Raw genomic sequence first — 72,089 nt, 5'->3', positions numbered from 1 at the left:
AATGAAGGATTCTAAGTTTGGTGTTCCACCAAAATCTCATCATAAAACATATTCTCACCTTCTGCATAATGCTAGCTTCAAGCATTTAGATAAACTAGTTAACTATTCTGCTGTTTTCTAGTTATTAGTTTTATTGTTTTTGAAAAAGAAAAAGAGTTTCACACACGGTTAATTTGATGCATGAGAACCATTGGCAAGGTACTAAGTTTGGTGTTTCCACACCAAAGTAAGTTCAAAAGTCCACAAACAATTCATGCATGCTAACCATTTTTCAAGTGCTTGGGGAACAAGTAACTTTCAATATCATTGTAGAATATCATACAAGTTTTTGGAAGGATTAAGCATCATCACCCAAAGAAATGAAAAAGGAATGTTAAGACCAGCAATGATGATGATGGGGAGTAAAGCAAGTAAACTCCAAAAGGTTGTATTGTTAAGTGATTATTTTGCATCAGACACTGCTATGATTGGAAGTGATATTGTATCCCTATCTATTTATTTGTCTGGTATAGTTTTTCTGTAATTCAATAATTGAGATACTTGATTATTCACAACACTATACTCTCTAAAACTTGCTTGCACTCAATATATCAAAAAGGCATCACATGATAGTCCTTTGAAAGGAAGGATTGAGGAATTAAATAAATTTTGAGGCAAGCAAAAGATTAGGAGAAGTGGTGGTTCTAGTTGTATGATCTTGCATTGAGGTTGCATGCTTATGAAAACTTGCATGGGAGCTCATAGGCAGGACATAGAGTTCAAAGAAGTATTGTGGAGATTCTCAAACATTTATTGATCCAAGAAGCAGCAAACAAAAGAAAATAAAGGAAATACAAAAAAATAATAAATAAAAGAACATGGCCCAAGGTTTTGAGCATCAATTACTAGGCAGAAAAGAAGAAAGAAACAAGAACTCAAAGAGTTATTATCCTGGTAAATGCTTGTGGTCGAATTGTGTCAAAGAGAGAGGCTTGAGCAAGTAAATCCTTAGGGGTGCTTTAACACCTAATACCTTAAAACCAACTGGTTTAGGAGTATTGATTGAAAGCTTATCTAAAGAGCCGCTTTGAGACATGACACTTAGAGTCAAAGCCAAAACACAAAAACCATAAGCTGCTTCAAGGTGATTACCTATAAAGAGATCTCCATGATATCATTTGAATGATAGTCCTAGGACCTAAGACTTCCAAGATGTAGGGACTAGTAAGCATTGAAGCCCTTGCATGAGCATATAATTTAGAGTTCACCCCACTGTCACTTAATCACTTCACTCACAGAACATTGCAAGTTATTCTTCAATCCATTCTAATTAAAAGAACCTTTGAGCATAATTCTTTTCTTGCTTGGGGACAAGCAAGGTTTAAGTTTGGTGTTGTGATGACAAGTCATCTTATACTAGTTTTACTAGTCTTTTTCTTTTGTTTTAATAGGTTTTATACACTTTCTTGCATTGTAAGTCAGCAATTTGGAGTGGAATCGCATGGTTTCTTTGAATTAATCAACCACCCTTCAATTGACACAAAATCATAAAGTTTAAACTAAAATTAATTGGTTTTAAATGAATTTTTAAGCTTTGTGAATTTTGTGATACTTTGATTGGTTGTTTTGATACTTGTAGGTGAAGAAAAGAAAAAAAAATAAATAAGAAAAGCGTGGCCCAAAGGAAGAAAAGCGTGGCTCAAAACAAGGAGCAAGAGCATAAAGCTCTTGCCAAGAGCTTAGATCTCTTGTGGAGAGCTTTACTTCAACAAATTAAAGACCAAGCTCTTACCAAGAGCCTAGAGCTCTTGCCAAGAGCTTAACCAAGCGCACAAGGAAGGAGGAAGCAAGGCAAATCCAAGACAAAGCTCTTGCCAAGGGCTTTCTCCAAGAGCTTTTTCGGGCTTCTTCAAGGAAAAATCAAGAGAAAAAGAGCTCAACAATGCACTCACCAAGGCTTGAACCCAAGACCAAGGGGGAAGGGGGTAGCGCTTCCTCACAAGGAAAATAAGCAAAAATTGGCTTGTTTTCACTCCATGGGGTTCGAACCATGTACCTCAAGGAAGCAAAGCTTTAGGCGCTACTCTTGTGCCATGAAAAATGGGCAGCTCTTGCACTCCCCAATGATTGAACAGGGCACCTCAAGGAAGGGAGACTTTGGGCACTACTCGTGTGCCAAGGAAAATGGTCAGCAAGTGCTTCACCCAAGGCTTGAACCATGGACCTCAAGGACAGCTAAAGCTCTTGCCAAGAGCTCAAAGCTCTTGCAAAGAGCTTTATTCTCTTGTCACAAGGAAGGAACGTGCGCACACTTTGGCAAGGAAGGGAACCAAAGCTCTTGGCCAAAGCTCTTGCCAAGAGCCGAGCTTTCCCCTGGGAGGTGCACCATGGGCCAAAAATTCATCAAAAATCCAAATTAATTCATTTCTTCACCAAAATTCAGAGCCCACCCAAATTCTTAGATCCAAATTAGGAAGTGTATAAATAGGTGTTATTTTGATTTAGAAAAGGACCTTTTTTCTTCTTTTAGAATTTTCACTTGTAATTTTGAGAATTTTTACTTTGGATCTTGGAGAATTAGGAAGGAGAATTGATCTCTTCTTCCTTGTTCTTAGTTCTGCACTCTTTACTCCTTTTTCTTGGATCTTGGGTGTTGAGAATTGAGGAAATTCTGTCTCAATCTCATCTTAAGATCTCTTGTTCAATTTACTGCATAATTCAAGAATTTGTGTTCTTCTTTTACTGATTTTCATCTTCAATTCTCTCTAAATTGTCTTCTAGATTGGATCAAGGAAGGTGGTGAGATCTAGACTTGGATTTCTAGTTTCTTGATTCCTGAGATCTGCACTTTCATTCTAGTTCATCTGCTGAATGCTTCTTCAAGCTAATTTACTTTTCTATTTGAGATCTACTTCAATTCAATTTACCTTCTACTCTTTTGCTGGTTACAACTTACTTGTGATTGTTTAATTTCTGCAATCCCAACTCCCAAATCCTTTTATAATTCAAGCAATTTAAATTTCTTGCACTTTAAGCTTCAGTCTTTTACATTTCTTGCAATCTAAGTTTCTGTAATTTATATTACTTGCACTTTAAGATTCAGCTTCTTTACTTCCTTTGCTCTTTAATTTACTGGAATTCTTCCCTCTCCCTTTACAACTCATGCAATTTAGCTTCTGTCAGTTACAAACCACTCAAATTAACTCTTGTTTGCTTGACTAAATCAACCACTAAAATAAAGTTGCTCAATCCTTCAATCCCTGTGGGATCGACCTCACTCACGTGAGTTATTATTACTTGATGCGACCCGGTACACTTGCCGGTGAGTTTTGTGTTGGATCGTTTTCCACACATCAGTTCTATAGGTGTTTTACTTCCTGGATTTAGGCCTTGGAATAAATCAAAATAGTGTAGAGTAATAACGTAGCAGGATATAATTCTTATTTTTCCATTTCTTCCGAGTTTCTGACCTCCCGTGTTGATTTAGGTGGTGCCCCCCCACTATAGGTATGGCGTAACAACCTACGGCTATAAATCCCGTAGATCGTTATTCCTGAGTCACTATCGACGTAACGAGCACAACGTCCAAAGTAACCCAGGAGGAATTACAAGAATTCTGTAATTCCAGAGCGTCGTGCGGCGGCGGGCCAGAGGAGGCGAACTATGATGTATTCGTCCCGGGAGCTAGGGAACACATTTGCTAAATAAATCTGTTGTCTCCTCGGATTCTTGATTGGATGTGGGTATACAAGCCCATGTTCACCGCCTTAGGGGTTCGTCTTCCCTTCTCGCCGTTCGTTATGGCTCTTCTTAAGCAATGTGACATTTTCCCGTCATAACTTCATCCGAACAACCGGGCTTCCATCCGCTCTTTCGAGATGGTATGCGAGTAATTTGAGCTCCCGATCTCTATAAATGTTTTCCTCTATTTCTTTCTACTCACCAACCCCTCCTGGGAAGGTAAGTATAAGAAGGGCTACCTGTGTTTCCGAGTTGTGCAAAATCGACGAATCTTTGGCCTCTTTGAAGATTCGTTTCATGGCTCCAAAGAAACCTATTTTAAGATGAGGTCGACTCAGGGTTGTGATGAGTGAAATTATTGTGATGGTATAGAATTTTCTCAATTGAATGAATTCTCATTGCAAGTATAGTTCTATACCAACAAACAATCCTCCCAATAAAAAATTTGAGTTGTCACAAGTACAAACCCTAAATGAAAATTAACCGAAGTATTTGAACTCCGGGTCGTCTCACAAGGAATTGCAATGAAATGCTCAATTATTGGCTATAAAGGACAAAGGGGTTTGGTTTGGTAAAAGGGGCAATAAAATAAATGACAAGAAAAGCAAAGAGAGCAATTAAAGAAAGCAATTAATAAAGAGAGACATTCATGGCAAGGTTTGAGATCATAGGCTTTCCATCCTAGTCATTAATCATAACAATAATTAATAAGAATTTATCTTATTTCGTCATCCCCAATGTTGGAAGAAGGTATAAGTTATCTTCCATTAGAGAAAGTCAAACAAGACTAGTTAATCTCAAATCAAAAATCCTAATCAACTCACTAATTGAATTAGCAAAAGATTAGAGTCATTGAGAATGATATTAACTAACAGCTCTAGATCACCAATCTAAATTGGTTATTAATGACTCAAGATTTCCCAATTACTCTTTCCAAGCTAAGAATGCTCAAAATCTACTCTAAAGCCCAACCAAGCATTTAGTCAAATACTTGGAAGGCATAAAAGGAAAGCATAGTAAAAATGCAAGAATAATAAATCTACCAACTACCAATTGCAAGAAAGTAAATCAACAACTCAAATTAACAATTATAAGACATCAAACACAAATTTCATAAAAGAGATCCAAATCCATCAAGAGTTCATCATCACAAAAGAAACATAAAAGAGAATTTAACATGAAGACTAAGAGAATCAAGTAGTAGGAATAAGAAATCATATAGGAAACAAGATGAAAATATGAGATTGAACCTATATCTAGAAGAGATTAACCTAACCTAATTCTAGAGAGAAGAGGGAGCTTCTCTCTCTAGAAACTAACCTACATGATGCTACACTACAAAACAATTGCTCCCCCAACGAGTTGCCCAAAGTGGACCTACGCTGTTCCATCGATGCGCACGCATATAGTGCGCATGCGCATCCCTAGACGTTAGGAAATTATGGAAAATTATATATAATTTTGAAGCCCCAGATGTTAGCTTTCCAAAGCAACTGGAACCGCCTCATTTGGACCTCTGTAGTTCAAGTTATGGTCGATTGAGTGCGAAGAGGTCAGGCTTGATAGCTTTGCGGTTCCTTCATTTCTTCATGAGTTCTCCCACTTTACATGCTTTTTCTTCATTCCTTCAACCCAATCTTTGCCTTATAAACCTGAAACCATTTTACAAACATATCAAGGCATCGAATGGAATTAAAGTGAATTAAATTTAGCTATTTTAAGGCCTAAAAAGTATGTTTTCATACTTAAGCATAAATTTAGGGAGAATTGCAAAACCATGCTATTTCGTTGAATAAATATGAGAAAAGTTGATAAAATCCCCCAAATTAAGCACAAGATAAACCACAAAATCAGGGTTTATTAAATCTCCCCACACTTAAACCAAGCATGTCCTCATGCTAAGAATAAAGAAAGACAAGAAAAGGGTATGAACATTTATTCAATGCAAATAAACTATATGCACCTATCTATATGAATGCAACTAAATGCACAATGATTATACCTAATTGGTTAAAAGTAAATCAATCTCCAAGACATACATGAGCAAGTAGGGCTAAGATCATATGACGATTCATGAATCCTACCAATTTAAATATCAAAATAAAGTTCAAACAGACTTACAAGAAGAACGCTCATGAAAGCCAGAAACAAGGAATTGAGCATCGAACCCTCACCGGATGTGTATCCGCTCTAGTCGCTCGAGTGTATAGGGTCGATCCACTCAATTCTCTGCTAATCATGCTTTCCATGATTTGTTTTTCATCTAACAATCAACAATTATTCAATGCATGCATACATTCATCACGAGGACTTATTCATAGATTGTAATGGGACTAGGGTAAAGGTAGGAATATATATGGTCAAGTGAGCTTGAAATTTGAATCTTTGATTAACCTAAGCTCTCACCAAACACATATGACAACCTATACAATTTTAATACACAACCTAGCTACCCATGATTCTCACTTTTTTCACATACTCATGCATTCTCTTTAATTAACATTTCATATGCATTGATTTTTATTGAACTTTATTTTGGGGCATTTTTGTCCCATTTTTATTGCATTTTTTCCATATATTCTTGTCTCTTTTATAATTTTTTTCACATTTTTTTTCAAAAGTATATACAAACGTATCAATGCATATGGTTTTACATATTTAATGCATAAGTATGTACCCAATTCCTAATATTTTCAACAAAAATAAAAATTACACTTTTACCTCAACCAATGTCCCAAGTTTCCCATACCCAAATGATACATGCCCTCACTAGCCTAAGCTAATCAAAGATCTAAATTAAGGATATTTATTATTTTTCACTTAGGGGTAGTGATGTGTTACAATTAAGAACAAAAGGGATTAAATAGGCTCAAAAGTGGCTAACAATGGTTGATGAAAGGTAGGCTATTTGGGTAAGTGAGCTAAATGAAATGATGGCCTCAATCATATAAATGCACGTATACATAGAATAATGGACATAAAGAATTAAACAAATCAAAGATTACAGTCAAAGAGAGAGAATAATACACACAAGAATGGAAATAAGTGGTTATAAGATGTAACCACACAATTGCAAAACTCACATGCTTGTGTTCTTAGCTCAAAAGCCATGTTCCAAAATAATTCTTCAAGCAAGTTCAACACAATTTTTTTTCAAATTGGTAGGGTGCCCTAAAAATAATTTTTCTTGGAAAAGAAATCATCACCCTAACCAAGTAGTCCTATCATAAAAAGAAATGGTGAAATATGTACAAATTCTAACTAACATGTAATCTATCATGCAATGCAACAACTAGCTAACAAAGAAAATTAAGAATTGGTGTTGAAAGAAAGAAATTGTTACCCATGGAGATTGGTCGGACGACTTCCCCACACCTAAAAATTTGCACCGTCCTCGGTGCATGCAAAGAAGAGCAAGGTGGACGGGTTGCTACAATTGATGAGCTCCTTTAAAAGGTTGTGCGGATGAACTTGTTTGTTGTCCCATTTAAAAGCTTTTCCATTCCTTTCCTTCTTGGTGGCCAACCTAAAAGGAAAGAGAAAGAAGGATAATTAAGCCTACAACAAAGATATCAAAGCAAATAGAACATAGGCGAGGGCTAATACCAAATAAGAGTATGGTTCTCACTACATGGTAGCTACAACATGTGAGTAAGAAAACAATATAAGCTAAGGCATATTAATTAACACTTGATGCAAGAGTAAAGTCAAAGGATGAAGAGCACTCACAAGCATCAAGTTCGACTAGAAAGAGTGGGTCATGAAAGACATGCAAGTTCATATCGATGCACAAAGAATATAAGAGTCATACAAGATTAAGCATTGATTTAAAAGTTTCATCACCCAACAATATCAAACAAGTCAAGAAGCACCAAGATTAACCAAAAAATTCTCAACAATTGAGTAGGAAAATGCAACAACATTGTTAAAATAAGAAACTTAAAAAAAAAGAAGGTAAAAACAAGCTATAAAAACAAAATGAAAATAAAAAAAATAAAAGTATGCGAATGCAATGGACAAAAGAAAATGGAAGATGAGAAAAAAAACTCTTTTTTTGCGACGCGGACGCGTCATGCACGCCCACACACCGATGCGCAGATTGGCAGAAGGACGCGTACGCGCCATGTGCGCTTACGCGTGGATGCAAAGATGGCGACCAATGCGTACGCGTTATGCACGCTTGTGCGTGGGTTGCAGGCACAGAATAGGCACAAACTGGGCATAACTCTCTGGTTTTTTGTACTAGGAGTGTGAGATGCACCACCGATGCGTGTGCGCACAGCACGCTTGCGCACGGATGCCCTTTTTTTTTTGAAAATAGGGCACTCTCCTAATTTACAAGCATTCTAAAACAATCAAAAATCAAATTTAACAAAAATCTTTTTGGTTTTTGAAAAATTTTCAAATACACTAAAAACAAAACTTATACTACAAGCAAAACACTACTCAACAACAATCTAAACTACAACTTAAGGCACAAATCTAATCAAACAAACCAACTACCAAAATGTTAAAACAAGAGTATGCAAAGAAGAAAACTTCCTAACAATGGCAACCCAATTCATCCATTGATTATATTTACAAGAGAATGGAAAGAGTTTACCATGGTGGGATGTCTTCCACCTAGCACTTTTAGTTTAAGTCCTTAAGTTAGACATTTGGAAGGCTCTTTGTTATGGTGGCTTATGCTTGTACTCATCTTGAAACCTCCACCAATGCTTGGACTTCAAGTAAGCTCCAAAATTCAAAACCAATGACACCAAGCTTTGATGAAGTTCCACACAAGCTAAGGGCTTCCAAAATTGATCTTCATCTATTCCCGGATCCTAAATCTTATTTTTACACCCATCTTCAAGTTGACCATCACAATTCCAATTGGGTGAGAAGTGATCCGAATTCTCAAGTAAACACCAAAGCATCTTCCTAGACCCCTTTATTTGAGAACTATACCAACCATTGCACTTAGACTTTGAGTTTCCAACCATAAAGAACCTTGATTGGCATTTCCACCTACTAATAAATTCTCTTTTGCTCTTAACCCCACAAAGAGCTCTAAGTTGCCCATCCGTCTCAATCAAACCATATTCAAGTGGGAAAGTAAAGATTAGAGATAAGAATTTTACCCACTTGAATGTTGTGTTGGATGGTGACTTAGGAAGGGACGTCTCCAATGGTCTTGTAAGTTCCATTCCCTTGTACTCTTCCATGATTACCTCCACCTCTTTACAACTTTCCTCAACTTCAACCTCTTCCTCTTGGTGGCTCTCTTCCAATTCAATCTCTTCTTTATTACTCACCAAGGGCATGGGAGGTTGTGCATCTTCTTCTTTGATCTCAATTTCAAGCACAATGGGAGAGGATTCAATTGTAGATAAGAAATTCTCAATGATTGAATCCATCTCTTGATCAACCTCTTCCAATCTTTCATCATTTGTACTATGCCTTGGAGGTTGCGCATTATCCTCCTCAACACCAAATTCAAGCTCATTGGAAGAAGGTTCAACAACTTCCACAAGATCATCAACAATATCACTTCGTGTGGAAGTGTTCTCAAGCTTGAAATCCACCTCTTGTTCAACTTTGCCTAGGCTTTCAACCATTTCTTCTTCATTAATAATCTCTTTACTCTCCACTTGTTGTAAGACACACCCCATCTCCTTGTCCTCATGTTGAGATTCTAAAATCTCCTTCATGCTCCTTTCTTCAGTTGATTTCTCACATTCATCCGTAGAGATGCTTTACTTGTTGCATGAGTCCCGGGAGTCCAAGGCGGCTTTAATTTTGGCAAGGTTAGTCTCAATAACTTCATTCATCCTTTGGGCTTCCTCTTGCTCTTTTTGACGGGTTTTTGCTTGAAGCCGATCCATTGTTTCTTTGAGACGATCCATTGGCTCTTGGATGGATGGATATGGGTGTTCTTCCATGGAGGGTTGTCGTGGAAAGGGAAATTTATTATGTGGTTGAAAGTTATCAAACATGAGAGGTGATTCATCTTGGTAATAGTATGGAGGTGGTGGTTCTTGAGGGTATTGGTGGTGGAATTGGGGTGGTTCTTCATATGGTTCATATGGTTCACAAGGTGGTTGGTATGGTGGATATGGATTAGGGTCATATGGAGGTGTTTGGTGGTATGGGGCTTGTGAGTAAGGTGGTTCAAAACCATGTTGAGGGGTGGTTCATAGGCATGTGGTGGTGGTTGTTGACAATCACAATAAGGATCACCACATCCATTAGATGGATATGCATTAGGATTAGGATTATACCCATAAGAATCCGGAGGTTGTTGTTGCCAAGAAGGTTGATCAATCCCTTGAGGCTCTCTCCATCCTTGATTGCTCCATCCTTGATGCACATCCTCATTGTAGCTCCCATTTCCTATAACATAATTTGAACCAAACTCATAGCCAAAGTGAGGATGAGAATTCATAATAGCAAAGAGAATAAAAACAACTACTAATAAGAACTAATAAACATTAACTCCTAAAGCAAGCAAAACTAACAAAGAAGCCTATTAACATATATACAATAGCCAATAATATAACACCATTGCAACTCCCCGGTAACGGCACCATTTTGATGAGTAGAATTTGTTGTGATGGTATAGAATTTTCTCAATTGAATGAATTCTCATTGCAAGTATAGTTCTACACCAACAAACAATCCTCCCAATAAAAAATTTGAGTTGTCACAAGTACAAACCCCAAATAAAAATTAACCGAAGTATTTGAACTCTGGGTCGTCTCACAAGGAATTGTAATAAAATGCTCAATTATTGGCTATAAAGGACAAAGGGGTTTGGTTTGGTAAAAAGGGCAATAAAATAAATGACAAGAAAAGTAAAGAGAGCAATTAAAGAAAGTAATTAATAAAGAGAGATATTCATAGCAAGGTTTGAGATCATAGGCTTTCCATCCTAGTCATTAATCATAACAATAATTAATAAGAAATTTATCTTATTTCGTCATCCCCAATGTTGGAAGAAGGTATAAGTTATCTTCCATTAGAGAAAGTCAAACAAGACTAGTTAATCTCAAATCAAAAATCCTAATCAACTCACTAATTGAATTAGCAAAAGATTAGAGTCATTGAGAATGATATTAACTAACAACTCTAGATCACCAATCTAAATTGGTTATTAATGACTCAAGATTGCCCAATTACTCTTCCCAAGCCAAGAATGCTCAAAATCTACTCTAAAGCCCAACCAAGCATTTTATCAAACACTTGGAAGGCATAAAAGGAAAGCATAGTAAAAATGCAAGAATAATAAATGTACCAACTATCAATTGAAAGAAAGTAAATCAACAACTCAAATAAACAATTATAAGACATCAAACACAAATTTCATAAAAGAGATCCAAATCCATCAAGAGTTCATCATCACAAAAGAAACATAAAAGAGAATTTAACATGAAGACTAAGAGAATCAAGTAGTAGGAATAAGAAATCATAAAGGAAACAAGATGAAAATATGAGATTGAACCTAGATCTAGAAGAGATTAACCTAACCTAATTCTAGAGAGAAGAGGGAGCTTCTCTCTCTAGAAACTAACCTACATGATGCTACACTACAAAACAATTGCTCCCCCAACGAGTTGCCCAAAGTGGACCAACGCTACTCTATCGACGCGCACGTGTACAGTGCACGTGTGCATCCCTAGACATCCAGAAACTATGGCAAATTTTATATCATTTTGAAGCTCCAGATGTTAGCTTTCCAACACAACTAAAACCGCCTCATTTGGACTTCTGTAGCTCAAGTTATGATCGTTTGAGTGTGAAGAGGTCAGGCTTGACAGCTTTGCGGTTCCTTCATTTCTTCATGAGTTCTCCCACTTTGCATGCTTTTTCTTCATTCCTTCAACCCAATCTTTGCCTTCTAAACCTAAAACTACTTTACAAACATATCAAGGCATCGAATGGAATTAAAGTGAATTAAATTTAGCTATTTTAAGGCCTAAAAACATATTTTCATACTTATGCACAAATTTAGGGAGAATTGTAAAATCATGCTATTTCATTGAATAAATGTGAGAAAAGTTGATAAAATCCCCCAAATTAAGTACAAGATAAACTACAAAATTGGGGTTTATCAGGTTGCCATCCCTTTTGGCTTACCTTAGAGGGTAAGAGACGGATACTGACATATTCGAGCTTCGGCGCCGGCTCCAACTATTTGATAAAGATGACCTATGAGGGACTAGGTCAGGAGGGTTGGCAAATCGCTGACATCCTCTCAGCAATTTTTGGTAGTAATAATCTTAATCCTCATTTATTGATGGGCGACTGGGAATCCGAGCGCGAGTGTGTGGGTAAGACTCAAACTTCATTATTATCTCCTTTTCCTGACTAGCTTGTCTTTCTAAAACTTCATGTTTTTTTTTTATCTTTTAACTTGTTGTTTATTTTTGTAGTCGCAATGGATGCCAAGAACACGACAATAGCTTGCCTGATGACTCACTTCTTCCCGGCGGAAGAGAGTGATGACGACATCTCAAAAACTTCTACTGTTGAACCCTAGGTCTAGGTTGGTGAGGGTGAAGTTCAGTCTCACCCTTCGACCGAAGTACCTCCTGGGAACACCGGCGAGATACATGTTGCCAACGAGACAAACTGGGGTAAGGGGGCACAAGTTGAAGACGATCCTGAGGTGACGATTATCACCAACCCCCGAAAGAGAAAGACGCTCACTGGGACTCGTATGCGAAATTGTTACTCAGGTTAGGTTGTAAAATTTGTTGCTCGTTCTCTCCTTGGCAATGGTGCCAAAACTGGTGCACAATACCATGGTCCAAACATAACTTCACAACTTCGCACAACTAACCAGCAAGTGCACTGGGTCGTCCAAGTAATAAAACCTTACGTGAGTAAGGGTCGATCCCACGGAGATTGTTGGTATGAAGCAAGCTATGGTCACCTTGTAAATCTCAGTCAGGCGGATATCAAATAGTTATGGAGTTTTCGAAAATAAATAATAAATAAATAGAAAATAAAGATAGAAACACTTATGTAATTCATTGGTGAGAATTTCAGATAAGCGTATAGAGATGCTTTTGTTCCTCTGAATCTCTGCTTTCCCGCTATCTTCATCCAATCAGTCTTACTCCTTTCCATGGCAAGCTTTCTGTAAGGGCATCACCGTTGTCAATGGCTACATCCCATCCTCTTGTGAAAAAGGTCCAAATGCTTTGTCATGGCACGACTAATCATCTGAGGTTCTCGATCATACTGGAATAGGATTCACCCTCCTTTTGCATCTGTCACTACGCCCAGCACTCGCGAGTTTGAAGTTCGTCACAGCCATCCCTTCCCAGATCCTACTCGGAATACCACAGACAAGGTTTAGACTTTCCGGATCTCAGGAATGGCCATCCATGGGTTCTAACTTATACCACGAAGATACTAATAACTCGGACTCGGTCCTCTGTATTAGATATCTAAGAGATACTCATTCTAGCTTGTTTGCATGTAGAACGGGAGTGTTTGTCAGGCACGCGTTCATAAGTGAGAATGATGATGAGCGTCACATAATCATCACATTCATCATGTTCTTGGGTGCGAATGGATATCTTAAAAGCGGAATAAGTTGAATTGAATAGAAAACAGTAGTACTTTGCATTAATTCATGAGGAACAGCAGAGCTCCACACCTTAATCTATGGAGTGTAGAAACTCTACCGTTGAAAAATACATAAGTGATGAAGGTTCAGGCATGGCCGAGAGGCCAGTCCCCAAAACGTGATCAATATGATCCAAAGATGAACTAAAAAATCATAAGATGTCTAAAAGACTAGTAAAAAGTTCTATTTATACTAAACTAGTTACTAGGGTTTACAGAAATAAGTAATTGATGCATAAATCCACTTCCGGGGCCCACTTAGTGTGTGCTTGGGCTGAGCTTGAAGTTTACACGTGCAGAGGCTTCTTCTGGGGTTAAACGCCAAGTTGTAACGTGTTTTTGGCGTTCAACTCTGGTTCGTGACGTGTTTCTGGCGTTTAACTCCAGACTGCAGCATAGAACTGGCGTTCAACGCCCTTTTGCATCGTCTAAATTCGGCCAAAGTATGGACTATTATATATTACTGGAAAGCCCTGAATGTCTACTTTCTAACGCAATTGAAAGCGCGCCATTTTGAGTTCTGTAGCTCCAAAAAATTCACTTTAAGTGCAGGGAGGTCAGAATCCAACAACATCAGTAGTCCTTCTTCTACCTCTGAATCTGATTTTTGCTCAACTCCCTCAATTTCAGCCAGAAAATACTTGAAATCACAGAAAAGCACACAAACTCCTAGTAAAGTCTAGAAATGTGAATTTAACATAAAAACTAATGAAAACATCCCTAAAAGTAACTAGATCTTACTAAAAACATACTAAAAACAATGCCAAAAAGCGTATAAATTATCCGCTCATCACAACACCAAACTTAAATTGTTGCTTGTCCCCAAGCAACTGAAAATCAAATAGGATAAAAAGAAGAGAATATACTATAAATTCCAAACTATCAATGAAACATAGCTCCAATCAGATGAGCGGGACTTGTAGCTTTTTGCCTCTTGAATAGTTTTGGCATCTCACTTTATCTGTTGAGGTTCAGAATGATTGGCATCTATAGGAACTCAGAGTTCAGATAGTGTTAGTGATTCTCCTAGTTCAGTATGTTGATTCTTGAACATAGCTACTTTATGAGTCTTGGCCGTGGCCCTAAGCACTTTGTTTTCCAGTATTACCACCGGATACATAAATGCCACAGACACATAACTGGGTGAACCTTTTCAGATTGTGACTCAGCTTTGCTAAAGTCCCCAATTAGAGGTGTCCAGGGTTCTTAAGCACACTCTTTTTTTTGCTTTGGACCTTGATTTTAACCGCTCAGTATCAAGTTTTCACTTGACACCTTCACGCCACAAGCACATGGTTAGGGACAGCTTAGTTTAGCCGCTTAGGCCAGGATTTTATTCCTTTAGGCCCTCCTATCCACTGATGCTCAAAGCCCTGGGATCCTTTTTATTACCCTTGCCTTTTGGTTTTAAGGGCTATTGGCTTTTTGCTCTTGCCTTTTGGTTTTAAGAGCTTTTGGCTTTTTCTGCTTGCTTTTTCTTTTTCTTTCTTTCTATTTTTTTTCGCCATTTTTTTTCTGCAAGCTATTTGTATTCACTGCTTTTTCTTGCTTCAAGAATCATTCTTTTTGATTTTTCAGATTATCAAATAATATGTCTCCTTGTCATCATTCTTTCAAGAGCCAACATATTTAACATTCTTAAACAACAACTTCAAAATACATATGCACTGTTCAAGCATTCATTCAGAAAACAAGAAGCATTGTCACCACATCAATATAATTAAACTAAGTTCAAGGATAAATTCGAAACTCATGTACTTCTTGTTCTTTTGAATTAAAACATTTTTCATTTAAGAGAGGTGATGGATTCATAGGACATTCATAACTTTAATACATAGTTACTAAATACTAATGATCATGTAATAAGACACAAACATGGATAATCACTTAACATAAAGAAAACGAAAAACAGAGAATGTAAGAACAAGGAATGAATCCACCTTAGTGATGGTGTTATTTTCTCCTTGAGAAACCAGTGATGTCCTTGAGCTCTTCTATGTCTCTTCCTTGTCTTTGTTGCTCCTCCCTCATTGCTCTTTGATCTTCTCTAATGTCATGAAGGATGATGGAGTGCTCTTGATGTTCCACCCTTAATTGTCCCATGGTGGAACTTAATTCTCCTAGGGAGGTGTTGATTTGCTCCCAAAAATTCTGTGGAGGAAAGTGCATCCCTTGAGGTATCTCAGGGATTTCTTGATGGTGAGCTTCCTCACGTGTGTCTTGAGCTCCATGAGTGGGCTCTCTTGTTTGCTCCATCCTTTTCTTAGTGATGGGCTTCTCTTCCTCAATGGGAATGTCTTCTTCTATGAAAGCTTCAGCTGAGTAACATAGATGGCAAATAAGATGAGGGAAAGCTAGCCTTGCCAAGGGGGAGGACTTTTCGGCTATTTTGTAGAGTTCAAGGGAGATGACTTCATGAACTTCTACTTCCTCACCAATCATGATGCTATGAATCATGATGGCCCGATCCACAGTAACTTCAGATCGGTTGCTAGTGGGGATGATGGAGCGTTGGATGAACTCCAACCATCCTCTAGCCACAGGCTTAAGGTCCAGTCTTCTAAGTTGAACCGGTTTGCCTTTTGAGTCAATCTTCCATTGAGCTCCTTCCATACATATGTCCATGAGGACTTGGTCCAACCTTTGATCAAAATTGACCCTTCTAGTGTAGGGGCGTGCATCTCCTTGCATTATAGGCAAGTTGAACGCCAACCTCACATTTTTCGGACTAAAATCTAAGTATTTCCCCCGAACCATTGTAATATAATTCTTTGGATTCAGGTTCTTACTTTGATCATGGTTCCTAGTGATCCATGCATTGGCATAGAACTCTTGAACCATTAGGATGCCGACTTGTTGAATGGGGTTTGTTAGAACTTCCCAACCTCTTCTTTGGATTTCATGTCGGATCTCCGGATACTCATTTCTCTTGAGCTTGAAAGGGACCTCGGGGATCACCTTCTTCTTGGCCACAACATCATAGAAGTGGTCTTGATGAGCTTTGGAGATGAATCTTTCCATCTCCTATGACTCAGAGGTGGAAGCTTTTGTCTTCCCTTTCCCTTTTCTAAAGGATTCTCCGGTCTTGGGTGCCATCAATGGTAATGGAAAAATAAAAAGCTTATGCTTTTACCACACCAAACTTAGAATATTGCTCGCTCTCGAGCAAGAGAAGAAAGAATAGATGAAGAAGAATGTAGGGGTTTATATAGTGAAGGGAGAGGGGTTAGGTTCGGCCATTTAGGGTGGTTTGGGTGGGAAAGTGATTTTGAATTTTGAAGGTAGGTGGGGTGTATGAAGTAGGTTTACGGGGAAGAGTGGGTGGATGTGAGTGGCGAATAGGTAATAGGGAAGAGAGCTTGAGGTGATTGGGGAATGGTTTTGGGGAAGGGTGTTTATTGGGAAGAGAGGATGAACATTGAGAAGAGGGAAGAGTATGAGTGGAGGTAGGTGGGAATTCTGTGGGGTCCACAGATGCTGAGATAATCTTGTGGGGTCCACAGATCCTGAGGTGTCAAGGAATTGCATCCTTGCACCAATTAGGCATGTAAAATGCCTTTGCATGTAATTCTGGCGTTTAAACGCCGAATTGGTGCTTGTTCTGGGCGTTCAGCGCCCAGATGCAGCACATTTCTGGCGTCTGAACGCCAGGATGCTGCTTGTTTCTGGCGTTCAACGCCAGATCCATGCTCTGTTCTAGCGTTGAATGCCAGACAGATGATCCTTACTGGTAGTTTGAATGCCAGTGAACTCCTCCTCCAGGGTGTGATTTTTCTTCTGCTGTTTTTGATTCTATTTTTGATTTTTCTATTTATTTTGTGACTCCACATGATCATGAACCTAATAAAACATGAAAGAACAATAGAAATAAATTAACATTAAATAAAAATTGGGTTGCCTCCCAACAAGCACTTCTTTAATGTCAATAGCTTGACAGTGGGCTCTCATGGAGCCTCACAGATGTTCAGAGCATTGTTGAGACTCCCCAACACCAAACTTAGAGTTTGGATATGGGAGTTCAACACCAAACTTAGAGTTTGGTTGTGGCCTCCCAACACCAAACTTAGAGTTTGGCTGTGGGGGCTCTAGTTGACTCTGCAGTGGGAGAAGCTTACTGTGCCTCTTTTCCATGTTTACAGAAGGATGTCCTTGAGTTTTAAACTCAAGGGAGTCCTCATTCAATTGAAGGACTAGTTCACCTCTATTAACATCAATCACAGCTCTTGCTGTGGCTAGGAAGGGTTTTCCAAGGATGATGATTTCATCCTCATCCTTCCCAGTATCTAGGATTATGAAATCAGCAGGGATGTAAAGGCCTTCAACCTTTACTAATATGTCCTCTACTTGTCCATAAGCCTATTTTCTGGAATTATCTGCCATCTCTAATGAGATTTTAGCAGCTTGCACCTCAAAGATTCCCAGTTTCTCCATTACAGAGAGTGGCATGAGGTTTATTCCTGACCCCAGGTCACATAGAGCCTTCTCAAAGGTCATGGTGCCTATGGTACAAGGTATTAGGAACTTTCCAGGATCCTGTTTCTTCTGAGGCAATCTCAGTTGATCCAATGCATTTAATTCATTGGTAAACAGGGGAGGTTCATCTCTCCAAGTCTCATCACCAAATAAATTGGCATTCAACTTCATGATTGCACCAAGGAACTTGGCAACTTGCTCTTCAGTAACATCCTCATTCTCTTCAGAAGAAGAATACTCATCAGAGCTCATGAATGGCATAAGGAGGTTCAATGGAATCTCTATGGTCTCTAGATGAGTCTCAGATTCCTTTGGTTCCTCAGAGGGGAACTCCTTATTGATCACTGGACGTCCCAGGAGGTCTTCTTCTTTGGGATTCACGTCCTCCTCCTCTCTTGTGGGTTCGGCCATGATAGTTAATTCAATGGCCTTGCACTCTCCTTTTGGATTTTCATCTGTATTGCTTGGGAGAGTACTAGGAGAGATTTTAGTGATCCTTTTACTCAGCTGGCCCACTTATGCCTCTAAATTTCTAATTGAGGACGTTGTTTCATTCATGAAACTTACAGTGGCCTTGGACAGATCAGAGACTAAGTTTGCTAAATTAGATGTATTTTGTTCAGAGTTCTCTGTCTGTTGCTGAGTGGATGATGGAAAAGGTTTACTATTGTTAAACCTATTTCTGCCACCATTATTAAAGCCTTGTTGAGGCTTTTGTTGATCCTTCCATGAGAGATTTGGGTGATTTCTCCATGAGGGATTATAGGTGTTTCTATAGGGTTCACCCATATAATTCACCTCTGCAATTGCAGGATTCTCAGGATCATAAGCTTCTTCTTCAGCAGATGCCTCTTGAGTACTGTTGGATGTAGCTTGTATTCCATTCAGACTCTGAGAAATCATATTGACTTGCTGAGTCAATATTTTGTTCTGAACTAATATAGCATTCAGAGTATCAATTTCAAGAACTCCCTTCTTCTGAGGCGTCCCATTACTCACAGGATTCCTCTCAGAAGTGTACATGAACTGGTTATTAGCAACCATGTCAATGAGTTCTTGAGCTTCTGCAGGCGTTTTCTTTAGGTGAATGGATCCACCTGCAGAAGTATCCAATGACATCTTAGCTAATTCAGATAGACCATCATAGAATATATCCAGGATGGTCCATTCGGAAAGCATGTCAGAAGGACACTTTTTGGTCAGTTCCTTGTATCTCTCCCAAGCTTCATAGAGGGATTCACCTTCTTTCTGTCTGAAAGTTTGAACATTCACTCTAAGCTTACTCAGCTTTTGAGGAGGAAAGAACTTGGCTAAGAAAGCCTTGACCAGCTTATCCCAAGAGTTCAGGCTATCTTTGGGTTGAGAGTCCAACCACACTCTAGCTCTGTCTGTTACAGCAAAAGGGAAAAGCATGAGCCTGTAGACTTCAGGATCTACTCCATTAGTATTAACAGTATCACAGATCTGCAAAAATTCAGTTAAGAACTGAAAAAGATCTTCAGATGGAAGTCCATGGAACTTGCAGTTCTGCTGCATCAGAGAAACTAATTGAGGTTTCAGCTCAAAATTGTTTGCTCCAATGGTGGGGATGGAGATGCTTCTTCCATGTAAATTAGAATTAGGTGCAGTAAAGTCACCAAGCATCCTCCTTGCATTATTATTATTTTCGGCTGCCATATCCTCTTCTTGTTCGAAAAATTCTGTAAGGTTATCTCTGGATTGTTGTATTTTAGCTTCTCTTAGTTTCCTCTTCAGAGTCCTTTCAGGTTCAGGGTCTGTTTCAACAAGAATGTTCTTGTCCTTGCTCCTGCTCATATAAAAAAGAGGGAACAGAAAAATAATAATAATAGGGATCCTTTTTACCCAGGTATAGAGGTTCCCCTGTGTGAGTAGAAGAAGAAAAGAATGTAATGTAAAGAAGGGAAGAAGAGAAAATTCGAACACAGATGGAAGAGGGGGTTCGAATTTGGGTGAGATGAAGTGTTAGTAGATGAATAAATAAATAGAAGGAGATGAGAGAGAAAGAGAATTTTCAAAAATTATTTTTGAAAAATGGTTAGTGATTTTCGAAAATTAAAAGAAGAAATAAATTAAAATTGAATTTTGAAACAATTAGTTAATTAAAAAGAATTTTTGAAAAAAGAAGGAGATATTTCGAAAATTAGAGAGAGAGTTAGTTAGGTAGTTTTGAAAAAGATAAGAAACAAACAAAGAGTTAGTTAGTTAGTTGAAACAAATTTTGAAAATCAATTTTTGAAAAGATAAGAAGATAAGAAGTTAGAAAAGATATTTTAAAATCAAATTTTTGAAAAGGATATGTTTTAAAAAGATATGATTGAAAAGATATGATTTTGAAAAAGATAAGATAAAAAAGATATTTTTGAAAAAATATGATTGAAATTAGTTTTGAAAAAGATTTGATTTTTAAAATCACAATTAAATGACTTGATTCACAAGAAATCACAAGATATGAATCTAGAACTTAAAGTTTGAATCTTTCTTAACAAGTAACAAACTTGAAATTTTTGAATCAAAACATTAATTGTTGATAATATTTTCGAAAATTATGAGATAAAATAAAAAAATATTTTAGAAAAATATTTTTATAATTTTCAAAAATAAATAAAATAAATGAAAAAGATTTGATTTTTGAAAAAGATTTTGAAAAAGATAAGATTTTTAAATTGAAAATTTGATTTGACTCATAAGAAACAATTAAATTTTAAAAAGTTTTAAAAAAGTCAACTCAAATTTTCGAATTTATGAGAAGAAAAAGGAGAAGATATTTTTTTTGATTTTTGAATTTTTAATGATGAGAGAGAAAAACATGAAAATGATGCAATGCATGAAAGTTATGGATCAAAACAATGAATGCATGCAAGAATGCTATGAATGTCAAGATGAACACCAAGAACACTTTGAAGATCATGATGAACATCAAGAACATATTTTTGAAAAATTTTTGAGGCAAAGAAAACATGCAAGACACCAAACTTAGAAATTTTTCATGTATAAACACTATGAATGCAAGAATGCATATGAAAAATAAGAAAAGACACAAAACAAGAAAATATGAAGATCAAACAAGAAGACTGGCCAAGAACAACTTGAAGATCACGATGAATGCAATGCATGAATGCAATTTTCGAAAAATGCAAGATGAGTATGCAATTGACACCAAACTTAAAAATTGACTCAAGACTCAAACAAGAAACATGAAATATTTTTTTTTTATTTTTATGATTTTCTAATTTTTTTTGGATTTTTCGAAAATTATTTGTGAAAAAGAAAAATAAGGATTCCAAAATTTTTAATATGAATTCCAGGAATCTTGCACTCTTAGTCTAAAGCTCCAATCTGAGGGTTAGACATGGCTTAATAGCCAGTCAAGCTTTAGCATGTAAATCAGGTGGATCAGGAACAGCAGCAGGTGGATTAGCAACAACTAGCTTGCTCTTGATAATGTTGGGTTGGAAGCCCCAGTCTAAATGAATTTAGACATGGCTTTACAGCCAGTCAGGCTTCAACATGCTTCATGAAACACTAGAATTCATTCTTAAAAAAATTTTAGAATAATTTTTGAAAGATTTTTTTTTTGAAAAATTTTTGAAAATAAAACAAAAAGAAAATTACCTAATCTGAGCAACAAGATGAACCGTCAGTTGTCCAAACTCGAACAATCCCCGACAACGGCGCCAAAAACTTGGTATGCGAAATTGTTACTCAGGTTAGGTTGTAAAATTTGTTGCTCGTTCTCTCCCTGGCAATGGCGCCAAAACTGGTGCACAATACCATGGTCCAAACATAACTTCACAACTTCGCACAACTAACCAGCAAGTGCACTGGGTTGTCCAAGTAATAAAACCTTACGTGAGTAAGGGTCGATCCCACGGAGATTGTTGGTATGAAGCAAGCTATGGTCACCTTGTAAATCTCAGTCAGGCGGATATCAAATAGTTATGGAGTTTTCTAAAATAAATAATAAATAAATAGAAAATAAAGATAGAAACACTTATGTAATTCATTGGTGAGAATTTCAGATAAGCGTATAGAGATGCTTTCGTTCCTCTGAATCTCTGCTTTCCCGCTATCTTCATCCAATCAGTCTTACTCCTTTCCATGGCAAGCTTTCTGTAAGGGCATCACCGTTGTCAATGGCTACATCCCATCCTCTTGTGAAAAAGGTCCAAATGCTCTGTCATGGCACGACTAATCATCTGAGGTTCTCGATCATACTGGAATAGGATTCACCCTCCTTTTGCGTCTGTCACTACGCCCAGCACTCGCGAGTTTGAAGTTCGTCACAACCATCCCTTCCAAGATCCTACTCGGAATACCACAGACAAGGTTTAGACTTTCTGGATCTCAGGAATATCCATCCATGGGTTCTAACTTATACCACGAAGATACTAATAACTCGAACTCGGTCCTCTATATTAGATATCTAAGAGATACTCATTCTAGCTTGTTTGCATGTAGAACGGGAGTGTTTGTCAGGCACGCGTTCATAAGTGAGAATGATGATGAGCGTCACATAATCATCACATTCATCATGTTCTTGGGTGCGAATGGATATCTTAGAACCGGAATAAGTTGAATTGAATAGAAAACAGTAGCACTTTGCATTAATTCATGAGGAACAGCAGAGGTCCACACCTTAATCTATGGAGTGTAGAAACTCTACCGTTGAAAAATACATAAGTGATGAAGGTTCAGGCATGGCCGAGAGGCCAGCCCCCAAAACGTGATCAATATGATCCAAAGATGAACTAAAAAATCATAAGATGTCTAAAAGACTAGAAGTTCTATTTATACTAAACTAGTTACTAGGGTTTACAGAAATAAGTAATTGATGTATAAATCCACTTCCGGGGCCCACTTGGTGTGTGCTTGGGCTGAGCTTGAAGTTTACACGTGCAGAGGCTTCTTCTGGAGTTGAACACCAAGTTGTAACGTGTTTTTGGCGTTCAACTCTGGTTCGTGACGTGTTTCTGGCGTTTAACTCCAGACTGCAGCGTAGAACTGGCGTTCAACACCCTTTTGTGTCATCTAAACTCTGCCAAAGACTGAACTATTATATATTGCTGAAAAGTCCTGAATGTCTACTTTCCAACGCAATTGAAAGCGCGCCATTTTGAGTTCTGTAGCTCCAGAAAATCCACTTTGAGTGCAGGGAGGTCAGAATCCAACAGCATCAGCAGTCCTTCTTCTACCTCTGAATCTGATTTTTGCTCAAGTCCCTCAATTTCAGCCAGAAAATACCTGAAATCACAGAAAAGCACACAAACTCCTAGTAAAGTCCAGAAATGTGAATTTAACATAAAAACTAAGAAAGCATCCCTAAAAGTAACTAGATCCTACTAAAAACATACTAAAAACAATGCCAAAAAGCGTATAAATTATCCGCTCATCAGGGACTGAGAAGACTCTCACTATAATGGAAAAGAACTTTGACGCAGGGTACTTCATTGACTCTCAACTCCTTCCTGGCACCGATGACTTCTTCCGGGATGAAGACCTAGCTGCCCAGGCGAGGTGGACATATCAGAGCCTGCTCTGAGCAGCCACCATTGCCAGGAAGGTGGAACCTATGCTGGCTCAGGGGCAGGTATTAGAGGGGAAAGTCTGGACTGATCAGAGAGATATTTCCAACTTCAAAGCCCAAGTGGAGTCCTTGAGGTTCTGGCTCATCAAGGAAGAGAAGAAAGCCAAGGAGAATGCTGACAAGATTAACCGTTTGGTGGAACGTGACCCTTCACTCTCCCGTGATCTCAACGTTGCCCGTGGTCAGGCCACCGTGGCAGAGGGGAAGGTGAAGGAGTTGGAGGAGAAGCTTACAGAGGCCACGAGGACGGCTGAGCTTGCTAAACAGGAGGCTTCGACCATGAAGAAAAAGAATAAGGAAATTATTAAAGACGCTTGGGATGGTATCCAAGCCACCGAAGAGGCGATCAAAGCCCAAGTCTCCCTCATTGCTCCTGACTTCGATACCTTGGCAATTGGAGCTTTTAAGATGATCGAGGATGGAAAAATTGTTGATATCCCGAGGAAATGAAAAGCTACGTCACTTGTACCTTTTAAATATTTTGTACCCTTGCATTTGATGGGCCGATGTGGTGCCTTTTGTAACTTGAAAAAATTTTATTTTTTTGTTTTATCGTTAGGCCGTTATTATGACCTTTATGTTAAAAACAAGTTTTAACCTATTATCGGGCTGATATGGTGCATTTCTAAGCTACCTCCTTAACGCTTTCAACTCTTAGAATCGCCTGGTCACTTTAGGTAGTTATATTTTATTGGATATGCGCTTGTTGTGGAGTTGTGGTGCCTAGGGTGATCAGTCCTGAGCTTCTATTTTTGCAATTTTGATTATAGTTTAATGAGAACAGGCTTAATCATGATGCATTTTGTCAAGAATGGGCCTCGTCATTACCTCACGCAGAGGGCCAAGGGAAAGAGTGGCTCCTCTTTGATAAACAAACAAAAGTATAAAATTTATTTGTAAGAAGTATTTTAAAAGAACAAGAAGCATCTAACAAAGGGATCGTAAACTAAAGGATAGCAATAAATTAAAGTAAAAAGGGTGAAAAATAACCGTTAGGTCAGGAGGTCGGCCTTCAAGAGTAGAATCTCTTCAAGGTTGCCACATTCCAAGTCCTTGGGACCTTTTTCCCATCCAACCACTCTAGCTTATAGGTGCCTTGATGTGTCTGCATCATTAGTATTTTTCCTTCGTTATTTTAATTGATTTATTAAGAATTTATGTGGATAGTCAATGAATTTAAGGTTGGAATGGATATTACTTTAATCAGTTGAATTTCATTGATTACAAGAAGTTTCAGAAGGAAAATAGGAAGAAACAAAACAGAAAGGACAATGAAAAGCAAGAAACATAAAGCTCCCTGGAAGTTTTACATGTCACGCGTACGCATGTAGTGTGCGTATGCGTGACAATCACTCTTCATGTAGTACGCTGAAGCTTTCACGTACTACGTTGGGAACATTTTACATATCACGCGTACGCATGCAGCACGCGTACGCGTGATCATCGTTTCTCACGTAGTACGCTGGGGATTCCACGTACAACGTAGCTGTCAGGCGTACGCATACAGCATGCGTACGTGCAACAAAGGATATTTTGGTAGGCATGTGTACGCGTGAGTTAATTTTTGTGTAGTACGTGAAATTCACCACGTACAACGCCAGGGCACCTCATAAGGCCACATTGACGGAAAATTGGCTCACTTACAACGTAGCCCACTTCACGTTGTATGTGAGCCCACAGAAGACATTCCAGGATCAATTCTTCATATCATGTATAACATGAAACAAGCCACGTACTACGTAGGCCTTGCTGCCTCTTCCAGAATCTCAAACTAAAACCGTCTGTTCTTTAAATTCTTAGCCCTTTGAAGGATCAATCACAAGCCCATTAATGATAACAGTTATTAAAGATCACAAGTAATCAAGGAAGAGATCTTCTCGGCAGAAAATAATTAGGAAAAAGATTTGATTCTGTTTGATTTTGAATTTGATTTAGAAATTTGAATTTCAATTTTCTGTCTTTTAGGGTTAGTATATAAGGGAAGAAGGCTCCAACCGCTTCTCTTCTTGGGCACTTTGCAGTTTTTATTTCTTAAGGATTTCACGACGAACATGAGTTTCTAATTCTCCTCGGTTAAGGTTAGGAGCTCTGTTAGTTCTATGGATTAATACAATAACTTTTCTATTTCTAATTGATGAAATTGATTCCTCTTTAAGAAATGGTTTTCGTTCTTCATCTCAAAGGGTTTAAATATGTTGGGAAATAATTCTTCTCTGACTTGAATTTTCTTAAACTCTTGGGAAAGTGATTAATGGAATTAAGGTTGAAAACTGATTCTCATAATTCTCAAGTTTTGAAACTGGATTGATAAGTGACATAAAATCAACTAGGTTAAGTTCTTATGAATTTTGTAGTTTTATAAATCAGTGAAAGTTCTTCAACTCTTTTCTTGATTAAGTGACTAAGGAATTAGCATTTAATTAGGTTAAAGAGAAATTGAATCACTAAGGAATTGGGGTTTAATTACTAATGATTTTCGATAAAAGAATTGTTGCATGATTAGAATAGAAAGTGAAAAGTGTTGATTCAGATGACTAACATCTCTGAAACCTTAACTTTCTCAATTATACATCACTTTCATACTCACTGTTTGCTTTTGTTTTGCTTTGTTTAATTGCTATTTAAGTTCAAAAGCTTTAAAAACCCTAATTTGATTGTCTAACTAGATTAATCGGTTGACTATTATTTTCTTAATTCGTTAATCCTCGTGGGATTGACACTCATTCACCGTGATTTTATTACTTGATACGACCCGGTGCACTTGTCGGTGTTTTGTGGATTGTAAAATCCGCGGTTAAGTTTTTGGCACCATTGCCGGGGATTGATTGTGGTTAACAAACTACCGATCAATTGATTACCTAGATTAGACGTTTTTAATTTTGTTTATTTACTATTTTTTTATTTTATTCCCCCTCTAGGAATTCTCTTCACATTGTAAAGGAAGTTTCAATTTGATTTCCTTGTTGTTTTTGTCTATGCAGAATAACAGGGACAAAGAACCGCTTCAATACGATCTTGAGATTGAAAGAACTCTTAGGCGACAGAGAAAACAAGCTAGAAATCATAGAGTTGAAGAAGAGATTGAGGAAGTGGTTGTGGAAGAATTCTTTGAGCTACACATGGCAGAGAATAATAATATTAATGCTCCTTCACCTTAGAGGACTCTCAGCTTTTACATAAACCCCAACTCAGATAGTTGTAGGAGTAGTATTATCACACCCACTGTCCGAGCCAACAATTTTGAACTAAAATCACAGCTTGTCACATTAGTTCAACAAAATTATCAGTTCAGTGGAAGTCCGCAGGAGGATCCTAATTTGTTTATCTCCAACTTTATGCAAATATGTGACACTGTCAAGACAAATGGTGTTTCATCTGAGGTGTATCATTTGCTACTATTCCCTTTTGCTATAAGGGATCAGGATAAGCAGTGGCTAGAGAATCAACACAAGGAGAGCATAGCCACATGGGATGACTTGGTCACTAAGTTTCTAAACAAGTTCTTTCCACCACAGAGGTTGACTAAGCTCAGAACCAATGTTCAGACCTTCAGACAGCATGAAGGAGAATCCCTATATGAAGCTTGGGAGAGGTATAAGAAGATACACAAAAAATGCCCGAATGATATGTTTTCTGACTGGGTCCAGATTTAGATATTTTATGATGGGATCACCCCCACTTCGCGAATGGCATTGGATAGTTCGCTGGAGGCTCTTTGCATATGAAAAAGACCACTGATGAAGCACTCGAGTTGATTGAGATGGTTGCCAACAATCAATATCTCTATTCCTCTGAAAGATCACTGAGTAAAGGAGTCATGGAGTTAGATACACTAGATACCATTTTGGCTCAGAATAAAGTCTTATCTCAACAAATAAATGCAATTATTCAATACCTAGGAGGAATGCAAGTGTCAGCAGTGAGTTCTCAAGATAATTCCTATGGTGTGAGTAATGGGCTATTTCAAGGTGAGGGCATGTAGTATGGATATTCTTCTCCAGATCAAGTACATTTCATAGATAATCCTCACAATGATCCCTTCTCAAAGACCTATAATCCTGGATGGAGAAATCACCCAAATTTTAGGTTGAAAAACCAAAACTTGAGGCCTAACCAATTTAACAACACCCACCAGCCCAATCATTTTAATAACCACCAGCAGAGTACCTTCAGTAACCATCACGACAATCCAAACAACCATCCTATAAATCACCAACAACCACCTCCCTCACATTCCACCCCACAAGACTCCCAAAGGCTTACTAATCTTGAACTTGCAGTAGAAAAACTCTCCCAAAACTCACAATCATCACAACAAGACTCTCAGAGGCTTTCTAACCTTGAATCGGTCTTAGAAAAATTAATGGAAAGTACAAGGATTAGCTTTAAAAATCAAGAAGCTTCATTGAGAAATCTGGAGATACAAATGGGCCAACTTGCTCAACAAAGGGAGAAATCCACAAATGTTCTTCCTAGTGACACAATTCTCAATCCAAGGAAGGAGTGCAAGGCTATTTACTTGAGAAGTCGAAAGGTGGTAGGAGAAGAAAAGAAAGAAGAAACCAAGGAGGAGATCACTGTCAAGGAAAGAAAGGAAGCTCCAGAGGATACTAATCTGGAAGTGGAGCACGTACAACCGACCTTCTAGCAACCAATTTAAGCTACAGAAGTTTCACCAAAAGAGAGAATTCCAGTGCTTGAATACAAGCCAAGAATTCTATATCCTCAAAGGCTCAAAGGGAAAAACAAGGAGAAGCATTACTCTAAATTCTGGGAGGTATTCAAGACTTTGCACATCAACATTCTATTCATAGAAGCTATTGAACAAATGCCCTTATATGCTAAGTTTATGAAGGATTTGTTGTCCAAGAATAAATTATTGAAGGGAGGCCAAACATTGGTGATGACTAAGGAGTGTAGTGCAATTATTCAAAGAAACTTGCCAACAAAGAAGAAAGATTCAGGGAGTTTTCAAATTCCTTGCACTATTGGCAATACTACATTTGATAGAGCTTTATGTGATTTAGGAGAAAGTATTAATCTAATGCCATTATCTGTGATGAAGAGGTTGCACATTCAAGAGTTGAAGCCCACTGATAAACCACTATTTTATGATTTATCTTGTGCTCAATTAAGTGTGTTTTATCAATTCTTCACCCACTTATTCATAAGATTTGCATGGTTTTACAATTTCTTCCTTATTCTATGATATATGTGAAAACATGTTTCCTATGCCTTAAAAATATTAATTTTAATTATCCTTTATTACCATTCGATGCTGTGATCTGTGTGTTAAGTAATTGCAGGCTTCATAGGGCAGGAATGGCTTAGAGGACAGAAAAGAAACATGCAAAAATAGAAGGAACGCACAAAATGGAGTTTTGAAGAAAATGGCAGCAACGCGCATGCATGGACAACGCGGACACGTGCCTAGCGCAAAACGCAAGCGAAGCGCACGCATGAATGACGCATACACGTTACAAGGAAAATCTCCAAATGACGCGCACGCGTGACCCACGCGCACGCGTGACAGACGCCACGTGCAGAAAATTACAGAAGTCGCCCCTAGCGATTTCTGGGCCCTTTTTTCGCCCAAATCCAAGCCCAGAAACACAGAATAAAAGGCTGGAGAATGAGGGAATCCACACACATGAAAAATACAACATTCATAATTCATAATTTTAGGTTTTTAGATGTAGTTTTAGAGAGAAAGAGGTTCTCTCCTCTCTCTTAGGTTTTAGAATTAGGATTTCTCTTAGAGTATAGTTATTCCTTCATCCCAGGTTCAATGTTCCTTTAATTTATGTTTCTCTTCTACTTTTATTTACTCTAATGCTTTTACTTGTTAATTACTTATGTTGCCAAATTGGCTTATGAACCTTTCCATGTTAGATTTGAATTTATGTTTAAATATAATTTGAGATATTTTAGATTTATGATTGCTTTCTTCTATTTATGATATAAATAATTTAGATTTTTCCTTTTTGGCTTTGGTTGAGTAATTGGTGACACTTGAGTTATCAAACTCAGCAGTTGATTGGAAATTGGAAATTGCTGATTGGTTTGGATCCCTCTAAAGCTAGTCTTTCCATAGGAGTTGACTAGGACTTGAGGAATCAAGTTAATTAGTCCACTTGACTTTTCTTTATTTAGTAAGGGTTAACTAAGTGGGAGCAATAAACAATTCTCATCACACCTGATAAGGATAGCTAGGGTAGGATTTCCAGTTCTCATACCTTGCTAAGAGTTTTTATAGTTATTAATTTAATTTCCTGCCAATTTATTTTCCTGTTCCCTATTTCAAAAACCCAAAAATATACTATTTTCCATAACCAATAATAAATCATACTTCCCTGCAATTCCTTGAGATACGACCCGAGGTTTAAATACTTCGGTTATAAATTTTATTGGGTTTTGTTACTTGTGCCAACCAAACTTTTGTACGAAAGGATTCTCTGTTGGTTTAGAAACTATACTTACAATGTGATTATTCTTGTAAAATTCTTTACTTGCAGAAAACCCACTCGTCACCCACAAAAATAGCTCTACAACTTGAAGATAAATCAATGAAGCTTGCACATGGAGTGGTTGAAAATGTCTTGATCAAAGTGGAAAAATTCTTCCTCCCAGTGGATTTCATTATTCTTGACATGGAGGAAGATGAGCATGCCTCAATCATTCTAGGAAGACCCTTTCTAGCCACTAGAAGAGCCCTTATTGATGTTGAAAATGGTGAATTAATGCTACGGGTGCATGATGAGCATCAAATCTTTCATGTTTTCAAGACCATGCATCATTCAAGTGATCAAGAGGATTGCAAGAAGGTTGAAGCTAAGGACCTGAATCTGAAGGAAGAACCTAATGAATCATTCCCAGAGGTCCCTTTTTCATGCTTGAGTAAAAAGGAAAAGACAGAAGAGGTGTAACAAGCTGACCACTCAATTGAAACCTCAAAGATTTTGCAACCAAAGCCTCCCTTTCCAATCAATAAACCTCCTAACATCAACCCTAAGTTTGGTGCTGGGTGTGCATCAAACAAGGAGGAGGCTCCAAAGAAGAAAGTGCCTAGAGGGTATAGGAACAAGAAAATTTTTACTGAAGACTTTTCACCCGGAGACAAAGTAGTGCTATCTCACCCCTCACTGTTGCCATACACAGTGAGTAGAGTTCTTTTCTATGAGCATCTTGAGCTTACATATGAAGATATAGGAAGTAAATTCAAGGTGAGAGGGGAAGATGTGAAGCACTATCAACCTCAACCTTAGCAAGGAACAACCGTCAAGCTAGTGACGTTAAAGAAGCGCTTGTTGAGAGGGAACCCAATGCTTAGTATCCTTTGAATTTGTTTTATTTCTTTACTTATTTTTTAGTTATTATCTTGCGTTATAACATGCATGAATATTCACAAGGGTTTGGTGCAAGAAATTGGTGTGTTGATACATGATCACATTTAAGTTTGGTGTTGAGGTGGATGCTGGCAACCTGGCCTCTTCACCTTAAAAAGAGAATAACTTGTGCTACAAAACTCCAAATGAGGTGATTCTAGTGCCATTAGAAAGATAACTTCTAGAGATTTTCAACGAAATATAATAGTCTATAGTGAATACTGAATCTGAGAGTGCAAATCATCATTCTAAGCCAAGTAGTAAAAGGAAAAAAATTGCTGGCGTACAACGTGGAGCTTATCACATAGTACATGAGGTTTTGGCAGCCTGACCTCTTCACCTTCAAAAGAGCATAACTTGAGCTAAATATATCCAAATGACTTGGTTTCAACGGCTTTAGAAAGCTAATTTTAAGAGATTTCAAAAGATATATAATAATCCATAATTGACATGAGTCACTACAAGATTTCTGCTTGTTTATAGGAATTTTTTTGTGGAAGTTTTGGAAAACCTCCATAACATATTTTATTTATAGCAAAATATAAAACCCCCATTAATTAAAACTAGTTTAAATTTCTAAGCCCAATTTTTTAAACCAATAGCCAGTCCCTAACCTACTCTGATTAAACCCAAACAAATTTAACTCCAAACAAAAACTTGACCAAAAAAATTGGAAGAGGAAGATGAGTGAGAATGAAACCCTAGCAGATCTATTCGCCACCGCAGTATTCATCTCTTTGCTATTGCCACCATCAAGCTCGCTGTAGCGTCTGAGATCAGAGGGAGAGTAACCAGCGATGCCCGTGACACTATCCTTGCCAAGGTCCAGGAGCAGGTTTCCATCCTCAACTCCACTTTCTCATAGAAGGAGTCAGATCAAGCCGCTGCCAAGTGCGCCACTCACACGCTCCCCAATCTTGCCAAAACGGTAAATCATCCATTCCTCTTCCTCGATCTCCTAGCGTGTTGCTCCCTTCATTTTAGTTTTTGGCAAATTCGGTCGTGCATGTCTCTTGGTGTAAATCCTTCGGTGGTTGTGTCTTGCAGAGGAAGTGGTGAATGTGATTATCGAAGGCAGAGCTATTCCTTCGGCGCGTCTCCTAAGATCACGACACAGTAACTTTTGAGATCTCCTTCTGCGTTCTTTTGTGCATTCCTATGGAAGCTTATTTTTTGTTAATTTTGTGATTTCCTCTACATTAATTAAGTTTAATTGATTACTTCTCTAATTTCTGATTTGGCTTGTTACTTTTGCGATTATTTAGTAACTTGATGGCGATACAATTAGTGTTGATATTTTTGCTTATCCTAGTTTGATTCTGATTTTTATGTTGAAATATACATATGGATAAGCAGAATGAGATCCTTATGGAAGCCTATAGATCAATGCTCCATGAATGGCAAAAACTTCAAGTTCTTTGCTTGGCACTACCCCTGAATTTTCCTGTCTCTAATTTAATTTGTGCTTTTTTACTATTTTAGCTATTCTCTTTGAAATAGAAATTACATTCTTCATTTAGATAGTCCTAATTTGATGTATTTTTCAGTAACAAATAACAAATGTGATGTTTGTAAGAGAGAAAGTACTTTCTGGTATCTATTGGGATTGTGATACTAATTTCTGGTGGCATGTATCAATGAATTTTCGAATAATGATTTATTTTTCTGTGTGACATGTTTTTATTAATTCATCAACACTAATTCATCATTAAATTATAGAGTTCTAATTAATATGTCAAAGAAGAAATGCTTATGCATAAGCTCTATGATATTATGTCAGCTCATGGTCTAACTAAAAAGGTATCTTGATCATTCATCTCATCTCTTCTATAAGAATTCCATTCTGCTTATCCTCTCCCCTGAAGAATGCAAGGTTGAAAGATAAGTTAGAGGAGTTTTTTCAACTGTCAATACGAGCTCTTTGTTATTCACTGCTCTAATCATGTTAATACTCTATCTTAAGGACCATCAATTGCTTGTTGGTTGTTACTTCTTTTACAATATTTACCTTATTGTATTTATGAATCATCAAACAGCTGGAGTAGAGGTACAAGCATTGGGTGTCATAGTGATGATAACAAACGCTACCTCAAACAATGGCACTTTGCAGTCAGGATTCCACTTTCCATTACTCCTCTCTTTTATTGAATTTTATTTAATACTATTGCTGGCAATTTTGGTTCATCAAAGGTGGTGTGCTATTTAAATAATTATGGCAAGGATTTCAATGGTGGACTCTTTCGTTTCTAGAATGGCCAGTCAATGTCAATTATGCCAATGGCTGAAGTGAGTTTATACTCTTTCACTACTACCACTTGTGTTTTTCTTTTCTAGTCAAATGGTTTCTACTGCTATATAAGGAGAGTAATTTCTCAAAATTTCATTATTGAAATGATTCAATGTAAGAGAAAATGTTTTACTTTTTAATTTATTTTATCCTTTTTTTATCTTTTAACAGGATATTCTGATGTATACTGCTGACCAGCGTAACATTCAATTTGTTGATGAGGTTTATTCAATTGTGATCCTTTCTTGCATGCCCTTACTTACTTGGCCTTGTACATAATCAGCTATTTTATTTCGATTTAAATCTCCTTCTCCCGGACTCTGCGTCCTTAGTAGAAAAGGGATAGAAGAGAAAACAAGATGGTAGCTGTATTTTATTGAAATTCTAGGCTTCTTAATCTATTATTTGTTTCTTTCTAGTTGATTAAGTCATATTAACTATGACACAATGTTAAAATATTCAATGAATTAATTATGTTGTGATCATGAATTCATAATAATAACACTTTTTGTTTTTTTTCTTCCTTATCCTTGTAAAGCATCTACCAGTGGTAAATATGAAACTTTAGGATCCACAGCTGCTAGTGCTTCTGGCCTTCTGGCAATTATGGTGGCAAAATCGATGGAATTCTCTTATCAAGAACTAGCCAAGGCTACAAATAACTTCAGCTCTGATAACAAAATTGGTCAGGGTAGATTCTGAGCTGTCTATTTTGCAGAATTGAGAGGCCATGTAAGAACAAGCCAATTATATCTTTAATAATGTTATATAACCTTCCAAAATTAAAAGGAAAAATAAATTATCTTTAACCATTTAGTTCTTTATCTGCATAATTTTATTCTATGCAGAAAGCAACAATTAAGAAGATGGATGTTCAAGCATCAACAGAGTTTCTTTCAGAGTTGAAGGTCTTAAAACATGTTCATCACTTGAATTTGGTAACTACTTTCTTCTACACCAAAAGGTCGAGTTTCTATGGCATTCAGTGAATCTCAACTTAACTCTGAACAATTTAGGTGCATTTGATTGGATATTGCGTCGAAGGATCTCTCTCCTTGTGTATGAATACATTGAAAATGAAAACTTAGGCCAATATTTGCATGGTACAGGTGAGATCACATTCATATTTTCATGTTATAACATATTACATTATCTACCAAATTAAGCATGTTTATGATCTTATGCTCTTAAATACCAAATTCAACATTTAATCTTTGTTATCATACTAGTGACAATGTTGGTAACATGATTCCAGGGAGAGAACCTTTGGCATGGTCAACAAGGGTGCAAATTGCTCTGGATTCAGCAAGAGGAATTGAATATATACATGAACACACTGTTCCTGTTTATATCCACCGTGATGTGAAACCTGCTAACATATTAATATATAAAGACTTCCGTGAAAAGGTTAGTTTATTGTAATATTCCTGGCAATAATAATTATTTTGTAATTTTTGTTTTCTTTTTTCTGATAAGACTAATATTAAAACTGTCTAATAAGGTTTTGGAAATTTACCAGGTTGCAAATTTTGGGCTAACTAAACTTTGGGAAGTTGGAAGCTCTTTATCACTTCATACTCGTCTTGTGAGAACATTTGGATACATGCCTCCAGTGTAAGAACTTAGTTGTTACTTGTCTTAGAACATAACAGTAAATATTAGAAAATATAAAATAAGTCAACGAAAGTTGTGATTGATACAATTTATAGATTCTGAATGGCTAAGAACTTGGTTTGACATGAATGAATTTATAGATTCTTGGGTTGGGCATAATGTCAAATGCGAGTGTTATCTCTACTTTAGTGACATCTTTTTTCCATTCTTGATTCAAAATGATATTTTCTTTGATTTTGGTCATCTCTACTTTGTATATTAATGATATTTTGCACCCAATTTAATGTTATCTCTACTTTAGTGGATCAGAATGCTTCAACCAGCTAAAGGTTGTTACGGCCGTAGCACCAACAGTAAATTTTACTCTCATCATTATGATCTTGTGTTATCAGAATGTGAACTTCATATTATGTTTCTATGCAGATTGAATTTTAACAAATTGCTAAATTATGCAGATACTTCTGGCAATCAAATCAGAAGAAAACAAGCTACAAGAAGTCATGGTTGGATTAGCAGCAAATGTTTTCACATTCATGTCCTCTCAGGAATCAAGCTCTGTATTTTAAGAAGCTGGAATCACTGAAGTTGAACTGGCAAGTATACTAGTACATATTCTCAAGAAGCACAAGTATCCGGCAACAAAGATGCTGAGGATAAGGAGGTTTGCCATAGAGTTTGCGATTTGAATGATGAAAGACAAAGCAGAAAACATAGATACCTTCAAGCATATGGGAATGGAGAAGGTGCTGGAAGGTGTATTAGAAACCACATCAGAGCTTGAAAGGTTCAATGTTTTCTTTGGTACTGTTGGATTGAACAGGCACAATCTAACAATTCACTCACTGGTTGAGACAGCCTTTAAGTTGCTAGAAAAAAGGTAAAGTAATACATCACTTTTGAACCATATTGTAAAATCAATAATCCATGTTAACCTTGAGCAAAAATTGTAAATTTGTAACACTGTACACTGTTGTTTTTTTTGTATAAATGTGTATTATCCCACATTAATTTTGATTTTGGTTTTTGGTTCTGATGGTTATTTATTTATTTTTTCCTTTAGATTTTGATTCTTCAGTCGAAGAATTAGTGCTTTATTGATTTGTATCAATAAGGACCAATTATTAATGAAAGTCCAGGAGGAACACTTTTCAACGCTATACTCCATGGTATTTATATTTATTAAATTTTGATATTAAAAAATAAAATTTTAATTTGAGAGTATATAAATGAGATGAGATTAATGAATGATTTAAAATTAAAAAGAAATAAATAATCATAGGATTTGTAAAAGTTTAAAAATCTCACAAAATAGTTAATTTTTATTAAATTAAAAAATCAATTTGTGGGGTTTTAACTGCTACAAAAGTGATTTAAAACCCCCACAAAAGTCTAATATAAAATCCCCACTGAATAGATTGTGGAGGTTTTTAAAAACCTCCACAAAAGATCTCGTGGCACCTCAAATTTTGGGAGTTTTAGAAATTTCCATAAACCATTTGGTGGAGGTTATAAACTTCCATAAATAAGAGAAAAAACTGTCACAAATAAACAAAAACCTTGTAGTGAGTGTCACACAACTTTTTCATGCACCAAAGGACGCCACACTTCAAGCTTGCTCCCAGGGAAATAATAATTATTGTTGATTGGTCGAAAGCCCTAATGTTGTACGTGGAATCACTATGTATGATATGGTTGAATTGTTTTCTTCCAGGAAGAAATTTTGGTCCAGCGTACAACATGAGAGTTCTCATGTACTACGCCGAGTAAGGATCATGCATACGCGTATCGTATACATATGCGTGCTGGTGAAAATTTTGGCATTGCACATACGCATGCTGCACACAGTGAGTAGCGTTTTGCGTACTACGTGAGATTTCTCACATAAAATGCAGGGATCAAAGATGTTCTCAGGGACATTTTTCCTTACACGTACAACGCTAAATAGTTCACGTACAACGTGAAGCTTTTTGTTCACTCCTAGGGATAGATTTTGCTTTCACGTACAACGTGACATTGAGCACGTTATACGTTAGGGCACCATCCTTTGATTTACTCTGTGCTTTAATCTTTGCTAGCTTCATTCTTTGCTTTGTCCGTCAATTTTTGCGTGGTACGCCATAGCATTGGAGTAGTACGCCAATATCATTTAACTCATGCATCATTATTAAAGTCTTATACATACATGAAATACTTTATTATATGCATCATATGTTCTATTGCATGCTTCATTTTATTTCATTCTTAATTCACGCTAAGTGCTCCATTTATTTCACTTAATTATACGCTTCAGTTGGCTTAAGCTTCTTGCATTATTGATTCATCTTATATGCATACGTTTTTTTTCCATGTGATAACACATGCATAGTTTTCAATTACCCTATTGAATCACGCATGTTCCATGTAGTTTCATTACTCACTATCCCTTTACTTTATTGATTAATGCATGCACTTGTTCCATTAACGCATGCATTAGTGCGTTATTGATCAAGCTTTGTCCGTTCAGTATTATTATTATGCATTATTCAAGAGCTACGCTTGTTTGCTTCATGGGTCACGTTTTCAAAAACGTATCCTAAGGCTTCAATGCGTGTTCGAAATTTTAAAGTGTATTCAAAATTCCTCTTTTCTTTTTTGGAGCTTGTTTTATGGTTTTTGCTTCCCTCTCCATTATTTCCTACAGATTCATCAACTTAAAGGGATTAAAGCAATATACACAAGATTCAAGGAATCTCTACAAGCTCCATCATCATCACCATTGCTCTAATAAAAGTTGTGTACGTGTTCATGGAGTAAGTTTGGTGTGCCACACCACACCCCATTGGGTACTTGGCCTAATTTACATAGATTGCATCACACTAAGTTTGGTGTTCTCTCACCAAATTTGGTGTTGCCACATTCACCATGTAAACACAGTAACAACGTCATTATTTTATTTTATTTTGGCTTTGCTTTCATTTTGTTTTGATTTGGGTTCTTTTAATTGACTAAGCCTCTACATTAATTGAATTATTTCACTTGATAATGCTGTTCCATTACCATTACTTTTTCTTTTCTTTGATACTTGAGGACAAGCAATCATTCTAAGTAGTATTGGAGGTTATGCTCTACATAGCCTAAAAAGTGATGAAAAAGAAGAGGATGAAGAGAAAAGCAGTGAGAACTAAGGTTGTTTCTTTCTTTTTTAATAATATACATGTGTTTCATTTTTTTTATCTTATACAATGCATTTAAAATTTCTAATTGTCAAGTATATATCTTGTCCATCACAACCCACAATAATAATCATGCTTGCTCCTGAATGTGATATGGTCAACTGGTTCCAGTAGTCACAGAGAGGGAAGTAAACTTCCTGAGGCATCTCCGAAAGATCCTGTGGAGGCAGTGGAACTGGCTCCTACTGCGGTTCCTGCCTGAGCTCTCTAGCGTGCTCCATACTCTTCTTTGTAATCGGTCTCTCAACACCGATCGGGGTATCTCTATCAATGTGAGCTCCAGCTGCTGCACATAGGCGTAGATGAGATGAGAGAAAGCCAGTCTCGCAGTGGTGGAGGACTTGTCAGCTATCCTATAGAACTCCTGAGAGATCACCTCGTGCACCTCCACCTCGTTGCCGAGCATAATACAGTGAATCATCACTTCTCTCTCGACTGTAACCTCAAAACGGTTACTCGTAGGGAGGATGGAATGTTGGATGAACTCGAACCATCCTCGAGCAACTGGCTTGAGGTCATGCCTACCCAACTGGTATGGCTTGCCTTTAGAATCCTTCCTCCACTAAGCTCCGGGGAGGCAAATGTCAACAAGAACTTGATCCAATCTCTAGTCAGTATTGACCCTCCGAGTGTACGAATGAGGGTCCTCTCCAGATGGTGGTAACTGCAATGCCACCCTTACACTCTCCAGGCTGAAATCCATGATATGCCCTCTGACCATGGTTTGCTAATTCTTCGACTCCGGGTTCACGTCTCTGACATGGTTGTATGTCAGCCAAGCATGGGTGTAGAACTCTCACACCATCAATGCTCCAACCTCAGTTACGAGGTTAGCCAGAACTTTCCAACCCCGTCTCAGAATCTGGTACAAGATCTTCGGGTACTCATTCGGCTTTAGATCGAAGCGGACCTCGAGAATCACCTTCTTCTTGTGTAGTACATCATAAAATGATCCTCATGTGTCTTAGAGGAGAACTGAGTGAAGTCCTATGGGTTGAAGGTAGGCGCCTTCTCTTTCCTTTTTCTTGAGAAGGATTCTCCAGTCTTGGATGTCATGGATATAGTAAAAATGAAAGACAAAAGCGGAGCACCTAACACCAAACTTAAAAGGTTTGATCGTCCCCGAGCAAAGTAAAAAAAGAAAATAAAGGAAGTAAAAGAAAATAGACGAAAAGAGATAGAGAAAAATGAAGAAGGGGCTTCGGCCTTGGTTAGTGAAGAAGAAGGAGAAGAACGTTGGGGGTGTGTAAAGGGGAAGAGTAAGTAAAGAAGGAGAGAGTAGGATGAAGGGCGGTGAAAGTGAAAGTGAAGTGGAGTATTTATGGGTGGGGAAGGAGTAGGGTTCGGTTATGGAGTATGGGTAGGGGGAATTGAATTTCAATTTGGGTTGTTGGAAGGAGAGATAGATGGGATAGATGATAGTGGATTGGGTGGAGTGGGAGGTGAGTTGAGAGAATCAAGGGAAGTGATGGGTGATGGGATGGATGAATGTGAATGGAAAAGTGGATAAAGAGGAGAGAGAATGGATAAAGTTTGAATTGGTAAAAAATGGTTAGGGTTGGGGTTTAACCAATGACTAAAGCCATTCCTTCATCCTCGCTGACTACTCCCTGGTCGCTAAACGCCAGCTTCGGCATTTAGCGCCAGCAGGGGAATAACACTTTTTTTCACGTTAAACGCCAGCAATGGGCGTTAAACGCCCTAGGGAGAGTAAAAAATTGTGTTGGAACGCCCCTTTTTGGGAATTAAACGCCCAAGCCAAAGCTCCCTCTCTTGGCACTAAATGCCTTTCCTAGCGTTTAGCGCCCCCAGCATGTTGTCTACAAGGCGTTCTATTTTTATGTCTAAGTCCTTCTGTTCCTGACTAAATATTGTACATGATCATAAATGTTAGAAAAATTATGAAAACTATGAAAATCACTGAAAAATAAAATAATATGAAATCAAACTAAAATAAAACTAAAATAAAACTGAAATAAACTAAAGGATATTTATGGTTGGGTTGCCTCCCAACAAGCGCTTCTTTACCGTCACTAGCTTGGCGGTCAGCTACTCTAAAGAGGAGGATCATAGGGGCTCAGATCTTCATCCCTCATTGTGAACTTCTTTTCTGTGCTCTCATTAATTAGTTTAACATGCTCCAGAGACAGGATTCTATTCACAGTGTGTGGTATGACTGGACTTCTAGTGAACACCACCTTCATGCCATGTAAGAAGTCCTCAGTAGGAATCTTCTTGTTCCTCCAACCCTTAGGTACCTTCTTCTTGGGGTCTCCTCCATTTTTGGTGGGTGGTGAATTCTTAACCCCAAACTTAGGTTTGATGTCAGGGGGTACTGTATGGCTTTCCACCAAGTGAGCAGGTTGAAATACTGAGCTCTGTATGCAAGTACCTCCTTTGTCAGAGATTGGTGGAGGTTTAGAAACCTTGAACACCAAATAGTCCTCATGCATCCTCAGGACTAATTCTCCTCTCTCAACGTCAATCAGGGCTCGTCTAGTGGCTAGGAATGGCCTCCTAAGATGATGGAGTTATCTATATCCTCTCCCGTGTCAAGTATCACAAAGTCTGCAGGGAGGAAAATGTCTTCAACCTTGACCAGCACGTTCTCCACTAATGTATATGCCTGCTTTTGAGACTTGTCAGCTATCTCTAATGCTATTCTTATAGGCTGCACCTCTTGGATCCCCAGCTTCTTCATCACAGACAGATGTATTAGATTTATTCTCGAACCAAGATCATACAGTGCCTTCTCAAATGTGATAGTCCCTATGGTACAGGGGATTAGGAAGCTTCGAGGGTCTGACATCTTCTTTGGTAGCCTCCTCTGAACCAGTGCACTGTACTCCTTGGTCAAGATCACAGTTTCATCTCTCTTCAAGGCCTTCTTTTCAGAGAGTGCGCTTTTTTAAACAGGCCATATAGGGAGGCATCTTCTCCAACATCTCAACAAAAGGAATATATTAATGTGCAGTATTTTAAAGATTTTCAAGAACTGAGTGAATTGCTCATCCTTGGTCTCCCTTTGCAGTTTCTAAAGGTGTTGTACTTTAGGCTTTTGTGCCACCAATGGGGCATGTAACAGTGCTTTTCTAGGTTATTCTTGAGCCTTTTCTTCCTTTAATTCCTCAGCAGCATACATCTCTCTATGCTTGGCCTCCTTGCCCATGGTGAGGGCCTTACATTCTTCTCTTGGATTTACCTCTGTGTTACTGGGAAGAGTGTTAGGAGGTCTCTCAGGTATCCTCTTGCTCAACTGACCCACTTGTACTTCCAAGTTCCAAATTGAAGCTCTTGTCTCTTGTATAAAGCTATGAGTGGTCTTGAAAAGTTCAGAAACTATTGTTGCTAAGTAAGGATTGTCTTAGCTCTGAGAGGGTCCTTGTTGCTACTAAGAGGGCTGGAACTGATGGTTGTTAAACCTATTTTGATTTGAACTTCCCTGATTGTTATTGAAGCTCTGTTGGGGCTTTTGTGGCTACTCTCTCCACCCAAAATTAGGATGATTCCTCCATCCCTGATTGAAAGTATTGGCATAGGGATCATTATTGGGATTTTTGGAGGAATTTTTCATATAATTTACTTGCTCAATGGTGGGTTGAGCATAGCCACAAGTGTTCCCCTAGTTATAGCTTCGAGTCATGTCACAGGATGCATCTTGAGTATTGATAGCTGAGACTTGCATCCCTGTTAAGTGCTGAGAGATCATGCTAATCAGCTGGGACATGAGCTTATTTTGAGCCAAAATGGCATCTAGTGTGTCCACCTCCAAGACTCCTTTCTTCTGAGTAGTCCCAGTATTCACAGGGTTCCTCTCAGAAGTGTATAAATACTGATTGTTGGCAACCATCTCAATAAGCTCATTCGCTTCTTTAGGCATCTTCTTCATGTGAAAGGAGCAACCTTCAGAGTTATCCAGTGATATATTGGCCATCTCAGAGAGGCCATCATAAAAGATCTGTAGCCTAGTCCATTTCGAAAATATTTCAAGAGGACGCTTCCTGATCATTAAGTTGAATCTCTCCCAGGCTTCATAGAGGGACTCTCTATCTTTCTTCCTAAAGGTCTGGACATCCACCCTAAGCTTAGTTAGCTTCTGAGGTGGAAAAAATTTGGTCAAAAATTCAGTGACCACTTTGTCCCATGTGTCCAGGCTCTCCTTGGGCTGAGAATCAAGCCACTGCTTCACTCTGTCCCTCATAGCAAATGGGAAGAGCATGAGCTTGTAGACCTCACGATTCACTCCATTCGTCTTCATAGTGTCATAGATATACAGAAAGTTGGAGATGAATAGGTTGGGATCCTCCTGCAGGAGTCCCTGAAACTAGTAGCTTTGCTGCACCAGAGTGATCAGCTGCGGCTTCAGCTCAAAATTGTTAGCACGAATGGCGGGTACTAAAATACTGCGCTCATAGAAGTCAGGAGTGGGTGTAGTGTATGAGCTAAGTGTCCTCCTTGCTTGCTCATTAGCATTCGGGTTCCCAACATTAGTGTCCATAGCTTCCTTCTTAAAAGGTCTCGTTGAGATTCTCTCCGGCTTTGTAAGCTTTAGCTTGTTGCAAACGCCACCTCAAGGTCCTCTCAGGCTCAGAATCAAACTCAAGAAAGGGTTCTTTGTCCCTGTTCCTGCTCATAAATAAACAAGAGACAAAAAAGAGTGGGAGTCTCTATGTCAAAGTATAGAGAACTCCTAGTGACATATCCTATCTAAAAAGAAATAAAATAAAATAAAGTAAGCAATTAACCTAAACTTTTGAAAATAAGAATGCAAAAATAACCTAAAAATTTTGAAAACTAAAAAGTAAGAGACACCAAAAATTTATGAAATTAAAAAGAGGAAAATACTAAAGGGACACCAAACTTAAAATTGCAAATTAAGGAAAAATAAATTAAGCAAGAATCGAAATTTAAAAGAAAAATAAAAGTAAAAAAAATAAAAGAAAAAGTAAATAACCAAAACTAAAAAGAATACCTAATCTAAAAACTAGTTCAAAAACTAGTTTATGGCCACAAAACCCCTAATTACCCAAAGCTAAGAGGATTATATGTCACATATCCCAATTAATTCATGTAATTCGCAATTTAGGAGGAATTTGTTTTCAAGTTGTAGTTCAAGCGAGATAACTCTCTCGAGAATCACAAGAACTCAAGTAAAATAAGGGTCATACTCTCGTTCCACCCAAATTCATAAGATTAAGAACGAAAATAATTCTTAGAATTGAATCAATACATTAATTAAAATAGAAGAATAATAGTTCTAATCCATAGAAATAAATAGAGCTCCTAACCTTAACCAAGAGGTTTAGTTGCTCATGACTTATAGAGAAACTAGGGTTCTGAAAAATGCGAAAGAGCGAAGATCCAAGCTTTTTTCTAAAGGGTGGATCTTATTCCTTATATACTAACCTAATTTAAAAAGGAAATAAAAATAAAATAATAAATCATAAGACTAAAAGATATTGTTTGTAAATAAAAATTACAAAAAAAAAATAAAATATAACTAATAAATGCTAAATCCACTTGAGAAGCCCATGAAAGAGTGAATTCGGTCTGCTGCTGGCGTTAAACGCCAATTAAACGCCATATTTGGCGTTTAACGCCCAAAGGGGGGCAGTGGTGCTCTGGTCTAAGTCCTCTGCTGGCGCTAAATGCCAGTTGGGCGTTTAGCGCCCAGGGGGGTTGCTGCCAGCTTTTCTCCATTTTACTCCAAACTCTGCCAAATTGCTCCGAATTTCACCTGAAATAATAAAAATACTAAAACAACTCAAAGTAGCATCCAAAGATGATTTTTTCACTGAAATAAAGTAAAACTAAATAAAATCTAACTAAAAACAACTAGAAAATGATAAGAAAAAAGGTACAAGATGCTCACGCATCAGAAATCCAGGCTAGGAGCAGTATAAGAGCCAAGAGTCCTCCTAGGTTATTGATGAGCAAATATTTTATACGATTTTTGGCATCATTTTCATATAGTTTTTAGTATGTTTTGTTTAAGTTTTATTATATTTTCATAGGTTTTAGTGTAAAATTCACATTTTTGGATTCTACTTTGAGTTTGTGTGTTTTTATGCAATTTCAAGTATTTTCTAGCTGAAATTGAGGAGTTGGAGCAAAAGTCTGATTTAGAGGTAGACAGTGACGGATCCAGAAAAATTTAGTAGTGGGGGCAAAAATATAATAAAATTTAGGTATAGATTTTTTTTGGCTTTCCACAATACCCAACAAGTTAAGGACTAATTCATCGTGAATTTGGGTTCCATTTAACAGTCTACAATTGACCGGCAATGAGTTGCGTGCTACATATACGAGATGGAATTCAAACTCCCCATACTTACTTAAGTAGACGACTAAGCTATCACTTGACCAATCCAAATTGGTTTAAATATATTTAAAATTTTAAATGAGAACTATCTATACATATTGATAAAAACTAAAAGTATATATACAATCACTTATTATAATATTTAAAATAATAAAAATATAATTTCATACATACAATATAATATTCAAAATAACAAAAAAAACATAATTTATAACGACTTTTTTTTATTTTTAACATGACTAAATATTACTTTTTTATATATTTGTTTAAACAATTATTTTACTTTTTATTATCTCATATTTAATTGTCAAATCTACTTATTATAATTTTTATGGTATAAATAAATTTCTTTAACTAAAATAATTACAGTATATTAACATATAAATAATATATTTTTTTTATCTTAAATAATTTTAAAAAAATCACTAATAATTTAAGTTGTATTTAATTAAAAAACTAAATTTTAATTTAATTATCAATTAACTAACTAATATAATAAAATTAATTATCACTATTTTTTGAGATTATTTATTTATTTTTTATACTAAATCAATTTTAATAAAATATTTTTCAATATATATATATATAAGTATAAGTGTAAGTATTAGTTTTTTGAAAACCTTTGTGGGTCCGTCCCTGGAGGCAGAGAAAGCACTCCAGATGTTGTTCAGATCAGACCTCCTTACACTCGAAAGAGCTTTTCTGGAGCTACATACATCCAAATCGAGCGTTCTCAATGGCTATGGAAAGCTGACATCCAGAACCTTCCAGAAATATATAATAGTCTATACTTTGCTTCAGAATAGAAGGTCTAAAATTGGTGTTCAACGCCAGCCATCTGCCCCAGTCCAGGTGCCCAACGCCCACCAAGGGGAGACCAGCGTCCAAATGCCCAAAGAGGTGCCCTTAGCCAGTGTTCAACACCCTAGACCCTCCTAGCTCGTGGATCTCAATCAAGCTCAGCCCAAACACTCACCAAGTGGGCCCTAGAAGTGGATTTTAGCACTAAAAGACTGTTTTACACTTCTTATGTAATCTTTAATCATTAGTTTAGTATTTTAGGGATATTTTACATAATCTTTAAGGGACCTTTTGCCATATTTTCGAATTTCATATTGTATTTTCTATTAGTATGAGTTTCTAAACCTCCTAGGTTGACGGGAGGAGCTCTGCTGAGTTTTTCGGATTAATAAAGTACTAATGTTCTATTTCCAATCTGTGTTTAATTCTCTATTCTAAGATGTATCTTCGTTCTTCCTTCTAAGACCGCGTGCCTGACAACCATCCGTGTTCTTCTTGGGTTCTTGTGACTACGTAATTGGAAAGTATTGAACCACTAGCTTGATTATACATCTCTTAGACAACTAATCCACAACTTCGTTGGGGACTTCTCGAGACACCAATTCAGCCGAGGTATAGGGAGATGGAAGTCTTTGTGGTAGAGGCTAGAACCCAAAGGCGCAGCATTTTCTGATCCAGAAGATTTGACCTTGTATGTGGTATTTTGAGTAGGATCATTAAGGAGAATGAACTGCAAGAGCTTCACCCTCAATCAGAATGGATCCACACTAACCCTGGGGTTCAGATCTGGAGGAGCATTGGTGACCTCTCAACCGGCGTTGATCACATGCAGCCTGCCATAGAAAAAATCACTCACAGTTGAAGAAGACAGTAAGATCGGAATAATGCAGAAGAATAAAGCACCTCCAAGCCTTTATCATCTTCTTATCATTGGTTATAATCAAACATAGTAATTCCATCTTACTTTCTTTTTATGCATTTAAACAAATCTAACAACTCCTCTATCCGTCTGGCTAAGATCTACAAGATAACCATAGCTTGCTTCAAACCACAATCCTCGTGGGATCAACCCTGACTCACCTCAAGTATTACTTGAACGACCAAGTGCACTTGCTGGTTTAGTTGTATGAAGTGTGGGAATTCGTGCACCAGTTGCCCAGCCATATTAGGAGGATTAACAACATTGGCATTTACTGCATTGTTGTTGTTGTTGTTGAGCTCCATAGTGGACTCTTCAACCTCCTTATCAAAATTATCGCTGTGGTTTTCACCACCTTTATAAGCTCTTGCTTGTTGTAAACACCACCTCAAAGTCCTCTCAATTTCAGGACCAAAATCTAGGAGAAGTTCTTTGTTCCTTTTCCTGCTCCTAAATAACAGAAAATAAAGAAAAGGTAAAAATCTCCACGTCATAATACAGAGAATTCCCAGTGAGGTATCCTGTGTAAAAGAAATAAAATAAAATAAACTGAACAATTAACAGCAAAGCTTTGAAAATCAACTAAGAAGGTGAGCACTAAATTCAAAATTAACTAAGAAGAAAATAAAAAAGGAATAATAAAGTAAAAATACTAAGGAACAACAAACTTAATTTCAAAAATTAAGTAAAAATTTTAACTAAAGTAAAACCAAAATTTTAAAAATTAAAAGAACAAAACCAAATAAAAACTAAAAGCTAAAAATACCTAATCTAAGCAATCAGACATCGGTTAGTTGTCAATCACAGTCAATTCCCGGCAACGGCGCCAAAAACTTGGTGCAAAATTTTAGAAAGTACACAACTGAACCAGCAAGTGTACCAGGTTGTACCAAGTAATACCTCAAGTGAGTGAGGGTCGATCCCACGAGGATTGATGGACTGAGAAACAATAGTCGAATGACTCACTTAGTCAGGCAAGCAGGAAGTGGTGTTTGAGAGTTGTAAATCGCATTAAACAGAAATTCAGAGAATAAGAGAGCAAACAATGGATTTGGTGTAGAATATATGAGAGAAGGCAGTTAAGGTTTCGGAGTTATTTACTTTTGCGGATTAAGTTTTCTTACCAACTATTTTAATCATGCAAGATTCATTTCATGGCAAACTCTTAGTGACTAAACCCTAATGTCTTAGTGATTTAGTCTCCTTTAACCTAGTTAACCGCCAATGTCTTGGTCACTTAATTTCGATTAGAGAGTTAGGTTCAATTCTAGTTTACTAACTTAGGAGAAATTTACTTTCAAGCTATTGTTCAAGCGAGATAACCCTATTGAGAATCACAAGAACGCAAGTAGAATAAGGATTATTCCTTTGATCTACCTAGATTCATAAGATGAAAAACGAAAGTAATACTTGAAACTGAATTAATACATTAATTAAAATAGAATAATAATTCTCTTAATCCATAGAAATAAACAGATCTCCTAACCTTAACCATGGAGGTTTAGTGGCTCATGCTTCAGAGGGAAAAGCTAGGGTTTGGAAAATGTGAAAGTACGTAAGAGAGAAGATCCCCCGAAGGGCTGAATCTTTTTTCTTTTATATCTAACCTAATTTTATTTCAAAAAATTAAATAATAAATTCTAAACCTAAAAGATTTTATTTGTAATTAAAAATAACTAAAATAAAGCAAAATAGACTAATTAGAAGCTAAATCCAACTAAATATGCTATTTTGGTGAATTGAGATCTGGCTCATTGGCGCTAAATGCCATTAGCGCCCTTATGGGCAGAAAGCTCCTTAATGTTGCTGAGTTGCTGGCGCTAAACACCCAAGTCCACGTTTAGTTCCAGCCTGGCAAATTTGAATTCTTCCTCTTTTCTTGCATACGAACTCTGCCAAACCGATTTAGACTTCACTTGAAATGATTAAAACACCAAAGCAACTCAAAGCAACATCCAAAGATAATTTTAACACTAAACTATAATTAAACTCAATAAATTCTAACTTAAAATAAACAGAAAATAAGGGAAAGATGCTCATGGATCAGTCACCAAGAAGGGAAGTATCACCATGCATGCAAGACACATCACTTTACTTATTCAGCAATGCAAACATACATGTGTTTATCTTTCCTAAGTTCTGATCAAATTTCACATGATCACATGCATTCATGACCCAGTGAATTAAAAGTTTGGCATGTAGTCTGTATATTTCGTGATTCTCTCTGCATAACATGCACACCACACACTTTACTTTGAATTTCACTATAAATACATGAACAACTCATAGATCACTTCACACAATACACAATCCTCTTCTTCCAATCTCATTAACAACCGAATCCAAAACATTAAGTTTGGTGTCGCTTCCTTGGCTTAAGTTGTCATGTTGCTATTCAAAAAAAGAAAAAGGAAAGAGACTGCCACCTCTTTATTTGATAATCATCGATTTTGCTCTCCACTGCATGAAGAACATTATAATCAATGGTGGATAAATAAAGGGATCAACCTTGAAGTCAAGTTTAATCTAAAACTCAAAGAATATCCAGAAATTCAAGCGAGATAATAAGAAGAAAGTGGCGAATCTTGGCTAATCCTCCCGAACAAGTGGGAGTCACCTTATGTAACACCCTAACATTTAAATCCTTATGCTCGATCCATAAGTCAATAATACTAAGGTAGTATGACTCAAGGAGGATTTATAATACATATATAACTAGAATAAATTATTAATCAAGAAGCCTGAAAAGGGAGTAAAAGAAAATCTCAAGAAAATCTCGATAGGAAAACACATATGTGACGGAAAGTACTACGTTTGGAAATCAGGGTAAAAATAAAAATTTAAAAGTAGAATAGATTAAAGACAGAATATATATATTTATGTATAATAGCCACTAGTTGTAACATCCCGTTATCCTAAGCCTTACCTCTAGCCGTAAAGCAAAGGATAACAAAGTGCTACGACAGTTCTAAAGCTTATAATATAAAATATATGTCCAAGAATTTATATAATCCCGATGAAGGAATAAAGCTCAAAGTCCCGTAAAGTAGAATTACGAAATGTGAAGCATTCACACACGATAACTAAACGCGTAGGCACAGACAGAACAAGACATAATATATATAAAACCTTGTAGATAGCTCCAGGATACACAAGGTAGTACTTAAATTAAACAAGACATATATATAAGTATGATATATAAAAAGAGTACTAGTCACAGCCTGTGGAGTTTAGGCCGACTAGTCAAACCGAATACAACAGCGTTTTGAAGTTTAAAATAGTAACAACCTATCTCTCAAAGTTTTCAGAAATAAAGCCTCTAAGGCAACAAGGTTATATAAATACAAAGGATGAGAGAGTGATTATATCAAAATAAAGTAGAATAAAACAAAGATGAAACCATTCTCTGCTCTGTCACCATCTCGCAACTCACCGAGGTGGATTATGACCTGCATCTGAAAAACAACAACAACATATGGTATGAGAACTGGAGGTTCTCAGTATGGTAACAGTGCCCAGTATATAAGATGTAAGGTTCCGAGACGCCAAAGGCAATCCTAGAACTTCACACCGATACAGATATTCAAGCTTAAAATAAATAATTAACTTAAACCGTATATAGGGTATTCTAACTTAAGGGATTTCTAACTAACATAGCATCGCTGTCCCACAGCCTTTGCCAGCCTAACCTCCATGTGATCCCATCGCCACTACCTACCAAACCTCCTCAATCCTAGTAGAAAACACATGCAATGCAAACAAGTAAAGCACAAGTAATAAACATATACAACAAGTAAATAAATAGCAAGTAGACATGTGATTGATTTAGGCATAACTGGAGTTAAGCAAAGCAAAAAAGTATATAGAAGATGCATTTGATGAATGCCTGTCCTATTGGCTCATCATATCACTTATTGGTTTATAAATGCCAATCCGACACATCCACCCGGATGTAGCCTTCCTGCCACGCCAGGGATATAGGCCCTGCACACTCATGCAACAGAGAAATCTGCCACGCCAGGAATATAGGCCCTGCACACTCATACAGTAGAGAAGGAAACAACAACAGCTATCTCACCATAAATCATTCCAAGGATATAGTGCCTGTCACACTCTTGTAGCAGAAAAACTATCATGCTAGGGATATAGGCCCTGCACACTTGAGGAGTCGAATTCACACCCCATTATAAAATTTGTGAATCCGTTCTTTGGCAAGCGCACCAAAATTATCGTCAAGTAATAACCCACAGTGGAGTGGAATCGTATCCACAGAGATTGGCAAATTCGAGCAGTTTTAATCAATTGATGAATTAGTCAAGTGGATCAATAGGATTGTGAAGCGCAGAATTGTAAATGACATAAATGTAAATGCCTAGAATATAAAGAAAAGTAATAAAGTGCAGGAATATAAATGGCAGAATGTAAAGTGCAGAATCATAAATAACTTGAATGTAAATGGGAATGGGGAATTGCTGAATGTAGATATAAGATGTAAAGAAATGGATAGATAAGAATGGGGAAATTCATTGAGATTGGGAGATATTGTCTCTTTGGATCAAATCTAGCTTATATCCTCTTCAATCATGCAACTCATTGACCTCTTGGCAATCATGATTGATTGAGCCCCAATCCCTTGGTGACTTAATCTCTCAGATCTTGATCAATAGCCAATTCCTTGGTCTAATTGCTCATGAAGAGAGATATGCTTGGTCCCTGATTATACCACACACCATTATAGGTCCAAGTAGAGGGAGGATTATATGTCACATATCCAAACACCAAAACACAGATTCTACTCTAGTGTGAGAAGGGATTTCAAGCATGGTTTCATGTTTCCTTTCCCAAGGTTCCCATGAAATCCAATTGCATTCAATCTCTTTCCCAAGATAATTGAACACTAAGCATTAAGAACGAAATTCCTTCTAGCAAATCAAAGAGAAGATGAAGAGAAGAAGAATTTCACTATTATCAATCCATCAAGTACAACAGAGCTCCCTCTCTCAATGAGAGGGAAGTTAGCTACTCATAGCTCAAAAAGTACTCAAAAGTGAAGTGTAAAAGTGGATCTAAAACTGACTTCTTAACCCCCTTCTTCAGTACAACTTGGGGGTATTTATACTACTCCTAGTAAAATAAAAGAATTACAAAAGTGAAAAAGGAAAATTACATTTTGGAGGGAAAAGAAAACACTCAATAAGCGTGACTTCTCTGCTGGCGTGTCATGTGCCCTTCATTTCTAGCTTGGATGGGCTTCTCTGGAAAGTTGAACTAGCGTGGCACGCCCAGGGTCTGGCGTGCCACGCCCCTTTTGTGAGTGAGTGGTTCCTCTATTTTGGCGTGCCATGCCACGAACTCAAGTGGCACGCCCCAATGCTTCTTGCTCTCTGAATGACACTAGCGTGCCACGCCTCGTTGCTCAAGTGGCACGCCTAAGTGAAGAATGGTGAATGGCGTGCCACACCTTCAATATCAAGTGGCACGCCCCTTGTAACTAGCCTCCTTTATCCTCTCTGGAAACTTATACCAGCGTGCCACGCTTAAAGGCTGGCGTGCCACGCCCATGATCGTGTTTTGGTTCCAGTAGTTGGCGTGCCACGCCTCAGCCTTCAAGTGGCACGCCATAGTGAAATGCTAAGGTTGGCGTGCCACGCCTTCGATACCAAGTGGCACGCCCAGTCCTTGCTTTTGTTCTCTCTGTGCATTGGCGTGCCACGCCTGGTTGCTCAAGTGGCACGCATAAGTGAGGTTGAGAGGTTGGCGTGCCACGCCTGGTTGCTCAAGTGGCACGCCTAAGTGAGGTTGAGAGGTTGGCGTGCCACGCCTTTGACTTCAAGTGGCACGCCCAGTCTTTAATTGCCTTCAGCCCCTTCTCTGGATTATTGTACCAGCGTGCCACGCCATGCTGCTCAAGTGGCACGCCCATGGATTTGTGAACTCTTCAAGCTTGGCGTGCCACGCCTGGGTTCTCAAGTGGCACGCCCAAGTGACTTCTTGGGGCTGGCGTGCCACGCCTTCGATACTAAGTGGCACGCCATAGTGAAGGCTCTTCTTGGAATGGTGCGTTGGCGCGCCACGCCCCTTTGCTCAAGTGGCACGCCCATAGTAATTGATGGGTCAGGTGTGCCACGCCCAGCCTGGCATGCCACGCCCATCCTGGCGTGCCACGCCCCTTTTGTGTCCTCCAATTTGGCTCTCTGGAATTTTGTATTAGCGTGCCATGCCTAGTCTCTGGCGTGCCACGCCCACATGCAAGCTTGGACTTCTTCTCTGGACTTTAGTACTGGCGTGCCACGCCCAGCTCCTGGCATGCCACGCCAGTGAATTTCTAGTGGCACGCCAGTTTCACACGCCCAGAATTGCGTGATCTAGAATTTTCACAAATAAGTTCCGGTTGTAAGTATAGCTTCTAGACCGACAAGAATTCCTTTCTTACAAAAGTTTTGGTTGTCACAAGTAACAAACCCATTTGAAATTGATAACCGAAGTATTTAACCTCGGGTCATCTTCTCAAGGAACTGCAGGGAGGTGTTCTTATTATTGGTTATGAGTTTTGTAAATTGGAGGTTTATGAAATAAGAAGCAAGTAATTTAAATGACAAGAAAAATAAATTAATAACTATAAAATAAACTCTTGGCAAGGTATGAAAATTCAGAAGTCCTATCCTAGTTACTCCTATGAGAATGGAAGTTAATCCCACTTAGTTAACCTTTACGAAAGTAAGAGAAAGTCAAGTGACCTAATTAGTTAGATTCCCAAGTCCTAGCCAACTCCTAAGGAAAGACTAGAGTTAGTGGAATACCAGTCAATTAGCCGACATAACAATCAATCACGAATAGTTGATAACTTAAGAGCTTTCAGTTAATCAATTAAAGCCAATAATATAAAAAGCTAAATAAAGCAATCATAAATCTGAAACACATCAAACTACGTTTAAACATAAATTCAAATCTAACATGAAAAGGTTTATAAGCTAAATTGAAAAGATAAATATCAATTAAAGTAATAAAATAAAAGTAGAAAATAAATTAAAGGGACATTGAACCTGTGATGGAGAAGAAATAATCCTAAATCCTAAAACCTGAGAGAGAGGAGAGAACCTCTCTCTCTAAAAACTACATCTAAACTATGAAAAGTGAATGATCGGAAGGCATGTTGATGAATGAATGAATTCCCCCGCTTTATGGCCTCTAATATGTGCTTTATGGGCTGAAAACTGGGTCAAAAACAGCCCAAAAATCGCCCCCAGCATATTCTGGTACGTACAGGTCGCGGAAAAGTGACGCGGAAGCGTCATCCACGTGTTTGCGTGTATTGCGTTTCTGCCAGGTCACGCATCCGCGTGATATACACGTTCGCATCATCTGGCTTCGGGCAGCTATGGCAAATTATATATCGTTGCAAAGCCCCAGACGTTAGATTTCCAATGCAACTAGAACCATCTCATTTAGACCTCTGTAGCTCAAGTTATGGCCGTTTTAGTGCGAAGAGGTCAGGCTAGACAGCTTTGCAGTTCCTTCAACTTCTTGTATTCCTTCCATTTTTGCTACTTCCTTTCCATCCTCTAAGTCATTCCTGCCCTGTAATCTCTAAAATCACTTAACACATATATCATGGCATCAAATGATAGTAAGAGAGGATTAAAGTTAGTAATTTAAAGACCAAAGAAGCATGTTTTCAATCATAGCACAAAATTAGGAAGGAAAACGTAAAGCATGCGAATAGTATGAATAAGTGGGTAAAGAGTTGATAAAAACCACTCAATTGAGCACAAGATAAACCATGAAATAGTGGTTTATCAACCTCCCCACACTTAAACATTAGCATGTCCTCATGCTAAGCTCAAGAGAAGCTATAAGAGAGTGAAGAGGAATGGTAGAATGTATGAAATGCAACCTATCTATATGAATGTTACTACATGCAAAATGTTTCTACCTACTTGGTTAAAAGTAAATAAGTTCTCCAAGACAAAAATAATTCAGATTTCACTAATTCAAATTATACAATAAAAGACAAGTAATTCATAGAATTAAGCATTGAACCCTTACTGGTAGTGTATATGCACTCTAATCTCTCAAGTGTATAGGGTAATTCACTCTACTCTTCTCTAGTCATGCTTTCTAAACTTTGTTCTTCATCTAACCAATCAACAAATATTCAATGTACCAATGCAAACATCATGAGGTCTTTTCAAGGTTGTAATGGGGCTGAGGTAAAGGTAAGAATATATGTATGGCCAAGTGAGCTTTATAAATTGAATCTTTAATTAACCTAAGCTTTTACCTAACATACATATACTCTATATAACTTTAGAATCATGCCTAGCTACCCAAAAATCCTTCATTTTGCATTACCTACTCATGCATAAGCTTTTTCTTTAATTTTATCACATATGCATTGATTTTTCATTAGCTCATCATTGGGGTAATTTTGTCCCCTTATTTATTTATTTATTTATTTATTGAATATCTCTTTTATTTTTAGCTGAAACATAAAAACTGAAATATCATATCAATGCATTGGAATTTTTGATTTTCTATTTTACATGAGTAGGTTCCCAAATTTCCCAATCTTCAAAATCAGCAACATGATACATTCCCTTTATTAACCATATTCCCACAGTTTCCCCACACTTAGTTGATGCACAATCTCTATCTTAAGCTAACCAAAGATTCAATTGGGGTGATTACTTGTTTTTCTGCTTAAGGCTAGTGATGTGGTAAAATATAGAATTAATGGGGGTTTACAAGGCTCAAAGTGGCTGACAAGGATGATTTAAAGGGTAGACTTATTTGGGACAAGTTAGCTAAACAAGTAATGGCCTCAATCATATGCAAGCATATAAATACACTAAATATTGGACATATAGAATGAAACAAAGCAAAGATTGCAATCATATAGAAGAAAACACACAAGAATAAAAATTTATGGTTAAATAATGTAACCATATAAATAAGCTCAAAATCTCACAGGTTGTGTGTTCTTAGCTTTTTAAACTATGTTCCAAATACAACTTCAAACAACTTTTAATGGAAAAGTTTTTTTAATTTAAATTAGTGAAATACTATAAAAATTTCTTGAAAAAGAAAATATTACTTCAACCAAGTGGTAACTAAATGCATAAAATCAAACAAACATGCAATTAAATATGCAAATGCAGCAATTAACAAAGAAAATAAAATATTGGTGTTGAGAAGAAAATACTAACCCATGAAGATCGGTATCGACCTCCCCACACTTAAAGATTGCACCGTCCTCGGTGCATGCTAAGATGTACAAGTGGATGGGCTACTCCAATTGATGCCTTTCTCTATAGATTGTACATATTGACTTGCCTGTCTCTCCAGTTAGAAGCTTTCTCTTTCCCTTCCTCGGTGGCCATCCTGAAAGAAAAAGGGAAGAAAAGTAACTCAGAAATAAAGATAAGAAAATAAATGAAGTATGGGTGGGTTAATGCCAATTGATAAGGGTCTCATTTACATGGAAGCTTCAACATGTACGTGAAAAAACAATAGAAGCACATGGCCTACCAATGGTGCAAAATTTGCAACAATGGGAAAGAGAGTGGGGAAAGAGAGATAATATAAATTCATGTCAATGCATAAGTAATACAAATATAAAAGATTGGCATTGGTTTAAATAATATTACCTAACCAGAATAACACAAGTCACTAAGCACCCAAAATAATTCAAGAGAAGATGCAACAGTTAAATAAGAAAATTTTAACACCAAAGGAAAAATAATTAATTTAGAAAAGAAAATAAAAATATGCACAAAATTAAGATGCAATGAATGAAATATGCAAATAAATTAAGTAAAATAGAATGAAAGTGAAAAAGAATGAGAAGTGAAAGAAATAAAGTAAGAAAGAAAGAAGAAAAAAGAAAAGATAGAAGAGATTAAGATGAGAAAAGAAAAGACAAGATAATTGGCGCTGATCTGGATAAGTTGTGCGGCGTAGGCGACGCGGACGCGTGGGTCACGTGTTCGCGTGGAGTGATTTGTGCCATTAGCGTGAGGACAGCCTCGCGGTCGCACAACTCTCTGTTTTAAATGCATTTTGCCAAAAATCTGGGTGACGCGGTAGCGTGGTTGATGTGGTCGCGTGGGTGGCCAATATTGGAATATGACGCGGACGCGTGGGGCACGCGTTCGCGTGGTAAGGTTTGTGCGCCTAGCACCAGTCCAGCACCACTTTCAGCCATGCACCCTTTCTTACGTCGATTTTCAGGTCACGCGTCCGCGTGGGTGACGCGGACGCATGGGAGGCATGTTTTCCAAATGACGCGGTCTCGTTAGCGACGCAGTCGCATGGGGTGATTTGTGCCAAAGGCACGCCTCCAGCCACGCTCCTGCGTGACTTTCTGTTCGATTTATTTTTTCTTCCCAACGCACTAGTGACGCGGACGCGTCAGCGATGCTTACACGTCGCGTGCATTTTTTTATAATGCAGTTTACAGAATGCAATGCTAATATGAATGTTATGCAAAACTCCAGGTTCAATACAATAAAATAAAATAAAACTCGAAAACAAATAAAACTAAATAAAAATTAAAAAAGGAACGATCATACAACGGTGGGTTGTCTCCCACCTAGCACTTTTAGTTAAAGTCCTTAAGTTGGACACTTAGTGAGCTCCCTGTTATGGTGGCTTGTGCTTGAATTCATCCAAAAATCTCCACCAATGTTTGGAATTCCAGTAGCCTCCGGGATTCCAAACTAGGCGCAGAGAGCCTTCAAGCAGGTTAAAGCAAGTGACAAGGCCCCAAGGGTGTTGATTTCTAGACTGAATTCTGGGGTCCCAAACCTTGCTTTTGCACCCATATTCTTGTTGATCATTAATGTTCCAACCGGGTGGCAGGCAATCTAAATTCTCACTAAAGCGGCCAAACAACTTCCTAGACCCATTCAGTTGAGCTTTACACCAACCCTTGCATTGACAACTCCAACCACTAACCATCTTCCTCTTACTCTTAATGCCACAAAGAGCTCTAAGTTGACCATCCGTCTCCAGTAGCCCATATTCAAGTAGAATTAGAAAGCTAAGGGATATGAATTTTACCCACTTGAATGTTGTGAAGGATGATGGCAACTTAGGGGGATTTCTAACGAATTTGCAAGCTTCACTCCCTTGTGCTCTTCTCTGACAACTTCCACCTCTTTGCAAGTTTCTTCAATATCAACCTCTTCCTCTTGGTAGCTTTCTTCCAATTCAATCTCTTCTTCATTGCTCACCAAGGGCATGAGAGGCTATGCTTCTTCTTCTTTAATCTCCATCTCTTGACCAATCTCTTTCAAGTCTTCAACTATGATATGCCTTGGAGGTTGTACACCCTCCTCAACATCAATTTCAATCACCTTGGAAGGAGGTTCTATAACCTGACTTTCCCATGGAGGTTCAGCATCTCCTAAGTCTGCAACTATTTCTTCCTCTGCAACTATTATGGCTTCCTCCACTTGTTCCAGTACAAAGCCATGTTCCTCATTGTCCACCGAAGTTTCTAGTGTCTCCTTCATGCTTTGCTCTTCTTTTGATTCTCCATATGTAGCCATGGGAGTTCTTTGAGTGCTCAGATGTCGGAAAGCTATTATATTTACTACCTCGGTTAAGGCAGTCGTGAGTTCCAGTATACTCCTTTGCATCTTCGCTTCCCCTTGAAGAAGAACACGAAGTCTGTCATCCATTGGAGGTTGGGGTGGATATGAGGGTTCATTGGTTGGGAGAGAGGGTTCATAATAGGAAGGTGGTTCTGGGTGTGGTTCATATGGTGGTTGGTGTGGCGGATACAGGTTAGGGTCATATGGTGGTGTTTGGTGGTAAGGGCTAGTAAGTATGGTGGTTCAAAGTTGTGTTGAGGAGATGGTTCATAAGCATATGGCGGGGCTTGTTGGTAACTACAAGGGGTCCACCATAGTCATTATTTTGGTATGCATCACAGAATGGTTGTTGGTTATAGTGCGTTGGAGGGGGTTGTTGCCAAGAGGGTTGATCAAATCCTTGTGGCTCCTCCCATCTTTGATTCTTCCAACCTTGATGTCTATTTTCATTATAGTTTTCTCTTCCTGCAACATAATTGTAACCAGACTCATAGCCAAAGGGGTGAGAGTTCATAGTAGCAAATAAAAATTAAAAATGAAAATAAAAATAAATTTAAATTAAAAGGTTATTGAAATTTAAATTTTGAAAATTAAATTTTGAATTTTAAATTTTAAAATTTAAAATTTAAAATTTGAAATTTGAAATTTGAAATTTGAAATTTGAAATTTGAAAATTGAAATTTGAATTTTGAAATTTGAATTTTGAAAAAGTCAACAATATAAGATAAAAATTTGAAAAGATTTAAATTTTGAAAAGGTTTGATTTTTAAAGTTTTAAATTTTAAAATTTTAAATTTGGATTTTGAATTTTGGAATTTAAATATTAAAATTTGAAATTTGATTTTGAAATAAGATAAGATAAGATTTTGAAAACAATATGATTTTTGAAAAAGATTTGAATTTTTAAATTTAAAACTAAGATAAGATAAGATAAAAATTTTAAAATCAAAATCTGAAAATTTTTTTTTGAAATTTCGAAAATTTAATAAAAACAAAGAGAAAAGATATTTTTGAATTAAATGAGGAAAGAGAAAAACAATAAAATGACACTAAACTTAAAATTTTTAGATCAAAACGAAGAAAATAACTAAGAACAACTTGAAGGTCAAGATGAACATGAAGAACAAATTTTTGAAAAAATTTTTAATAACTAAATAAAAACCAATAACCTCTTAATTTATGAAAAAGCAAAAATAAAAACAAAAATAAAAACAAATAAACAAGCAAAAAGCAAATATTTACAATAACCAATAATAAGGCACACGTTTGCAGTTCTCCGGCAACGGCGCCATTTTGAAGAACGAAACTCTCGCGTGATCTAGAATTTTCACAAATAAGTTCCCGTTGTAAGTATAGCTTCTAGACCGACAAGAATTCCTTTCTTACAAAAGTTTTGGTTGTCACAAGTAACAAACCCCTTTGAAATTGATAACCGAAGTATTTAACCTCGGGTCGTCTTCTCAAGGAACTGCATGGAGGTGTTCTTATTATTGGTTATGAGTTTTGTAAATTGGGGGTTTATGAAATAAGAAGCAAGTAATTTAAATGACAAGAAAAATAAATTAATAACTATAAAATAAACTCTTGGCAAGGTATGAAAATTCGGAAGTCCTATCCTAGTTACTCCTATGAGAATGGAAGTTAATCCCACTTAGTTAACCTTTACGAAAGTAAGGGAAAGTCAAGTGAACTAATTAGTTAGATTCCCAAGTCCTAGCCAACTCCTAAGGAAGGTCTAGAGTTAGTGGAATTCCAGTCAATTAGCCGATATAACAACCAATCACGGATAGTTGATAACTCAAGAACTTCCAGTTAATCAATTAAAGCCAATAATATAAAAAGCTAAATAAAGCAATCATAAATCTGAAACACATCAAACTACGTTTAAACATAAATTCAAATCTAACATGAAAAGGTTTATAAGCTAAATTGAAAAGATAAATATCAATTAAAGTAATAAAATAAAAGTAGAAAATAAATTAAAGGGACATTGAACCTGTGATGGAGAAGAAATAATCCTAAATCCTAAAACCTGAGAGAGGAGAGAACCTCTCTCTCTAAAAACTACATCTAAACTATAAAAAGTGAATGATCGGAAGGCATGTTGATGAATGAATGGATTCCCCTGCTTTATAGCCTCTAATCTGTGCTTTCTGGAATGAAAACTGGGTCAGAAACAGACCAGAAATCGGCCCCAGTGTATTCTGGTACGTACAGGTCGCGGGAAAGTGATGCGGAAGTGTCGTCCACGCGTTTGCGTGGATTGCGTTTCTGCCAGGTCACGCATCCGCGTAATCCACGCGTTTGTGTCGCCTGGCTTCAAGGCAGTTATAGCAAATTATATATCGTTGCGAAGCACCGGATGTTAGCTTTCCAACGTAACTAGAACCATCTCATTTGGACCTCTGTAGCTCAAGTTATGCCCGTTTTAGTGCGAAGAGGTCAGGCTGGACAGTTTTGCAGTTCCTTCAACTTCTTGTATTCCTTCCATTTTTGCGGGCTTCCTTTCCATCCTCTAAGTCATTCATGCCCTATAATCTCTGAAATTACTTAACACACATATCACGGCATCGAATGATAGTAAGAGAGGATTAAAGTTAGTAATTTAAAGACCAAAGAAGCATGTTTTCAATCATAGCACAAAATCAGGAAGGAAAACGTAAAACGTGCGAATAGTATGAATAAGTGGGTAAAGAGTTGATAAAAGCCACTCAATTGAGCACAAGATAAACCATGAAATAGTGGTTTATAATGTACCATAATATTCATCAAATAATGCATGAATTGTACTGATCAAATGAGATTTATGCTCTTTTATGGTCTTCTTTATGCAAGAAAGAAGGGTAGATGATGCAAGTCATCACAACACCAAACTTAAGTTTTGCTTGTCCCAAGAAAATCAATGTGAGTAAACCTTTATAACTTAAGGCCTTGGCTTTGAGTGATTGCAATACAACTAAAAGTAAGACTAAGTGTTCAACACATGTATGAATGTTTTAATGTCATGGGAAGCTCTTGGATCCTTGAGGGTTCTTTCAGGTATAGGCTTTAAGGGTCCTTTCTATTGATTGTCACCTTGAAGTAGTAAGGGTTGTTTTGCTTTCTTGACCATGACTCTAACTGTTTTGTCTCAAGACAACCCTTCAATTAAGCTTTCAATTAGCACTCCCAAACCAGTTGGTTTTAGGGTACTAGGTGTTGAGACACCCCTAAGAATTTACTTGCCCAGGTCTCTTCTTGACACATCTTCACCACAAGCATCTACTAAGATCTTTAATTCTTTTTGAGCTTTTTAATGTTTCTTTTTCTATCCCAGTAGTTGATGCTCAGAGCCTTGGGTCTTTATTGCTTACTACCTCTTGGTTCTATGGATATTCAAGGAACACCCCTTGGCCTTCCCTGGTTATACCTTCTAGGACTAGTTGCTCTCCATGACTCATTTTCTTTTTAGTTCATCCTAGGTTCTACAATTAGTTTCTTATTTCTTAGTTTGTTTGATAATCCATCTTGGCCTTGGTCTCTCTCATTGTTTTTGCACAACTCACAATGACTCTTATGGAGACAAACTCTCCTTTTATTTATGTTGAAATGAAGACTTGAAATACATGGCATTTTCTTTCTTGTAAAAAAAAAAACTCATAAAGACTTCAAACAGGAATTAAAACTAAGCATAAAATATAAACTATCCTAGCATGGTTATTTATTCAAAGAGTAAATAAAGCAAAAACTTAAACAAGATTTCAGAAATTAGAAAGTGTCAACCATGGAACTCAACAATCTTGAGCAGCTTCATCTTTAGTTCATTGGCCCTTTCCCTTTGTCCTTCTTCTTGGAGGGAGAGGAGCCACCTTCATCTGGCTTGGAGGAACCTTCTTGTGCTTTGGCATCCTTGGGCTTCCAAAATCCTGTCCTCCTCATATAATTCTTTTCATCTTCCTTATGTTTGGCTAGGATTTCCTCTTGTCTTATACTTAGCTCTTCCATTCCTTGCATGAAGGTTGGGTATCCTGGGTTTAGAGCGGCTACAGCGTTACACAAGTGATTCAGCTTTGCTTGTGTGTTGATGTCATAATGCCTCCTGGATATGGTTCTGGCATCATAGAGATGTCTGAATTCGGCCAAGTTCCTCTGTTTCCATTTGCCTTGCTCTACTATTTTGTCCAGTGTACTTCGCACCTCTCCCCAGTCAAATTGTTCTTGCTGCTCCTTCCTCATAATGCTCCCAATTCCTTTGGAGTTGTTGAATATTTTGGTTGACTTGGCTCCATTGTTGTTGTTGAGTTTCTTTGAATTGATTGACATCTTCCCTCAAGTGGTATAGGTCTCCCTTCATTTGGTGTACATCTCCTTGCAATTGCTACCAGTTGAATCCCTCTGGAAATTGCTGATATTGGTATTGTGGTAGTGGTTAAAGTGCCAGGAATTGAGGTTTCTCTTTTGCCTCTTTCTCTTCTTGTTGTTGTTGTGGTTCATGGACATGAGCTCTTCGTTCTCTGGCCCTGTTGAGTGGGTGAACAGCTACCACCTTGGCCATCTTTTTGGCAGTTATGAACTTGTCTTGCTTCACAAGCACTTCATCAATGATCTTTTCAAATCTAGCCTCATCACATAGCCTCTGTATAATGCTGGGGAATGCAAACCTTGTATTGTCACTGGTGTTTTTCAGTACTTTGTTGATGTTGTTGGCAATCATCTCCATACGTTGATGTTCTCTCCTTTCATGATGCTGTAGATGAGTACAGCTCTCTCCTTGGTCACCTCTGAAGTGTTGGATGTGGGGATTAGGGACCTCCTCACAAATTCTAGCCACCCTCTAGCTTGGGGGCTCAAATCTCTTCTCTTCAATTGATTGGGTATCCCATCCTTATCATTTATCCAACGCACATGCATCACATAAATTTCATTTAGGATCTCATCAAACCCAGGGTCTTGCTGCTTCATTCTTTCTTCATAGCTCCGAGTGGAGCTTGTCCTCTTCACCATTATCATTCTTTCTATGCTAGAGGGGTTGTAGTCAATGGACTTCCTCCTTACATAGCTAATGTAGCCATAGTGTTGCCCTGGTTGAGGCACTGCGTTGGCATAGAATTTCCTCACCAAGCTCTCTACCACTTTCCTTGGTGGGTTGCATAGAAGTGACCAATCTCTATTGTTGATCTCAATGTTGATTTCAATGTGCTCGTTCCTCCCTAGTTGAAACCCAACTTCTGGAATGATTTCCTTCTCACTCACCCAACCATAGAATTGATTTTGGTTGAATGCAGAGAGGAACTTGTAGTCATTGAAAGAGCTTAAGGATTCAGAGGTTGGTTCCTTTGTTTTTCTTTTCTTTGAGGCTGAGCTTTTTGGTGGTGCCATTAGGTTGAGAGAGTGTGTTTGAGGTTGAAAAAAAATGGGGTTTGCAGGAAAGAGTAAGCAAAATAAGGTTTTTCTCTAACACCAAATTTAGGATTTGATTATTCCAATCAAGAAAAAAAAAGGAAAAAAGTAGGGAAAGAGATGGTAAAAGATGAAAAGAGAAAGGAAGGTGAGGGTTGTATGCTCTTCGTGTGTGATTGGGGTTGTTGAAGTGGAATAGGAGATGGGGAAGTGAGGCTTTTATAATGGGTGAATGGTGTGGTTCGAAGGGTGGGAAATAAAAAAGGGTTAAATGTTTTCCCACTTGGGGAGTGGCGCCTAGCGTGGGAAGAGGCGCCAACTCTTTTCTCACTGTGTCTTCTGCGTGTGTTGAGTTCCAAAGTGCAAGTACACTTTGACTTCCTTACTTTGTGAGTTGTTTACCATGTGGGCCTCATCTTCTCTCCTGAAATTGAAACTAGAAAGAACCCCTTCACATTCCTTCTCATCAAGAGTGAATTGGATTGCAACTGATTGGTTTTATCATTGTGTATTTAATGTGTTCATAAGAGTGGAATAACATCAATCTTTTAATTTTATTTTTATTCCAATTCCTCTGAACTCATTAAACCATGTTCATGTTCTTACCCAAAGCATTAAGTGCTTTCAAATTGGGTGACTTGGGCTGCTAGATGATTCTTGGTGGTGGCCACACCAAACTTAATCTTTGGGCTTACTCTTCAAGATCAGGCTATTAATTATTTGTAAGCCTAGATTAAGTGGGTGGAAGGCCACACCAAACTTAGCAGTTTAGCTAGTTCTCAGCCCATTCACTCATCATGATTTATACCTTCATCAAGTTGCAATTCCAGAATAGAAAGAAATAAAAGAGTGTAAAAAAATCTAGCTACCAAAGCTAATATCAAACTTTCTAACCTACAATTGTAAACTAATCCTAAATTGATACTGTAACCTCAAGGTGAGACTGAAAATTAAACTATCTAAAGCAATAGATTTTAAACTACTTCTAAAAAAAAGCAATTAAATAAAAAAGGATAAAGTGTTGGGGTGCCTCCCAACCAGCGCTTCTTTATTGTCATTAGCTTGACATTCCTTCATCTTCAACTGAGCTTGTAGCTCACTCTCTGCTCTTCAAAGGGGCCTCCCAAGTAGTGTTTGAGTCTATGGCCATTGACAGTAAAAGTTCTCTGAGTCTTGTCCTCCATGAGCTCCACATGACCATAAGGAAACACCTTGAGTATGGTGAAAGGCCCTGACCATCGAGACTTCAGTTTTCCAGGGAAGAACTTGAGTCTTGAGTTGTAGAGTAACACCTTCTGTCCTTCAGTGAACTCCCTTCTTGCTATCTTTTGGTCATGCCACCTTTTTGTGTTCTCTTTGTAGATTTTTACATTCTCATATGCTTGATTTCTAAACTCCTCCAGCTCATTGAGTTGCATTAATCTCTTTTCTCCAGCAGCTTTCTCATCATAGTTTAACATCTTTAGAGCCCAAAATGCTCTATGCTCAAGTTCAACTGACAAGTGACAAGCCTTGCCATACACCAGTTGGTATGGAGACATCCCAATGGGAGTCTTATAGGCTGTTCTGTAGGCCCATAGTGCATCATCCAGCTTCTTAGACCAATCCTTTCTTGAGCTTCCAATAGTTTTTTCAAGGATTCTTTTTAGCTCTCTGTTGGAAATTTCAACTTGCCCGTTGGTCTGTGGGTGGTATGGAGTTGCCACCTTGTGCTTTACTCCATATCTGATAAGGAGTGTTTCGAGTTGTTTGTTGCAGAAGTGTGTCCCTCCATCACTAATGAGAGCTCTGGGAACTCCAAATCTGTTGAAGATGTTCCTTCTCAAGAAGCTTATCACAACCTTGTTGTCATTTATTGCAGTGGCTATGGCTTCTACCCACCTTGAGACATAATTAACAGCCACTAATATGTAGCTATTTGAGTAGGAGGTTGGGAAGGGTCCCATGAAATCAATCCCCCATACATCAAATAGCTCCAACTCTAGTATGAATTGCTGTGGCATCTCATTTCTCTTGGTTTGATTACCAACTCTTTGGCATTCATCACACCTTGACACCATTTCCTTGGCATCCTTAAACATTGTTGGCCAGTAAAATCTGGATTGAAGCACTTTTGCTGCTATTCTTTCTCCACTGAAGTGACCTTCATATGCGGATCCATGGCACCGCCATAATACTTTCTGCCCTTCCTCATGGGATATACACCTTCTTAGGATTCCATCAGCACACTTTTTGAACAAATAAGGATCATCCCAGATGTAGTGTTTGGCATCCTTAATTAGCTTCCTCCTCATGTGCCTATTGATGTTGGTTGGTAGTTCCCCAATAGCCTTGAAGTTGGCTATGTCTGCAAACCAAGGGGCTACTTGAATCATCACCAATTGTTCGTCAAGAAAGCTTTCATTGACTGCTACTTGCTGCATTTCTTCTTCTTGTGGGATCCTTGAGAGGTGGTCAGCTACCTTGTTCTCTGCTCCACTCCTATCTTTAATCTCAATGTCAAATTTTTGGAGCAGCAAAATCCACCTTATTAGTCTGGGCTTAGATTCTTGTTTGGTAAGCAAGTATTTGAGTGCTGCATGATCAGTGAACACAATTACTTTTGAGCCAATAAGATATGATCTAAACTTGTCAAAGGCAAAAACTATGGCTAAAAGTTCTTTCTCCGTGGTGGTATAGTTCCTTTGATTCTCATTAAGAACCTTGCTAGCATAGTAAATAACATGTACTAGCTTGTTTTTTCTCTCTCCTAGAACAGCACCAACAGCAAAATCAGATGCATCGCACATTAGTTCAAAGGGAAGATCCCAGTTGGTGGTGCTATAATAGGTGCAGAGGAGAGTTTCTTCTTAAGTTCATCAAGGGCTACCATGCACTCTCTATCAAAAACAAAGGGAGTATTTGAGACAAGTAGGTTGCTAAGGGGTTTTGCAATCTTTGAAAAATCTTTGATAAACCTCCTATAGAACCCAACGTGTCCCAAAAAACTTCTGATTGCTTTGACATTGCAAGGTGGAGGTAATTTTTTAATTACTTCCACTTTTTCCTTGTCCACTTCTATGCCATCTTTTAAAATCTTGTGACCAAAAACCACCCCTTCAGTCACCATAAAATGGCACTTCTCCTAGTTTAAAACTAGGTTGGTTTCTTGACACCTTTTTAGCACAAGAGCAAGATGGTATAGGCAATCAGAATATGAGTTTTCAAATACAGAGAAGTCATCCATGAATACTTCTATGAACTTCTCAATCATGTCTGAAAAAATGGAGAGCATGCACCTTTGGAATGTTGCAAGTGCATTGCACAATCCAAAGGGCATTCTTCTATAAGCAAAGACACCATATGGACAAGTAAATGAAGTTTTTTCCTGATCTTTGGGGTCTACAACAATTTGATTGTAGCTCGAATACCCATCCAGGAAGCAATAATACTCATGTCCTGCCAATCTTTCAAGCATCTGGTCCATGAAAGGTAGGGAAAAGTGGTCCTTCCGGGTGGCTTCATTAAGTTTCCGGTAGTCAATGCACATACGCCATCTGGTCACTGTCCTTGTGGGTATCAATTCATTCTTCTCATTTGCCACAACAGTGATCCCTCTATTCTTAGGGACTACTTGCACCGGGCTTACCCAAGGGCTTTCTGAGATGGGGGTAGATCACCCATGCTTGCCACAATTTCAGCATTTCTTTCTGAACCACTTCATTCATAGTTGGGTTCAGCCTCCTTTGTTGTTGTCTTGAAAGTTTGGCATCTTCTTCAAGTAAGATCTTATGCATACACATTGAAGGACTGATCCCTTTTAAATCTGCAAGTGTCTAGCATATGGCATCCTTGTGTTGTCTCAGCACTTGGATGAGCTCCTCTTCTTGTTCCTTACTCTGACTTGAATTTATGATCACTGGGTGAGTGTTGTTAGCACCCATATATGCATATTTCAAGCTGGGTGGTAATGCTTTCAGCTCTAGTTTTGGTGATTCTGCATCTTTGTTGTTTGTAGTGGTTGGCATGACTGAGTTTTCCATGGTTGCTTGTGGTGATTCTCCATCTGGTGCTTGTTCCAGCTCAATGGTTCTTCCACATTGTTCTTCTTCCAAGACTTCTTGAACTATTTGTTCCATGGTGTCTACCAGCATGCATTCTCCTATAGATTCCTTGGGGTAACTCATTGCTTTGAAGACATTGAAGACCATTTTCTCTTCATGCAACCTCAAGACTAGTTCCCCTTTTTGCACATCGATGATGGCTCCAGCAGTAGCTAGGAATGGTCTTCCTAGGAGAATTGACGTGTTGGCCTCTTCTTCCATGTCCAGCACAATGAAATCAGCAGGGAAAATGAACTCTCCTACTTTCACTAGCAAGTCTTCCACCACCCCATGTGGAAACTTAAATGTTCTGTCAGCCAATTGGAGTGCCATTTTTGTTGGCTTGGCTTCCTCAATCTTCATCCTTCTCATCATGGTTAGGGACATAAGATTTATGCTAGCTCCCAAATCACACAAGGATTTCTCAATAGTGATGTCCCCTATGATGCAAGGGATTTGAAAACTTCCTGGGTCTTTCAGCTTTTGAGGCAGCTTCTTCTGTATGATGGCGCTGCATTCTTTAGTCAATATTATGGTTTCTTTTGCCTCCCAGTTTCTCTTTTTGGTTATAAGCTCCTTCAAAAATTTGTCATAGAGTGGCATTTGTTCTAATGCCTCAGCAAATGGTATGTTGATTTGGAGCCTCTTGAAGATCTCTAGGAACTTAGAAAACTGGCCATCCTTCCCATCTTTTCCTAGTCTTTGTGGGTCTGGTGCCTTTGGCATATAAGGCTTCAAAACTGGTTTTGGTGGGGGTGGAGCAGGGATCTCTTCTTCATCCTTGTTCCCATGCTTTGCTGCAGTTTCTTCATGCTTGTCTTTGCTTGGGGTCCCTTCTTCTACAACCTTCCCATTTCTTAGAGTAATGGCTTTGCATTCCCCTCTTGGGTTAGCCATGGTATCACTAGGAAATGTGTGTGTGGGAAGTGGGATTTGCTTGGATAAAATCCCCACTTGTGCTTCCAACTTTGAGATTGCTGCGCCTTGATTTTTCATATTTGGCCTGTATTCTTCTTGATTAGCGTCTATTCTTCTTTCAATTTGTGCTTGTCTATCCATGAGGGTGGAGACTGCTCCTGTAATCTGTGAGGACAGTTGTGCTATTGCAGCTTCTATCCTCTCAAAGTTGCTCTTGATTTCACATGGTTGTATAGTTGAGGATGGTGCATCTTGGTTGAGGTTGTTGTGTATGGGTTGGTTACTTTGGTATGATGTGTTTTGTGAGTTATGATAGGGTCTATGGTTTCCTGTTTGATGGTTGGGGTTGTGGTTGGAATGCTGATTTGATGGGTAAGGCTTGTTGTGGTCCTGGTTGTGGTTTTGTTAATTTCCCCACCCAAAGTTTGGGTGGTTCTTCCAACCTGGGTTGTATGTCTTAGAGTGTGGGTCATATGGTGGTCTGGATGAATTGTTCACATAGTTGGCTTGTTCCCAGTCACCTTCAGATTCTGGTGCATTCCCTTCTTGTTGAGGAGTTTGGTCTTGAATGACTGAGGCTTGGTTGGCCTCCATCCTCTTGGTTAAGGCTACTATTTGTGCTGCAATTGCCTTGTTCTGAGCTAACAAAGCATCTACAGAGTTGAGTTCTAGCACTCCCTTCTTCTGAGTCCTTTCTGAAGCATAGAAATATTCATTTTCAGCTACAGTCTCAATGACATCTATGGCCTCTTCAATAGTTTTCTTCTAGTTGAGTGAGCCTCCTGAAGAATGATCCACAGCCTTCTTTGCTTCATAGGATAGTCCCTCAAAAAAGATGTGTAGTTGTACCCATTCATTGAACATTTTTGGTGGACATCTTCTTGTCAGATCTTTGAATCTCTCCCAGGCCTCATAGAGTGTTTCTCCATCTTGTTGTTTGAAAGTTTGCACCTCTCAGCCTATTGATTCTTTGTGGAGGGTAAAATCTTGCAAGGAATTTGTTCACGACCTCCGCCCATGTAGTTAGGCTATCCTTGGGGAATGATTCCAACCACTTTGCTGCCTTATCTCTGAGTGAGAAAGGGAACAAGAGTAGTTTGTAGATGTCGGGGTGTACCCCGTTGGACTTTACAGTATCACATATCCTCAAGAATGTGCTGAGATATTGATTAGGGTCTTCTTGGGCACTTCCTCCATATGAGCAATTGTTCTGAACAAGTGTGATGAGCTGAGGTTTCAGCTCAAAATTATTGGCATGAATTGTTGGCTTTAGGATGCTGCTGCCACAATTTCCTGGGTTTGGGTTTATGTAGGAGCCTAAGACTCTCCTTTCTTGCCCATCATGATTTATTGTGCCTTCTCTGGCATGGTTGTGAGCTTCTTCTTCATGGTGGTTCTCCATATTATCCTCTATGTCTGTTTCAAAATACTCTTCCTCTTCCTCAGCACCAACGACTCCTTTCCCTCTTGCTTCCCTCCTCAATCTAGGGAAGGTCCTCTCAGGTTCAGAATTAAAGGAAGTTGAAGCCCCGCTTCTTCTACCTGTCATACAACCAACAAGGCAAAAACAAGAAAAAAATTGAATAAAGAAGTTACTCTTGTTAGAGTGGTTGTTAGTGTGAGTGGTGCAATTAATCAAACAGTTAGAAGAGTGGAAATATGGATGATAAAAATAATCAAAGAAGAAAGAAATAGAACTCAAAATAAAAGAAAATAAAAAGGTGCTAAATAAAATAAAATAACAAGGAATTTAAATTGCTTAATCTAGCTCTCCAATCGATTTAATCACTGTCAAATTTAAGCCAATCCCCGGCAACGGCGCCATAAAACTTGATGAGTCGAATTCACACCCCATTATAAAATTTGTGAATCCGTTCTTTGGCAAGCGCACCAAAATTATCGTCAAGTAATAACCCACAGTAGAGTGGGATCGTATCCACAGAGATTGGCAAATTCGAGCAGTTTTAATCAATTGATGAATTAGTCAAGCAGATCAATAGCATTGTGAAGTGCAGAATTGTAAATGACATAAATGTAAATGACTAGAATATAAAGAAAAGCAATAAAGTGCAGGAATATAAATGGCAGAATGTAAAGTGCAGAATCATAAATGACTTGAATGTAAAAGGGAATGAGGAATTGCTGAATGTAGAAATAAGCTGTAAAGAAATGGATAGATAAGAATGGGAAAATTTATTGAGATTGGGAGATGTTGTCTCTTTGGATCAAATCTAGCTTATATCCTCTTCAATCATACAACTCATTGACCTCTTGGCAATCATGATTGATTGAGCCTCAATCCCTTGGTGACTCAATCTCTCAGATCTTGATCAATAGCCAATTCCTTGGTCTAATTGTTCATGAAGAGAGATATGCTTGGTCCCTGATTATACCACACACTATTATAGGTCCAAGTAGAGGGAGGACTATATGTCACATATCCAAACACCAACTCCTAAATTCTACTCTAGTGTGAGAAGGGCTTTCAAGCATGGTTTCATGTTTCCTTTCCCAAGGTTCCCATGAAACCTAATCGCATTCAATCTCTTTCCCAAGATAATTGAACACTAAGCATTAAGAACGAAATTCCTTCTAGCAAATCAAAGAGAAGATGAAGAGAAGAAGAATTTCACTATTATCAATCCATCAAGTACAACAGAGCTCCCTCTCTCAATGAGAGGGAAGTTAGCTACTCATAGCTCAAAAAGTACTCAAAAGTGAAGTGTAAAAGTGGATCTAAAGCTGACTGCTTAACCCCCTTCTTCAATACTCCTTGGGGTATTTATACTACTCCTAGTAAAATAAAAAAATTACAAAAGTGAAAAAGAAAAATTACATTTTGGAGGGAAAAGAAAACACTCAATAAGCGTGACTTCTCAGCTGGCATGTGGCTGGCGCTTTTCTGGCGTGTCACGTGCCCTTCATTTCTAGCTTGGCTAGGCTTCTCTGGAAAGTTGAACTAGCGTGGCACGCCCAGGGTCTGGCGTGCCACGCCCCTTTTGTGAGTGAGTGGTTCCTCTGTTTTGGTGTGCCACGCCACGAACTCAAGTGGCACACCCCAACGCTTCTTGCTCTCTGAATGACACTGGCGTGCCACGCCTGGTTGCTTAAGTGGCACGCCTAAGTGAAGAATGGTGAATGGCGTGTCACGCCTTCGATATCAAGTGGCACGCCCCTTGTAACTGGCCTCCTTCATTCTCTCTGGAAACTTATACCAGTGTGCCACGCCTAAAGGCTGGCGTGCCACGCCCATGATCGTGTCTTGGTTCCAGTAGTTGGCATGCCACGCCTCAGCCTTCAAGTGGCACGCCATAGTGAAATGCTAAGGTTGGCGTGCCACGCCTTCGATACCAAGTGGCACGCCCAGTCCTTGCTTTTGTTCTCTCTGTGCATTGGCGTGCCACGCCTGGTTGCTCAAGTGGCACGCCTAAGTGAGGTTGAGAGGTTGGCGTGCCATGCCTTCGACTTCAAGTGGCACGCCCAGTCTTCAATTGCCTTCAGCCCCTTCTCTGGATTGTTGTACCAGCGTGCCACGTCATAATGCTCAAGTGGCACGCCCATGGATTTGTGAACTCTTCAAGCTTGGCGTGCCATGCCTGGGTTCTCAAGTGGCACACCCAAGTGACTTCTTGGGGCTGGCGTGCCACGCCTTCGATACTAAGTGGCACGCCATAGTGAAGGCTCTTCTTGGAATGTTGCGTTGGCGTGCCACGCCCCTTTGCTCAAGTGGCACGCCCATAGTAATTGATGGGTCAGGCGTGCCACGCCCAACCTGGCATGCCACGCCCCTTTTGTGTCCTCCATTTGGCTCTCTGGAATTTTGTATTTACGTGCCACGCCCAGTCTCTGGCGTGCCATGCCCACATGCAAGCTTGGACTTCTTCTCTGGACTTTAGTACTGGCGTGCCACGCCAGTGCATTTTTGTGGCGTTTGCTTCAAGTGGCACACCAGTTTCACACGCCCAGCTTCTTGTTTGTCTTCTACCCATTTTTTGATGCTTTTTTCACCTGAAATTCAGCACAACTCATCTCAAAGTAGTGTACCATAATATTCATCAAATAATGCATGAATTGTACTGATCAAATGAGATTTATGCTCTTTTATGGTCTTCTTTATGCAAGAAAGAAGGGTAGATGATGCAAGTCATCAATACTCT

At 38.1% G+C, this 72,089-nt stretch overlaps 1 long non-coding RNA gene and 1 other non-coding gene across 3 annotated transcripts; both read left to right on the top strand.

Annotated features, from left to right (window-relative positions):
• Nucleotides 1-18,984: 18,984 nt before the first annotated feature.
• On the top strand, nucleotides 18,985-19,092 carry LOC112759975 (small nucleolar RNA R71). The gene has a single exon (XR_003180434.1). It is a non-coding gene; the product is annotated as a small nucleolar RNA R71 (small nucleolar RNA).
• Nucleotides 19,093-31,399: 12,307 nt separating this feature from the next.
• LOC112754532 (uncharacterized) lies at nucleotides 31,400-35,716 on the top strand. 2 transcript variants are annotated; one of them, XR_011874383.1, is made up of 11 exons: nucleotides 31,402-31,729; nucleotides 31,849-31,917; nucleotides 32,838-33,087; nucleotides 33,260-33,310; nucleotides 33,627-33,820; nucleotides 33,937-34,026; nucleotides 34,105-34,197; nucleotides 34,344-34,495; nucleotides 34,608-34,702; nucleotides 35,004-35,055; nucleotides 35,158-35,716. It is a non-coding gene; the product is annotated as an uncharacterized lncRNA (long non-coding RNA). The 2 variants fall into 2 exon arrangements; XR_003178592.3 differs by lacking the exon at nucleotides 35,004-35,055 and having other exon boundaries at nucleotides 31,400-31,729.
• Nucleotides 35,717-72,089: the final 36,373 nt, after the last annotated feature.

This window comes from Arachis hypogaea, chromosome 16, assembly GCF_003086295.3.
Source record: "Arachis hypogaea cultivar Tifrunner chromosome 16, arahy.Tifrunner.gnm2.J5K5, whole genome shotgun sequence".
In the NCBI taxonomy this organism is placed as follows: domain Eukaryota; kingdom Viridiplantae; phylum Streptophyta; class Magnoliopsida; order Fabales; family Fabaceae; genus Arachis; species Arachis hypogaea.
The sequence above is the reverse complement of the archived record's forward strand: the minus strand, read 5'-3'. Positions and strand labels throughout refer to the sequence as shown.